This window comes from Cibotium barometz, chromosome 62 (assembly GCF_041138505.1).
Source record: "Cibotium barometz isolate CiBa-2024 chromosome 62, ASM4113850v1, whole genome shotgun sequence".
NCBI lineage: Eukaryota > Viridiplantae > Streptophyta > Polypodiopsida > Cyatheales > Cibotiaceae > Cibotium > Cibotium barometz.
The window spans coordinates 1466527-1538615 of record NC_141107.1 but is presented as its reverse complement, the minus strand read 5'-3'; the positions used below and the strand labels follow the sequence as shown (position 1 = coordinate 1538615).

The 72089-nt window shown below is 39.0% G+C and overlaps 1 protein-coding gene across 1 annotated transcript; it reads left to right on the top strand.

The window, feature by feature from the left end:
- Positions 1-48081: 48081 nt before the first annotated feature.
- Positions 48082-49157, top strand: LOC147604003 (uncharacterized). Its single transcript, XM_086795402.1, has one exon. It carries the CDS (start codon positions 48182-48184, stop codon positions 48815-48817), a length of 636 nt encoding a protein of 211 aa, XP_086651528.1. The 5' UTR covers positions 48082-48181; the 3' UTR covers positions 48818-49157.
- Positions 49158-72089: the final 22932 nt, after the last annotated feature.

Genomic DNA, 72089 nt, shown 5'->3' with positions numbered 1-72089 from the left:
GATTGGATGAGAATAAGAATACATATGAATTGGATATGGATTAAGTAATGTAGACAGATGTGGAACAATGTGAAAGACGAGAGTTCATTATAGAAACTGTATTTATGACCTATTTTTAAATGACTGTTTTATGTCAATAATGCTGGGGAAGCATTTTGACCGTCTTGAGAATGAGGTCGTGGAGACCTAACTGATAAAATTGCAATAGCTGACGGAGAGTCAACGGAGGATGTAGAACTTAAGGAGCAGTTAAGATAACTGTTAGAGCAGGGATTTGTTAGACCCAATGTCTCACCTTGGGGTGCGCCCGAGGTGACTCTGTATTGACTACAGAGGATTGAATCAATTAACAATTAAAATAAGTATCCTATCCCGAGGATTGATGAACTTCTGGATCGGTTAAGTGGGACCCAAATGTTCACAAAGATAGATCTCAAATGCGGGTACTACCAGATCAGAATCAAGGAATAGGACATCCCGAAGACAGCATTCAATACTCGCTATGGGCATTATGAGTTCATAGTCATGCCGTTTGGATTGACTAATGTCCCGACGATGTTTAATTGTCTTATGCAGGATATTCTCAGAGAATACTTGGATGATTTTGTTCTTGTCTTCTTTGATGATATCTTGGTATACTCAAAGAATGCTGCAGATCATGAAGATCATGTGCGCAAAGTCCTAGAAATCCTTAGGAAGCACCAACTCTTTGCAAAAAAGAGCAAGTGTTCTTTCTTTGTTGACTAGGTGGAATGCTTGGGATTCATAGTATCTAAAGATGGGATTTCTCCTGACCCCCCAAAGATCCAAGCAGTTGTAGATTGGTCGAAATCCAAGAAGGTAAAGAAAGTCAGAGGATTCCTAGGATTAACCAGGTGGTGTAGGATCTTTATACCCAAGTACGCTAAGATAGCATCCCCTTTAACTAACTTTCTCAAGAAGAGTACCTTATTTCAGTGGTCTATAATGTGTAAGCCTGCTCAAACTAAGTGGGCTCAACCTCCTGTATTGCTTTTACCATATGTAAGCATAATGATGGGCTATATATCCATCATATCTCAACCTGTCAACAGGGTGTCTAACCCTCGTAGACCTGCGTACACCTGGATCACTCCTAGGTGTCCTCAAAACAGCCATAGTTCTCCTTACACTAGGAGTAACCACAAACGGAATGCGAAGCTCCTCATCAAGGCTTTGCTCAGAGACACTAGAGTCACCATCCACATATGAGTGACCTGTTGACAGATGAGGCACAAAAGGTTGATCTACCTTTTCCTTCACTTTTTGTGATACATGTGTACGTGCATCATTCCTCAACCTGCCTGACCATGGGCTAACATTGGATCCACTACTCGAGGACTCCCCAGGTCCACTTAGCACCTGTGATTGCTGCTCTACATGTGGTGCAACATCAGCACTTCTTACATCTGTATCTTCTGTTGCCTTCACTACTACTAGTGGATACCAACTACTCATCTCATCGAAGATAACATCTCTGCTTACTCGCATCTCATGAGAGTGGTAGGGTTATAGCATCTATAACCTCTTTGCTCCATAGCATAACCAATGAAGATGCATTTCTCTGGCTTTGGATCCAATTTTGTTCTCACTTCATCAGGAACATATACATATGTAATACACCCAAACACTTTCAAGTGAGACACATCCGGTCTTATGCCTATAAACTTTTATTCAGGAGTCATACCATGAACAGTTGCAGTGGGTGTCCTATTCATAATGTACACAACAGCAGTTGCTACTGCTTCTTCCCAAAAGTAATGTGGCATATTCTTTTCAGCCATCAAGGCACGTGCCACTTCTGCAATGTGCCTGTTTTTCCTTTCTACAACACCATTCTATTGCGGAGTGTACCTGCACGTAAACTGCCTCTTGATTCGCTGCTTTCTCAGAGAAATATTCTCCCCCACCATCTGATCTTAGGCATTTTATTTGCATGCCTTTTTCCTTCTCGACCAAGGCTTTAAATCTCTGAAAGTGAGAAAACACCTCACTTTTCTCCTTCATGAAATAAACCCACACTTTCCTAGTGTGGTCATGAATGAATGTAATGTAGTACCTGCAACCTGCAAAAATTGTTGCAGTCTTGGTCGGCGGTCCCCATACATCTGAATGTATGACATCCAATGGCCTTGCACTAACATGCTTTTCGTGTGGGAAAGCATGTTTGGCCTGCTTACCAAGTTGGTATGCTTCACATACCTTATGCATACCATCAATCTTAAACTTTGGCAAACCTACAATAATATTTTGGGCCTGCATAGACTTTAGTTGTTGTACATTCATATGACTAATACGCTTGTGCCATATGTCAATATCTGTAATGACACCTGTTCCATACGCAAACATGGCTGCATTTATCTCAAGCGCATGTTCACATCCAAAGTAAACTTCCTGCCATTTTTGTTACCCTTTGCAACCAAGCAACACTTATTTTTGAAGCCTTCCAACAAAACAACCTTGAGGATTAAACCTCACTTTGCAGACCCTGCTCAACCATCTATCTAACAGAAACTAGGTTCTTTGTAATATTTGGAACATGAAGTACATCAGCCAAGTACTTCATTTTGCCATCCTGCATAGACAATGGCATTTTACCAACATGCGCAATGGGATGCACAGTATCATCACCTGTTTCTACATAACCTGGTTTTTCCATTTTCTACATATCTCTAAACCACTCAGCATGACTGGTCATGTGGTTAGAGGTGCCAGAATCCACATACCATATATCTTGAGATCTTGACACATTCCCTGTTATGGAACAAAGCATGTGCTGCATCACAAACAGCTACCCACTTCTGTCATCACCTCCATGTTTGCTAGATGTGCATAGTTGCCTTGCTGCAACTTCCCACTTTTAATGTGATTCTGATTTTTGTAGTAGTCCTTTATCATGTGTCCTGGTTTGCCACAGTAATAGCACTCTATGCTATTTGCATTTTGATTTCTTTTCCAACCACCTCGGCCTCTTTGGCTCCCCCTACCTCTAGATTGGCCTCTTCCACTGTGTATGATTGGCCTCTTCCACCTGTGTATGATTGTTGCTGATGTGAATCATTGGACTATTGTTGTTCAGAATTTTGATTTCCTTGTCGGCCACCACCACCTTGGGCTTGACCACGGCCTCTACCTCTATCTCTACCGTAATTAGAGTAGAAGGCATGTTCCGATGTGTTCTTGCTTTATGAAGGATAATCCTCACCTAAAGCCTTTTCTTCTATGATCAATATAGATATCAAGTCTCGAAAGTTGGGAATATTCTCCCTAACTGCAATGGAGGTCTTGAATAGCTTGTACTCTTTGCCAAGCCCATTCAGACAGACACTCACCAAATCATCATCCTCCACCACTGATACATTGATAGACCCAAGGGATTCAACAATGCCCTTGATCTTTAAGGCATATTCATTGATGAACATGCTTTTCTTTTCCACAGTATGCAACTCTTGCTTTAACTGTAACTTCCTTGCCTTTGTGTTAGTCTGGTACATCTGAACCAGATTCTGCCATGCAACTGCTGGAGTGTTTGCATCCTGTATGTGTCCTATCATAGTGTATGTGACATTAATTGAAAGCCAGTACATGACTTTTCTCACACCTTGATTCTAATCCTTGAATGCCTTTATATCTACAAGAGTGGTATTCTCCTTTGATAACTCTAGAGACTCCTCATTGTCTCCTTCTACATAATCCCAAAATCCTTTACCCATTAGGAAATTGGTCATTCCGAACTTCCAGGCATGGAAGTTATTAGTATCCAACCTCTCACTACTAACAATCTGATTAATTCCGTCAAACATGTTTTCCTACAGCAATCAAATAACTTGCAAACAGACAACTTCTGTATTATACAACCTGTAATACAACAGTATCTCCTGTAATTGCTGCAATACTTCAACACAACCTGTGTGTTACCAAATGTGAGTAGAGTACATGTACATACAGCCAATATCAAAAATACATATGCAAACTCTGTTTGCACTTCCAAAATGCACTACTATAACTAGATTTTGAGCAGAAACAGTTCTCTACCCAGAACTTTGAAAACTGTTGAAAATACCCTACAGTGATGAAACGGGGCCCATAACGTGCCCGAAACACGAATTTGGCTAAAAAAGCTTTGTCCCAATAGGATAATATACCTGCCCTGTAGGTCTCCTGCCGCCGCGATAGCTACTGAGGGGGTGTTGTACCTAAACCAAGAAGGGGAAAGAGATGATGGTGCTCTTACCCATGTAGTACCGTTTCTTTCTTGATTGTTCTTGCCTCTTGCTTGCCAAGTTAGCTCTCACACGAACTAGGATCTGATACCATGTTAACAATCCAAAAATGGGATTGATCATGTGGTGAAGGATATAGATTAAGCAACATAATTAAGGTGGATTAAACCACACTAAGAACTCCATAAGAGAGAGAGAGAGAGAGAGAGAGAGAGAGAGAGAGAGAGAGAGAATGCACACTCAACACTCAATTCTATTGCATATCACAAATGGACCATACAGTGATATAGGCCTTCTAGCCTTATCCCACTTTACACATCATCATCCATGTGGCAACTCCTTTTCCACTCTTTTGGTCAACACTCACACACCATTCAATATTACATGTGGCATTATTATCTAGCCACAATATCTTGCACCTCTAGGGTGCTTTCACACACTCAACCAAATAACCCATTCATTTTACATTGCACATTTTGACAGGCTCTTGGGTGGAGTCTTCCACCACCAGGGGAGTTCCTTGGATGTACTTGACCATGGGTTAGATGTGCCTGATGCTTTGAAAGTTGGTCATGCCTCTAGTTCCTCTATTATTTTTGTGGGTAGAGAACTTCATGATGTCCTAGCCTCAAGGAAGACCTTGTTTGACATAGGTTGTGTGGAGAGTGTTTCTCTGAATGCTGCAGTTATGCATACAGATGTATAGGATGATGTACAACAATAGCTTAATTATGTCTTGTATATCAGTGAGATGGTAGATGCCATAAGTTGAATGAGCAGCCTGTCCCTCCTCTTCTCGAGACAAGGATGATGTCGTATCACTTCCGAAAGAAGCCCATGCCAATAATGAACCAGATGTATGGCACATGTTCTTGCCAAGCTGGGCGCAGTAGAGGTCATGAACACTTGGGCCAAGATGTTTCCAGGTTTCAGATTTATACCTCCTCCATACCGACATCCGTATGATCAATCCAGATTGGGTTTTAGCTTGGCCTTGGAGCAGGTTGTTCCGGGTGGACAATGTTCCAATGTGGTGAATGATGATCATGTATATGAGGATGACCATCCTATGGACAACAATTCATCAAAGAGCAAACTTTTGTGGAGTCTCCATCCTATGCACAGTTGATGGCGGATTTGCTAGATGATCTAGAAGAGGAGGCTCTATGCGCATGATGTATGCGGGGAAGGTTGACCTGGGATCTTTTCCATTTGGTTGATGATAACCTGATGGCATTCGCAACCCACACGGAGATGCCCCAGTGGCAAGCAGCAACGGTAAATGCTCATGATGTAGTTCATGATGATTCCGATGACCTGGTGGTTCATCCGAAAGATGTGGAGAAGCAATTGGTGGTAGATGGCCTTGCTGATGTGACCCTATTTGCCAAACAGAGGCAGATAACCTCATCAGGCCAGATTTGTATGGTTGGAGGGGGAGTTATTGGAGCGTATGCTACCATAGAATCTTTCATGTTAGGATTAGCCAATGATGTTGGATTTCTTGATGCTCAAAGGGGTTATGCATCCGATTGGTCCACTAATGAGATATATGGTGGGTGACTGGTATGTGCATGGAAGGGGGAGGAGGACATAGATTTCTAGGTAGCTCCCTTGGATGTGCATTGCCTTGAAACCCCACATTCTCATGTTCGGGTTGCTGTGGATCAGGATGCTCATAGTGCTTTCAATGACCAAGCTATTGTGACGATTGAAGATGGAGCCAAAGGTGCCCTCAACAAGACACACAATGAGCAAGAACATGGAGAGAAGACTCTATTACTATCCAGACAGACCCATGCAGATGCCGATTTGATGACTCTAGCAATCACCCAAGTGCTATATGCAAATGTCCATAGGAAGGGCCACACATCAGATGTCTTGGTCAGTTCAACTCTTGTGAGTGAGTATGTTGGGCAAGTCGGGGTCCATTAAGGAAGCCAAGATTTTGCGTGCATGTGAGAGATAAAAAGACGGATCTTTGTTGATTACCTAATGAATGACAATGGTCTAAAGAAGGTGACCTTATGAAAAAAGGTGATGGATTACAAAAGGGTATGTATTCAGAGTTTTGAAGCCTTCAGGTCCAGTTGTTGGGGGGGAAATGAATACAAACATGTACCTGGATGGGGATAGACTAGGGGTTGTATTGGAAGCCAGTAGCATGAGAATGGTACAATTCAAAATTGTGCAGTATGCAGCGGTCTATACACAGATGGAATGGACTCTCCCGGTTTCCTTACAAAGTGTGCGGCTGGTGGTGCTTCTCAATAATATCAACATGTTGTTTAATTATGAACAAGAGGTCGTGCTAGGCCTGGCTAGCCAGTTTCTGTTTTACTAGAGATGGTGGTACACTGGAGGTGGTGTGAGCAGAGGTGGCTAGAAAGCCCCATGATCCCAAAGAAGGAGCTCGAAAAACAACTTGTTTACCTGATAGATGCTCAAATGAAGGAGCAGGATACTAACACTATGGATGCTCGCATTGAATGAGCAGATAGATGCCTTGAGGACACTCAGATAGATAAGCAGGAAGAGTTGTAGCATGCACCCATGGATGAGGTGGAGGGTGAGCCAATGGAGGGGAGCTGTGTGGCTAAGAGAGCCCAGGAATGCCCTCGTAGGTCGAGAACCCTTTGATAGATATGCCGGAGATCATGGAGGATGATCTCTAGGATACTTAGATGCTTGAGGACAAGGGTGAGGTTGGGGAGGAGCAAAGTGGCTGCAAAAGCTCGGAGAAGCCCTCACAGGTCGAGACATCTTGGATGAATAAGCAGGTGGATCACCAGTATATGCAGTTTATGCGCTTGGATGTTGAGCAGGGGAGATTCAGATGATCTAGATGGGAGTTCTAGACATGATGATGGGATGGTCATAGTGTGGGTTGAGGGAGTACAGAAGGAGCATGAAGGCTAGAAGAGCGAGGTGATGCCCTTGGATGTCTCTAACCTTGCATCATATTTCCCTCACACGGTGTAGTTGGTCAGGAAAATCCAATTTCCAGTTTTGGTCAAGATGATGACATAGACTGGTTTGACATGCTGCTTTGCAACGAACGGAGTGCCTATCCATGGTGATAGCCTTACAGAGGTTGATTCAACTTGGTTTGACACCTTGCTGAAAGAGGATATTCTTCTAGAAGCCACAACACCAAAAGAGCTCGGTGATGTGGACAGAGTGCTTACTTTGATGCTTATGCACACACTCTTATTGTGATGTTCCATGTTCATCGATTTGAGCTCGACGTGTTGTGCCATTTGGGGTACATCAGCATGTAGCAGATGCTGAAGCTTCATCAACATATCTTTTTGATCGATAGTGTTACGCCTATGCTGTGTCTACTCCGTGCCAATGGAGTCTGTGGAAACATGGTTTTATGTTTTCCTTCTATATGATCATGTGTGAATGGCAGTATATTTGATGGGTTCCCAGCCCTAGCATGTTGCTATAAAATAGATGCACTGTACTTGCACAAGATTCCTATTATGTGCACACCACTGGCATGACCCTATGATTGTTGGTTTGAGTCGCTGGATTGGAAATCCAACCCACCAGGTGTGCCAAGTGTTGGCGGCTAGACAGCTATAGTCGTGGATAGCCGCCCGACTGCCAGCTATAGTCGCGAATAGCCGCCCGGCTGCCAAAGTGCAGCCAGGCTATTAGAGACGGGCGTGCCAGGTGTTAGCCTTCACCTACCTTAGGTTTTCAAGGATTCATATCATTCACCCATGGGACATCACAAGAATGTAGCTCGTCTCCCCCATGAGCAGGGGAGATGCAAGGGAAACTTGGCTCTTTCTCTCTCTACCTCTCTCTACCTCTCTCTCTACCTCTCTCTACCTCTCTCTTTCTCTCTCTACCTCTCTCTTCCTTCTCTTTCTCTCTATGTTTCTTTGCAAAGCATTCCCTTGTTAGGGCTGAGCCACTAACAACTTTTCCGCCAACAATCAGGAAAGATAAAAATTTCTCCTTCTCTCAGTCTACTAACCAATGGCTTGATTATGACACAAGCCAAGGAAATATATCCCCAACTGCTGCTTCAAGACTGCCCCTAATCTTCAATTTGTGAAGAAGAAAAAGATTAGGATGGGACACATTGATGAAAATGACGCAATGGAAGCATAGAAGAAAGCAAGAGCAAGGAGCGAAAGCAAAGAAGGAAGCAACAAAACAAACAAGGTAGCGAAAGTAGCAAGGGCATCGGTAGAAACACCAACACTCAAACACACCATTGAATTTAACATAGAAGAGTAAGAACATGTTGGTGAAACCCATGTGAGATGCCTTCGTCATCAATAAATTTTTCAAAGGAAGTAAGCCTTGATATGATGCAATCTACATGTTCCTATAATATCACCCATTGTGCCTTACTGGTAGGAAGCTCTATGGTAGACCTCAAGGAGTAGAACCAAGAAATATAGATTCACAGCTCCAGAATACTCGAGCCAAATTGATAAAAGTTCTAGCAATTCAAAACAGGTTGGCGTATCATTGGAAACTCAGAATAGAATCATGGGCCAATCTTTGGAATCTATACAACAAGATTATTGGCAGGCACAATTACAAAGACCAATTATAAAGGGAGCTTATGGAAGCATAAAATAATATACTAATGCAAAGCTGTGTGCCAATAGAATTTATCAGAGTAGCATTTATTTTCTCTGATTCAGATAGAGGTTCTTGCTCATCATATGTACCATGTAAGAGTTGTGTACAACGAGCTTCATAAGCATCCATTTCTATAGCTAATAACTCATAAATTTTTGTATCTTTCTCTAACTCCAATGCAGTTATTTTTCTCTTGAGAACATGCGATTATGCTATCTTCTTGAGAGCACTAGCTTGTTGAGAATATGCAATTAAGCTCTCTTCCTAAGCACTAGCTTGTTGAGAATATGCAATTAAGCTGTCTTCCTAAGCACCAGCCTCTATTTGATTCAGAGAAAATAAATGCTGCTGAAAATTTCTATTGGCTGAACTCTGCATCAGTGTATTTATTTTGTACTTCCAAAATCTCTCTTTATAACTAGCCTTTGTCAGATTGTGCATATTGTAAATATTATCATATAGCCTCCAGAGATTAGCTCATGATTCTATTCTAAGTTTCCAATGTTGTCAACCAGTTCTGGATGGCTAGAACCTATGCCATTTTTGGCTTGTGTATTTCAGAGCTAAATTTGCATTGGTTAGTTCTACTCCTTGAGGTATGCCATGGAAGTTCTTACCACACTAGGTGATATCTTGCCGGGGGGGTTACTTTTAGAAAGACCTACATACAACGTGCACTCAAAGGATAATAAAAAATACCCTTTCGTAAATTTTGACTTAATAAAATGACCCTGTTTTAAAATAAACTTACGTTTTTTTTTTCAAAATGCCATTTAAAACCCCCTTATTTTAGTAGATTTCTGTAAAATTTTTTCAAAATGGTGGTTGAAAAAACCCCTCCTAATGATTGCACGTAGTAGACTTACAAGTTTTTTAAGTGACCCCCCCCCCCCCCCCCCCCCCAGGGCGATATATGAACATGTAGATTACACCAGATCAAGGCTCACTTCCTTAGAGAACATTATTGATGAAGACGAAGGCATCATGGGGGTTTCACTAGCATATCTCCCCAATTAATTTAGTGGTGTGTCTAAGGTTGGGTGTCTTCTCTACTTCTGTTATGCCTTCCATGCTATTATATTGCTTTCTTTTGTGCTTCTCTTGACTCATTTTCATCAATGTGCTTGTTATGCCTTCTATGCTATTATATTGCTTTCTTTTGTGCTTCTCTTGCCTCATTTTCATCAATGTGTCTCATCTTAAACTTTTTCTTCTTCATAAATTGAACATTAGGGGGTAGTCCTAAAGCAGCGATTTGTCAAGATACAATCCCTTGGCTTGTGTTTATCATAGTTGAGCCATTGGTCAGCAAACTGAGATAAGGAGAAAATTTTATCTTTCTTGATTGTGGATTCAAATGCTTCATCTCTGTAAAGAGTTGGTTGCACAACAAGGTCATGAGACACGTGTTTGCCCATGTCTACAGCTAGGAACCATCCTATGGCTTGCTTTAACATGTAAGTTATCTTATGTGATAACATAAGAATTTTTGTGATAAATAAAAAATGGAGGCGATTGATAGGGTTGGGATGGTTAGCTATTTTATGTTCCTTGCCAGACCCCTTCAAGCCAAAGGACACCCCCATTTTCTCCTTAATTAGTTACTATGGAGGAGTAATTTTTTGTTGCACCCTCCAATGGGAGCATATGAAGGCTTTTGAAACATAAAGAGAGTCAATGACTTGCACACCATCGCTGGTCTAAACTGCACCATTCTTCTGCATTTGTTTGAGCTGGGTCGCTGCATTAGGATTATTCATGGCCTCCATCCATAGGAGAGATGCAAACCATAACATGCCCACGTTTTCCAGCTAGGCCCTTGTGTTGGTATTCACATCTAACTCCACCATGTTGGAGATGAGGAATAGTGACACACAAAGCACATGAAGCAAGAAAATAAGAAAGCAAGGGTAACGAAGTGTGAATGAAACAAACAGTAAGTAAAAACATACAATGGGAGGATGAACATCCATGAAAGGAAAAACGGTAGTTTACTACACACGTAGAATGATGATGATAGAAGTAAATGTTTACATTATTCAAGATGACATGTTAGCAAACAAAATCGTTAAAAATCCATTTCCTTATGGTAATAATAGATTTCCAATATCCCTTCCCAAGGCTCAATGTATGTGTAACACATGGAATACAATCTTCAACATGCAAAGTGTGAATGGAAATAGAATAAGTGAACTAATTCTTGTAATTTATCGAAGTAATGTTTTAATCAAGAACCGTTTACCAGTTTCAACAATGACACCATCAATTGTTGTGAGTTTGAATGTTCTAGATCCAATCCCTCCAAATATCTAGTATGAACCTATCCAAAGAAGCTTCAGCTTTCCAGGGTGCAGACGCATCCTTGAAATAAACAATGAGACCAAGTCACCAATATTAAAAATCTGGTACTTATAATTTTGATCTACCCAAAGCTTTCTCCAACACTGGATGACATCATATGTTTAGATATTCAACCAATTCTCATTAAGAGCAAATAATGTTGAAGTTAATTTTCTTTAAACTCTCTTGAGAATAATATGGCAGTAGCCACTCACAAACTTGGCACCCCAAATTCTATGGGAACTACTACCTCCAGCCCATAATTCCATGGAAAATGGCATCTACCCTATTGTGACTTATAAACAGTCACCCATAATGCAGAATGCAACTTTTGATCCCCATTTTTTTGTTTCTCATTCACTACTTTCTTCAAAATTCTTTACAACAACTTGTTGGAAGACTTCGCCTGTCCATTGCATGTGGATAGTACACTGTAGACTTCTTGTGAATTATCATTTGTTGTTATGTCAACATAGGCACATTTAGTCGGATTCAAGCTTAAGTAGGCAGAACGACATTTTTCCAAACATAGGGCCAAACACAAAAGATACTCCTCTATTTTTCTAAAAACACTGAAATCATCCAAGAAATCTCTCATAAAAGTGACCAAGTATTGATAAAACATCTCTTGGACCATTCTTTGAAATGTTTTTGGAGCATTCTTAAGGCCAAAACTCATCACATTGGAAACAAAAGCTCCCCATTTTGTCACAAAGACCGTCTTCTCTCGATCCTTCAAGGCCATCAGAACATGATTATATCCACTAAAGCCATCAAAGAAAAAATACATTTCATGATGCGTTTCAACATCTAGCATTGAATGTGTAAACGAAAGTGGGAAAGGATTTGCTAAAGCCATAAAAGAAAGAATACATTTCATTGACGTGCTACAACATCTAGCATTGAATTTTTGAAAAACGAAAGTGGGAAAGGATCCGTCTGAGTTGCTACAATCAATTTTTTTGTAATCCACACATACACATAGCTTCCCATTCTTCTTCATGACTATTACTCTGGGTGACAACCAAGTCACCTTATCCTACTGGATAAATAAAACCCACATACACATAGCTTCCCATTCTTCTTCATGACTATTACTCTGGGTGACAACCAAGTCACCTTATCCTACTGGATAAATAAAACCCACCTTTAACAATATATCAATCTTGTCCTTGACCTGTTTTGCATAATTAGGGTTCATCCGATATCTCTGTTGCTTGACTGAAACATCATCTTCCTTAAGGTTGTTGATACGATGTTGATAAAGCTAAGGATCTACGTCCTTCATATCTTTGTAACTCCAAGAAAACACATACACACATGATTTTAATAACTTATGGAGTTTCTTTTTATATTCTTAATCTAGTTGACTACTTACTCATACCACCTTTGGATCCTTCTCATCTACCAAATTCATGTCTTCCAAATTATCTTTCTTAACTCAATGGTGGGTGTACTGCATTTCCCTCTCATGTGTTTCCTCTACTGCCCACTAGAGCCTTGATTTCTTCCAGTATGCCCACTTTATAATGCTAGTAGTGATGTTTGCAAATCGCCAATTGCGATTTGAAACTATTACTATATGGGTGATAGCCATGTCACCTTATCTACTGGATAAATAAAACCCACCTTTAAGAGTTTATCAATCTCTTCCTTGATGTGTTTTGCATAATTAGGGTCAATGGTGGGTGTACTTCATTTCCCTTTCATGTGTTTCCTCTACTGCCCCCACTAGAGCCTTGATTTCTTCCAGTACGCCCACTTTGTAGTGCTAGTGATGTTTTTGCAAATCTTCAATTGGGATTTGAAACTATTACTATATGGGTGATAGCCATGTCACCTTATCTACTGGATAAATAAAACCCACCTTTAAGAGTTTATCAATCTCTTCCTTGACGTGTTTTGCATAATTAGGGTTAATCCGATATCTCTACTGCTTGATTGGAATAGCATCCTACTTAAGATTGATATGATGTTGATAAAACTGAGGATCTACCCCCTTCATATCTTTGTAACTCCAAGAAAACACATCCACATATGATTTTAATAACTAATGGAGTTCCTTTTTAAATTATGGATCTAGATGACTACTTACCCATACCATCTTTGGATACTTCTCATCTGCCAAATTCATGTCTTCTAGATCATCTTTCTTAACTTGGCAGATGTGCTTCATTTCCCTCTTATGTGCTTCCTCTACTGCCCACCAGACCCTTGATTTATTCCGACATGCCCGATTTGTAAAGGTTAGGTTGGAGTGTTAGTGACATATGCAGATTGCCAATTGGGGTATACTAAGACACAATCCAGTCCACATCCACCTCAAATAATGAGACTAGATCTAAATTTTGAGTGAGGTACACCAAACATCCGATCTGACGTCGCCGATCTGACGTCAGAGCCAATTCCTCTTGCACTTCCTCTAGTGAACTTTGCCAACACTACCAACAATTGATCTTTGACTTTCTTATCCAGCTTCTAGCTTTTCCTCTTCCAATTCTGGTGCTTTGAATTTGAATCTAAATCTGCATCGAAGCCCTCGTGCGAAGTGTCCCTTCACTTCCTATTTCGAATTTGAGGGAATTTGTATCTTGCTTGTACTTTCCCTTTTTAGGAGTCTTTTATCTCAAACTGCGTTCACAATGTTGGGCAGCCTCCACGAATGCATCAAAACCACCCATTCTGAGGTCCACCAAGGCAGCCTCCACGAATGCATCAAAACCAAATGAAATTCGATGATAATAATCTGAGCTTTTAGAAAAATATGTGTAAGATTCCTCCCCAGCCTCTCAAAATGTCCAGCATATTCCCCTGTAATCAATTCCCTTTTCTGAAATATAAGAGATCTTGTCTCTGCCTGTTTTGGCATAGAGAGAGAAAATATTCTAGAGAGAGAATATTCAGATTATGAATATTTTTGGATAGAAAAATAACTCATCTTATTAAAATAAGTTCCCCTGAAACAGAAATTCAAAAAGAACTTTTCAATGTGCAATTAGAATTAATTAAAAATGGATATGAAGGACCTTAGCCTAAAGGTCTAGATTTTCAGAAATTTTTGGATTATGATCCAATTAAGGTTCCTATGGGCCAATAGCATCAATCCATGTGTAGGGAGGAGATAAATCCTATTTGTAAAAGAAGATACCCAAAAATGAGTAAATGCTCACATAAGATGAAGAGTTGAATATGTACAAGGTTTATTAGTAAAAAACTATGAGTAATATCAAAAAAATGAGATAAATTGAGTATCCAAAAATGAGTAAATGCTCACATAAGATGAAGAGTTGAATATGTACAAGGTTTATTAGTAAAAAACTATGAGTAATATCAAAAAAATGAGATAAATTGAGTATCCAAAAATGAGTAAATGCTCACATAAGATGAAGAGTTGAAAATGTACAAGGTTTATTAGTAAAAAACTATGAGCAATATTAAAAATATGAGATATTTTGGGTATAATCATTCCATTTTGACACATATGTAAGGAAGGGGAGTCCATTAAAGGAGGTTCATATTTCACATGCTTGAATGAGTTTTAAACTCAAAAATAATGTGATATTTTTATCTCTCCTCTCTCTTGAACCAAACCAAATCAAAAGGGAACCAAACCGAATCAAAAAGGAACCAAACTAGGTCCAAATCTAGTCCAAATTCAACCAAACTGAAATTGGAAAATTCTAGAAATCAGTTAGCTTTGGTTAGAGCCTCCCTCTCCTATAAATAGAACATGAATCCTCTGAAAAAAAGGAGGAGAATTTTACTATTCTAGAACTATGCTGAAATAATGCTAATAATTACTATTCTCTAAAATTCTCTCCAATTTGTAAGAAATTGGAGCTTCCCTCTTTCTTCAATCTCCATTGTGGCTCCTTCAACATACTAAACCAATTGATTGGTTGGGGGCCTCTACCGTGAACAAAGAATCAAGCAATTTGTAAGGTAAGTGGTGAATTTTGATCTTTTCTATAATTTCTCAATGTTTCTCTCTTCTCAACCCCTCTCAAGCTTGAGAAGCTTAATTGGAAGGGTTTTTGAATGTTATTGAAGTTAATTGATGAATGGTAATGAAGAGTTACATAATTTGATGAATACTATTGAAGTTAATTGATTAATGATAGTTAAGAGTTACATAAATTTCCATTTATGTTTAATTCAAATGGTTTTTATGTAATTTCTCTCTCTCACTCAAGAAATAGTCATACTCATGACCCATTCTCAATCCAAATGAAGCTTTTCATAAAGTTTTTCCTTAATCCAAGATTAATCTATACTTGAGGTCAGATTAATGGCTTTTTTCTATGCTTTTAGTTTATGTATCTCATGAATATTGATGATTCAATCCATTATGGATTAATGATCCAATTAGGGATCATTCTAATTATTTCCTTAATGATAAGCTTTATCCCTTAGAAAAATTGAGATTTATCAGTCATAGCAGCGGAGCTATGGCAAAATTTTTATAAAAATTACGCATAAAATAATTTCATTCAAATCATGAAAAGAAGACTTCCTACCATATTCTAGGAATTATCATCCTAGATTAATTGAAAGATATTCATTGTAAGCCTAGAGAAATCGATTTTTATATTATGCATAATTGATTTTCATGCATAGAGGTATGCATAAAAGATTATTATTTTAACATAAAAGTGTTACTTTTATCATAATTAGATTTCATGCATAGAGGTATGCATAAAAGATTATTATTTTAATATAAAAGTATTACTTTTATCATATTTGAAATTCATGCATAGAGGTATGCATAAAAGATGATTATTTTATTATAAAAGTGTGACTTTTATCATAATTGAATTTCATGCATATAGAGGTATGCATAAGAGATGAATATTTTATTATAAAAGAGTTACTTTTAGCATATTTGAATTTCATGCATAGAGGTATGCATAAGAGATGAATATTTTATTATAAAAGAGTTACTTTTAGCATAATTGAATTTCATGCATAGAGGTATGCATAAAAGATGAATATTTTATTATAAAAGAGTTACTTTTAGCATATTTGAATTTCATGCATAGAGGTATGCATAAGAGATGAATATTTTATTATAAAAGTGTTACTTTTAGCATAATTGAATTTCATGCATAGAGGTATGCATAAAAGATATGGGAAGTGATAAGATGTGATAAGATGCATATGAGATGAGTTAAGAAGTGATAGGATGTGTATGGGATGAGGTAAGAAGTGTATGTGAAGGGATAAGATGTATATGGGTTGTGATAGGGTGAGAATATGGATGTGAATGTGGATGGGTATGTATGGATGTACGCATGTAGATGTGGATGCATGAATGTGGATGTATGGAAGTGAATGAGGATGTGGATGTGGATGCATGGATGTAAATGTGGATGTGTATGTATGGATGTATACATGTAGATGTGAATGTGAATGTGGATGTATGGATGTAAATGAGGATGTGGATGTGGATGCATGGATGGAGATGTAGATGCATGGATGTAGATGTGGATGTATGCATGTGAATGTGAATGTGGATGTATGCATGTAGATGTAGATGTATGAATGTGAATGTGAATGTGGATGTGGATGTATGCATGTAGATGTATGAATGTGAATGTGAATGTGGATGTGGATGTATGTATGGAGATGTGGATGTATGCATGTAGATGTAGATGTATAGATGTGGATGTGAATGTGGAGGTGGATGTATGCATGTAGATGTAGATGTATGGATGTGAATGTGAGTGTGGATGTGGATGTAGATGTATACATGGAGATGTGTACATGGAGATGTATACATGGAGATGTGGATGTATGCATGTAGATGTAGATGTATGAATGTGGATGTGGATGTATGCATGTAGATGTGAATGTACGCATATAGATGTGGATGTATGGATGTGAATGTGCATGTAGATGTGGATGTGAAAATAGATGCATGGATGTAGATGTGGATGTATGGATGTGAATATGGATGTGGATGTGGATATATGTATGGATGTGAATATATGATATGTGATGTGATGGAATCTGAAGTGATGAGATGGAAAATGATGTGATGGGATGAGTACACATATAAATGGAATGTGGAATAAGTAATGTGGATTGATGAGGGATAATGTGGAAAAATGAGAGTTTATATAAAAACTGTATTTGTAAAGTGTTTGTAAATGGCTGTTTTATGTCAAGAATGCTCGGGAAGCATTTTGACCGTCTTGTGATTAAGGTCGTGGAGACCTAACTGATAAAGTTGCAACTGCTGACGGAGAGTCAATTGTGGACGTCTCGCGTAGCAAGGTCGGCCGAGGTCTTGACCAGCCTCGGTTCGATTAAAATGGTGAGCTTCCGGTACGGTGGATGAGGGACCAAGGAAGCGGCCTATGAGTGAAGCGCTAGGTCACCTGTGAAGGATCCTAGAGGGTGCTGACCATACGGTGCTCGGGCTCTAGGTCGCCTAGGATACCCACGCGTGCATCGAGGAAGATATTGGAACAAGGAGTAAGAGTTGTTTTGTGAAACCGGGCATGGATCTGGTTGATTGACCTTGCTGGTCTTCAATGGATGAGTCCATGGCTCTTTATATGGATCTGTTGGTTGATCTTGCTGATCTTCAACGAGAGTCCATCTGGATTTTTATAAGTGATTATATTGCCGAGTATTATGGGCTAGGAACTATTGAAAAGGCCCCTGAGTGGACAAGTGGTGAGCGTTCTAGTTGCCAATGATGCCATAGATACTTTGATGAAGGAATGATGGGAAATTAAGAATCAACCAGATAATTTGGAAGATTGTGATCAGTGAGACTATGGTTTCATTAAAGGATTGTTTTAAAACTGATTGAATCTGTGAAAAAAGGCAATTTCATATTGGGTGTATAAGTGGTGTGACTAGTTTTATTTTTGCATGAATATCCGGCTAGGGGGCCTGGGAACTCTTTTCCTTGGTACCCGGGACAAAACCTAACCAAATTCCTAATTGGATCCCATCACTACAGTGGTTGGGCGGTTGGCTAACCCATGGGACTGGATAGGGTTAGGTTGGACTGATGGATCCGTAAATCGAGACTCAATTTTTGTTATTACGATAGATAAAGTAAATCCCGGACAGTAATTGTTCTATGGATAGGAATCAACGGCTGTGCCTCTTGAATGGGGAAAAAAGCGTTGATCCCAATGATCCAAGTGCAAGTTTCTTCCTCGATCTGACTGAATATCTTTATAGATGCAGTCGGATCAGTTTGATCAGTAAGGGTCTTGACTATGTTAGAGTAAAAAGTTATCCTGGTGGAATCGCCCATGCTTTCCGGATAAAGGAAGTTTTTTCGGATTCGGTTTTGGAAAAACCGACGGATTAGTCTCTTGTTCGGATATCCGTGGACGAGGCCTCGAATGTGGGACCCCTGTCCCGCGCGAGAAGTGCTACTTTCGCTGCTAGCACCCGAATTCGTTGCTCGGTGGGAACAGGGATCTCACAGTTCAGAGCTTTTTGGTTAATGAGGATCAACCGAGAAGCCAAATATATCAAAAATTTATCAAGAATCAAAAAGGTTGTAATTGTGTGATATAATTCATACAAATTGATATTCAATCTGAAAATTCATAAATTAGTAATTGGGTCTTCAAATGGAAGTACCGCAATTGTATGGAACCCTGACTTGCTTGAGGCCTAGACATGATGGTATTTACCTTATAGTTCCAAGTATTATGATGACCCGTATATACCGAGGGTATAACTGCAGCTCTTTACTGGCAGTATATACGAGTAAATCTAAGACTTGAAATTATAAGCGTTAATGTTATCTAGATGATGATTTCGAATGTGGTTGATATGATTTTAATTTTGTTTGAGAACTGATGAATTGATTTGGATGCTGATTGAAAAATGATGATTTCTAAAATTTAGTTGAAATATAATAACCTGAACGAAACCACAATGAGGGTGAATGGGACGAGTCCCTGTGATGATATTCATAACTGGAATGATGATAATGAATTCAGCAAATCACTATGAGATTAGTGGATTGTGCTGTCAGATTGCTACTGTTAACACTTGACTGGTAGACCAAGTTAAGGGATGACAAATTGAGAACTTACTTGACTGAAATTTCCGTGGAGGAATGTTCAGAAAGAAATTTGCGGTCTAATGGACCATTATCGCGTTAAAAATATGAATGTTATGATCCGAATGAATTATATTTAATGATGAGTTCTATATAAGGGATATTTATCCCAGTATTCTGTAGAGTTGACTAGAATATAAGGAACCCCAGAATAAATTGGATCTTAAGAAAAAGAGTTGTCCTCTACCTTGCGAGATGAGGACATCTCGCATTTTTAAGTGGGGCAGAATGTAAGATTATCCTCCAGCCTTCAAGGTATACAGGAGTAAGAATATCCCTTTTTGATCTTATAATTATTCCCTCTCTAAAATAAAAGAAAGATTCTGTTTAAAAAAGGAAGACCCTTTCCCTAGAATACTTCTCAGGAGTCACGCCTGTTTTAAGGATTCAAAACAATGAGTTCAGAAGTGAAAATCGGTGTTTTGGATACCAAGGTTTTGGTTTTCATTCGAGTACGGCCCAAAAGAAGTTCTTTATCTCTTGGGGAGTATAAGAAGTTATCCCCCAGATATTGTGAGCCTTATATCTGAATTCAATGAAAGTAGGTGACTTAGCCTACAAGCTTCTTTTACCTCCTCATCTCAAAGTTCTTAATGTATTTCATAGAAATATGTGCCAAACCCAAATCATGGAAAGACGATAAAACTTCAGTGACAAGATACCGTTGGCTTCTAAGTTACGCTAGCTCCTTCCTTTATATAAGTCGTAACTTTTACCTATCGCTCACAGTAATCTTACTTCCATCGATCTCCCTTCTTCTTAATCTCCTTCATGGCTTGGCAACAGGAATTAGTTTTATCCATGATGATTTCTCACCTTCAAGACGCAAGCGAGTCTGTGAAGAAAGATTTTATAGAACAGTATGAGCTCTCACTTTTTCCTCACTTGGGAACTTCTGTAGCTCAGACCAAATGGCGAACCTATCAAGACATAACTAGGGTAATACCCTGGGGTCAGCAGCACTTTCGTAACAATGTCCGCTTGGCCATGGTTATTGAAGCTTTGGGTTTGGGTCCCCGATACTACTGCGTCATGAGATCAAGGCATCTTGGGTTTTCTGAGCGAGTCTTCTTACTGGTGTGTTTTCTTCCTCATCAGAAGATATGCCTTTACCCCGTTTTTGGCTTGCCTCTCAGAGGTCCTTTTGTTAGATCACCTCATATCACTGAGATAGGTGCGGCAATAACCAACAGAATTATTCCCATAAATGAGTTACCTTATACGTGCGCAGCTTGTGAGTGCTGCTTTTGTGATCATATGATGGACGGGCTTATGGAAGTGTAAAGAGTTCTTCTATCTTTACTGTATATGTTTCAAGAATGAATAAAGTTTAAATCTTGTTCTTATCTCGAATCTTACTCTCTTTGAGAATTTTTTTGGTTAATCTTAATTAATTTTTCTCTAAGTCTCATATTCGTGCATCTTGCGAAATTATCCCAAGTTTGCGAGATGAGGACATCTCGCGTTTTTCAAGTGGGAGTGAATGTAAGATTCCTCCCCAGCCTCTCAAAATGTCCAACATATTCCCTTGTAATCAATTTCCTTTTCTGAAATATAAGAGATCTTGTCGCTGCCTGTTTTGGCATAGAGAGAGAAAATATTCTAGAGAGAGAATATTCAGATTATGAATATTTTTGGATAGAAAAATAACTCATCTTATTAAAATAAGTTCCCCTGAAACAGAAATTCAAAAAGAACTTTCCAATGTGCAATTAGAATTAATTGAAAATGGATATGAAGGACCTTAGCCTAAGGGTCTAGATTTTCAGAAATTTTTGGATTATGATCCAATTAAGTTTCCTATGGGCCAATAGCATCAATCCATGTGTAGGGAGGAGATAAATCCTATTTGTAAAAGAAGATACCCAAAAATGAGTAAATGCTCACATAAGATGAAGAGTTGAATATGTACAAGGTTTATTAGTAAAAAACTATGAGTAATATCAAAAAAATGAGATAAATTGAGTATCCAAAAATGAGTAAATGCTCACATAAGATGAAGAGTTGAATATGTACAAGGTTTTATTAGTAAAAAACTATGAGTAATATCAAAAAAATAAGATAAATTGAGTATCCAAAAATGAGTAAATGCTCACATAAGATGAAGAGTTGAAAATGTACAAGGTTTATTAGTAAAAATCTATGAGCAATATTAAAAATATGAGATATTTTGGGTATAATCATTTCATTTTGACACATATGTAAGGAAGGGGAGTCCATTAAAGGAGGTTCATATTTCACATGCTTGAATGAGTTTTAAACTCAAAAATAATGTGATATTTTTATCTCTCCTCTCTCTTGAACCAAACCAAATCAAAAGGGAACCAAACCGAATCAAAAAGGTACCAAACTAGGTCCAAATCTAGTCCAAATTCAACCAAACTGAAATTGGAAAATTCTAGAAATCAGTTAGCTTTGGTTAGAGCCTCCCTCTCCTATAAATAGAACATGAATCCTTTGAAAAAAAGGAGGAGAATTTTACTATTCTAGAACTATGCTGAAATAATGCTAATAATTACTATTCTCTAAAATTCTCTCCAATTTGTAAGAAATTGGAGCTTCCCTCTTTCTTCAATCTCCATTGTGGCTCCTTCAACATACTAAACCAATTGATTGGTTGGGGGCCTCTACCGTGAACAAAGAATCAAGTAATTTGTAAGGTAAGTGGTGAATTTTGATCTTTTCTATAATTTCTCAATGTTTCTCTCTTCTCAACCCCTCTCAAGCTTGAGAAGCTTAATTGGAAGGGTTTTTGAATGCTATTGAAGTTAATTGATGAATGGTAATGAAGAGTTGCATAATTTGATGAATGCTATTGAAGTTAATTGATTAATGATAGTTAAGAGTTACATAAATTTCCATTTATGTTTAATTCAAATGGTTTTTATGTAATTTCTCTCTCTCACTCAAGAAATAGTCATACTCATGACCCATTCTCAATCCAAATGAAGCTTTTCATAAAGTTTTTCCTTAATCCAAGATTAATCTATACTTGAGGTCAGATTAATGGCTTTTTTCTATGCTTTTAGTTTATGTATCTCATGAATATTGATGATTCAATCCATTATGGATTAATGATCCAATTAGGGATCATTCTAATTATTTCCTTAATGATAAGCTTTATCCCTTAGAAAAATTGAGATTTATCAGTCATAGCAGCGGAGCTATGGCAAAATTTTTATAAAAATTATGCATAAAATAATTTCATTCAAATCATGAAAAGAGGACTTCCTACCATATTCTAGGAATTATCATCCTAGATTAATTGAAAGATATTCATTGTAAGCCTAGAGAAATTGATTTTTATATTATGCATAATTGATTTTCATGCATAGAGGTATGCATAAAAGATTATTATTTTAACATAAAAGTGTTACTTTTATCATAATTAGATTTCATGCATAGAGGTATGCATAAAAGATTATTATTTTAATATAAAAGTATTACTTTTATCATATTTGAAATTCATGCATAGAGGTATGCATAAAAGATGATTATTTTATTATAAAAGTGTGACTTTTATCATAATTGAATTTCATGCATATAGAGGTATGCATAAGAGATGAATATTTTATTATAAAAGAGTTACTTTTAGCATATTTGAATTTCATGCATAGAGGTATGCATAAGAGATGAATATTTTATTATAAAAGAGTTACTTTTAGCATAATTGAATTTCATGCATAGAGGTATGCATAAAAGATAAATATTTTATTATAAAAGAGTTACTTTTAGCATATTTGAATTTCATGCATAGAGGTATGCATAAGAGATGAATATTTTATTATAAAAGTGTTACTTTTAGCATAATTGAATTTCATGCATAGAGGTATGCATAAAAGATATGGGAAGTGATAAGATGTGATAAGATGCATATGAGATGAGGTAAGATGTGATAAGATGAGTTAAGAAGTGATAGGATGTGTATGGGATGAGGTAAGAAGTGTATGTGAAGGGATAAGATGTATATGGGTTGTGATAGGGTGAGAATATGGATGTGAATGTGGATGGGTATGTATGGATGTATGCATGTAGATGTGGATGCATGAATGTGGATGTATGGAAGTGAATGAGGATGTGGATGTGGATGCATGGATGTAAATGTGGATGTGTATGTATGGATGTATACATGTAGATGTGAATGTGAATGTGGATGTATGGATGTAAATGAGGATGTGGATGTGGATGCATGGATGGAGGTGTAGATGCATGGATGTAGATGTGGATGTATGAATGTGAATGTGAATGTGGATGTATGCATGTAGATGTAGATGTATGAATGTGAATGTGAATGTGGATGTGGATGTATGCATGTAGATGTATGAATGTGAATGTGAATGTGGATGTGGATGTATGCATGGAGATGTGGATGTATGCATGTAGATGTAGATGTATAGATGTGGATGTGAATGTGGAGGTGGATGTATGCATGTAGATGTAGATGTATAGATGTGGATGTGAATGTGGAGGTGGATGTATGCATGTAGATGTATGGATGTGAATGTGAGTGTGGATGTGGATGTATACATGGAGATGTGGATGTATACATGTAGATGTAGATGTATGAATGTGGATGTGGATGTATGCATGTAGATGTGAATGTACGCATATAGATGTGGATGTATGGATGTGAATGTGCATGTAGATGTGGATGTGAAAATAGATGCATGGATATAGATGTGGATGTATGGATGTGAATGTGGATGTGGATGTGGATATATATATGGATGTGAATATATGATATGTGATGTGAAGGAATCTGAAGTGATGAGATGGAAAATGATGTGATGGGATGAGTACACATATAAATGGAATGTGGAATAAGTAATGTGGATTGATGAGGGATAATGTGGAAAAATGAGAGTTTATATAAAAACTGTATTTGTAAAGTGTTTGTAAATGGCTGTTTTATGTCAAGAATGCTCGGGAAGCATTTTGACCGTCTTGTGATTAAGGTCGTGGAGACCTAACTGATAAAGTTGCAACTGCTGACGGAGAGTCAATTGTGGACGTCTCGTGTAGCAAGGTCGGCCGAGGTCTTGACCAACCTCGGTTCGATTAAAATGGTGAGCTTCCGGTATGGTGGATGAGGGACCAAGGAAGCGGCCTATGTGTGAAGCGCTAGGTCACCTGCGAAGGATCCTAGAGGGTGCTGACCATACGGTGCTCGGGCTCTGGGTCGCCTAGGATACCCACGCGTGCATCGAGGAAGATATTGGAACAAGGAGTAAGAGTTGTTTTGTGAAACCGGGCATGGATCTGGTTGATTGACCTTGCTGGTCTTCAATGGATGAGTCCATGGCTCTTTATATGGATCTGTTGGTTGATCTTGCTGATCTTCAACGAGAGTCCATCTGGATTTTTATAAGTGATTATATTGCCGAGTATTATGGGCTAGGAACTATTGAAAAGGCCCCTGAGTGGACAAGTGGTGAGCGTTCTAGTTGCCAATGATGCCATAGATACTCTGATGAAGGAATGATGGGAAATTAAGAATCAACCGGATAATTTGGAAGATTGTGATCAGTGATACTATGGTTTCATTAAAGGATTGTTTTAAAACTGATTGAATTTGTGAAAAAAGGCAATTTCATATTGGGTGTGTAAGTGGTGTGACTAGTTTTATTTTTGCATGAATATCCGGCTAGGGGGCCTGGGAACTCTTTTCCTTGGTACCCGGGACAAAACCTAACCAAATTCCTAATTGGATCCCATCACTACAGTGGTTGGGCGGTTGGCTAACCCATGGGACTGGATGGGGTTAGGCTGGACTGATGGATCCGTAAATCGAGACTCAATTTTTGTTATTACGATAGATAAAGTAAATCCCGAACAGTAATTGTTCTATGGATAGGAATCAACGGCTGTGCCTCTTGAATGGGGAAAAAAGCGTTGATCCCAATGATCCAAGTGCAAGTTTCTTCCTCGATCTGACTGAATATCTTTATAGATGCAGTCGGATCAGTTTGATCAGTAAGGGTCTTGACTACGTTAGAGTAAAAAGTTATCCTGGTGGAATCGCCCGTGCTTTCCGGATAAAGGAAGTTTTTCCGGATTCGGTTTTGGAAAAACCGACGAATTAGTCTCTTGTTCGGATATCCGTGGACGAGGCCCCGAATGTGGGACCCCTGTCCCGCGCGAGAAGTGCTACTTCCGCTGCTAGCACCCGAATCCGTTGCTCGGTGGGAACAGGGATCTCACAATATGGATAGTGTTGAATTTGATATGGCTGACACAATACCCTCAAAACCTGACCCTTTAGAAAAAAATGGATAGTGCTGAATTTGATATGGTACACAGTATCGTAATAACTAGCTAATTGAATAGCAGATACTTTAGCCAAACAATAATTCATATATGATAAAGCATAGGCATCGATAAACATAACCCAAACATAAACTAGAGGAGTAAGTGCATGGGCCACATTTTAGTGAATAAATTTAACATTTTCCAGTCTCCAAAAGACCTTTGTTAATTGGTCGCTTGGCTGGGGGAGGTAATCCCTTAACCAACAACAATTCCATGATAATGGAAGAACATTCTAAAGCAAAACTGAGAGAAACATAGGAGAATCGAATGCAGCAAGATCTCCAAGAGAATCAAATGCAACAGGATCACCAATAGAGGCTGCTGTGGTTCTTGCCCTAATAACTGAAAAATGTTTTACTTCATTGCTTCATTTTCTAGCCTCACTTTTGGGTGTAATGCTGCCATTTTACCTTTATGTTCTCTAGGCATGATGTGAGAGGGAGAGGGTGAGAGTGACATATGTTGTAGCTCTTAGCATTCTATGCTAGTGAGGGCTCTTTGCAATGGGTTGGCTCTTAGCATTTTGTGAAGGTGATGGCGATGCGCTCCAGTCCCAACACCTTGTGCTTGAAGAATTCGGCATTCATAATCAATGAAGGGGATTCATTGGAGATCTATCATATGCAAGTGTCATCCACTACGAGTGAGATGCTACTCTTTCAATGGCATCATCTTCCCGCACTCTAATGTAGCCTACCACCAACATAAATATGCTTGACCTTACATGTGACACCCTTGAGGCCCTTATAGCTATTTGCATCTAAATCCATGACTCTTTTATCTTTACTAAGATCGATTTTCATACTTTACAATGGCAACAGGGTGATCCTCACTGATAACATGAGTGGGTGTAAGAAACCTTAATCATGGCCAAGTATGGACTCAAACAGGTCAAGTATGGAAGTGCTATAAGGTTAGCTTAGCTTCCCATTGGTGTTGAACTCACAGACCTAAGGCTCTCTTCTTCCATGGATTTTATTGCTGTCAGTTTGCACATTTAGTAAATTGGCATGGAATCGAGTTGAAAAACTTTTCCAGCTCCTCACCCTAACACAAGAGAGATGGATCACCATTCCGTGGCCCAAAGTATGTACCTCAAAAGACAGAGATGACTCAGTAATCCATAGACAGTGAGCAGCCATGGTGCTATATTAAGAAAGACCTCATTTCTTGATCAAAAGGATTGCATGTCAAGTGGGAAGGACTCATTTTGGAGAGACTGGCTTACTCTTCCCCCCGTTTTCTATATAATACAAGGATCCCCTCTTTACCCAAGGCATTGTGGAATGTTGCAAAGAGGTTTACAAGGAGATACATTGGGTGGGGCAGAGAGACATTCAAGGAGATGCCTCTCCAACCAGTTCAATAACTAGGCAAGCAGATTAGGTAAACCTCTAGTGAAGTTTGAGTCTTGTGAGCTGATCCCACACCACTCCACGGATCAAAAAAGCTGCCATTAAGTGGAGCACCAGTGACCCCCCAAGGGAATGGTGTCGAAGGGCCCATGATTTTTGGACACCTACTAAGATCCCATCCCTCTATTTCTTTCTCTGGTGGACCATCCTCCATAAATTCCCCACACGGGACATGTTGACCAAATGGACAAACATCCCCCATACTGCCCCTTATGTAGAGCTGAGAAAGAAACAACATAGTACCACATGATTTGGGGCTACCCCTTTGCCTATGGCTCTGGAAAAGCGGTAGCTCTGTAGCTACACAAAGTTGGCACCTAGGAATCATTCCACTGGAAGAACACCCTATTGGGGGATATTAAGAAAATCAACCCTACTACTCTGGCCACAGGGAGCACTAGATCAGAGCGGCTATCATTAACATCATTTGTTTGGAAGCACGCAACAAGATGGTCTTTAGGAAAACTCTATGTGCTTGGGATGACAAGTTGGATTGCCATGCAATAAGGTCTCGTGTTGATTTGTTCACATGACCCTTCAAGGATAAGGACACAGATCTTACCGATATAGTAGTTAATATTTTGCTAAGCTTCAGAGACTTTGCCTGTGTGATTGTAATCCTTTACTTTCAGTATTACAAATAAGCACTTCCTTGAAAAAAAAGAAAGATTGTTGAGCCTATCCCTCTTAGAAAAATCAATCTATTATTGAAATGATTGGAATGCAGTTCTCACATGGTTGACTACAGAGCTCATACGTTTGACTAAAGACAACTTGACTAAAAATGCAAGAGCTTTTCTTTACCCCTCCACTATGCTGAGAACCTAACAACGCTCCCGAAGCGTCTTCTTGTGGAGCTTGCAACACTGCTTTGTCAAACACGACCTTAGACATTCTTATGGTGTCCACCCCAACAATGACCTACCCTAACCTTCAATTTGAAGGCCATAAACTAGCTTGACCTTCAAAAGTTAACTATATACATATGTTTATGTCTTTTTTTGGGGAGAAAGATAATTATTATATTAACATTGGAAAGCTTTACAAAAAGTTCAAAAGACCATGGGCCACATATTGAGAACCAGAGACTATTCCAACCCTTTACACTACATTACAATTTAGCAGCTTGCATAACATATCCCATCTATCATCTTCCCACACAAAAGAGGAATGGCTCCAAGACACATGATATCTAAGTTGTATGCAAGCAATCATCATAACTTCAATGGTGTAGCCCTTGGGAGGCAGCTTCTCCAATACATATCTACCAGTCCACACCTTGATCATAGGTCTGGTACCCATGGGGTTTTCAATGAAGGCCACAAATGTGTAGATAGGGTGCTTGACCTTGAGATACCATCTTTTAGTCTTTGGCCCAAATTTGGGAGGCCCAATCTTCACAGCTAGCCTAGAGTGATCCTGCATCATGCAACTAGATGTTAGGCAACTGGTAACCTACTATGTACAAGGGTCTGTTGATCAGTAGGTCAGCTAATCCCAGACTCTAGAGAGTATATTACCTAAAAGGCGTTAGCATCATTTAGTTTATTAATATATTATAGTGACCAGCAAAAATGAGTACATTTATACATCAGTTCAGTCACATTTAGACCAGTATTTCCCCCCTTCTGAAATATAATATTATTTCTAGAAACCCATATTTCCCATAAGCAGCTAACAATATTAAACATGTTAGTAACTTCTTCAGAGACCACTCCCCTTCCTAGAACCCAATCCCCCTGGAGACCTTAAACACCAAATGACTTAGCAACCCATTTTCCAATTTTAGCCCAGGTTCCCCTAATAGCAGGGCACTCCCAAAATGCATGCCTTCCATCTTCTAGTGCAAACCCGCACCTAGGACAGCAACCTAACGTGAAGTTTCTTTGAAGGAGTTTAGTTTCACTGGGAAGGGCCAGCAAGTAGACTCTCCATAGAAAGACCTAAAATTTCAAGGGGATGTTTGACTCCCAAACAAGCTTCCACCTCTTCCTCCAAGTACCTGCTCTCCAGTTAACTTTCCAGACTTTATTGCAGTATTCAGTTTAATTTTCCTTAATTTTGAATAAAGGAACTTAGCTGACCCTTTGTCCAATTTCACACCATTAAACCACATCTAGTCCTTTATCCAGCAAGAGTCATCAAAAGCAAACCCACACTTTCTGTAAGCAATTGTCCAACTAGGTATCTTTCTCTGGAGAGTAACCCAAAGTCAGTGACTAACCGATCCAACTCTTTCCACCATGCCAAGGACCAGTCTCAACAATCAGCTAGTCTCCTTAGACCTTTATCATTTAGTTTCTTTGCAAGAGAAATATCAAGGAGGGCCAAGGGAGGGTTAAAGTTATGGGACCACCATATCCCCAAACTGAGGAAGGAATTACCAGTGACCTTGGAGCAGCCATCCCAATAGGACAAGTTCAACACTTCCTTCAAGTGTTGAACTTGGAGGAATTGCCAGTGACCTTGGAGCAGCCATCCCAATAGGACAAGTTCAACACTTCCTTCCATTTACAACTTAAAAAGCTACAAAAGAGGGAATTTGAAATTTTAAGAGGAGCAAAAGACAATATCTTGTTTCTCCAATTTAAACCCAACCAACTACCTTTCTGGAGAACAAGAGAATCTTCCACCACTTCTTTGAACATTCCAAACCAAACTTCCTCCTGAAGTAAACATTTGGGGAGAAGGAGAGAAATTATGGCAAGGGCATGAGTTGGAAGGTGTAAAATCCCTAGGCCTCCATTCTTTATGGTAGGCTAACTTTGTCCCAAGCTAGCCATGGTGCCACCCTCTTATTATTTCTCTTGTTCCTCCACAAGAAGTCCCTCACATGACCTATAATTTTGTTCCATTGAGCTTTACCAAAGTTGATGAGATGACTGGAGATAAGAACATAATGTAAGCATTCAACACATTATTACATATGGTTACTCTGTCCTAAAATGAGACTCTTACTCCTTCCCATTTCTTTAATTTCAGAAGAAATCTTTCTATAACCCACTCGGATAGTTGTTTATTCGTGACCTCCACCCCAAAGGGGACCCCCAAGTGCCTAATAATTTGGCCTCTCTTGAGACCACATCACAATCCCATCTTTATAGATCAAAGTCATTATCTTTAGTTAGGCTAGTTAATCTAGATTTCAGAATATTACATCTGGAGCCTAAAGCATCAGCAAATTCTTGGACTATGGACAAGGCCTATCTCACATTGCCATTATCTACTCTTAAGAATAATAGAGAATTACTAGCAAAGCATTGAATAATCAATTCCTCCCCCATTCTTCAGCTTCAGTCCAACAATCCTCCCTTTCTCACTGGCTTCTTCAAGAGCCACAATAAGGGGATGTGAAGCAATTGCAAAGAGCAAAGGAGCAAGAGGGCATCCCTGTCTTACAAACCTTCTGATTTAAAACCCCCATACTAACCTGGCATTCAACAAAAGACTGGAAAAACCTCCAAGAGACAGGGTATAGATGCAAGAAGCTATTTTGAAACCAAATCCAAATTTTCCATAGCCCTTGCCACAAAGGACCAATGTATCCTATTCCAAGTCTAACTGGAGCATGATGCATTTTTATTAGTCCTTTTGGCTACATCCCTTCCTGGGCATAGCAACCAGAATATTGTCATAGATAGATCTTCCCTTTATGAAATCTTGTATACAACAATTAGTAGGGTGATGTGTCTCTAATGGTTGAACCTGCTACTACAGGCAGCTTGCTTGGGGATGAGTTTCACCACACCCTCCTTGAGATCCCTATTCAAGAACCTAGAGATGAAAGCTGCTTTATAAATGTTCCAAACTATGTCCTTGAGGGAGGGCCAAAAGGAGATAACAAATTCCACTGAGAGACCATCCCAACCTAGAGATTTTTCCTTGCCCAGATTGAGGAGAGATAGCAAGAATTCATCCAGTTCCACATCTCTCTCCAACCATCTGGATTTATTAGTGTCTAAGATTTGCTTAACCAAGTTTAGCATGATATTTTTGGCAATAAACCTTCTTCTAGACCCATCCTCTTTCAAGCTTAAAGTGGATCCGAGATAATCTACCCATTTCCTAGTCACCTATTCAACCTCACCCACCTCTTGCCCATTTTTATCTCTAACAAGTCCTATCAATCCCCTACTTCCTTTATCCTCAGTTAGCTTAAAAACGTTCCTATCAGGCTTCTTATTAGAGGTAAAGGTTCTCCTTCTAAAAGCCCCAAGACTGAAGTTTGCAAGTTTGTCATCTTCCTCTTTGAGACTTAATTGGCATGTAGTATAATAATCTCATCCTTAGTGAGCTTTCCCAACTGCAGTACCTCCAACTCTTCACTACAGCTCTTCCTCCTCTAATTTCTCTCATCATGAGCTCTCAACTTCCCCACCCTTCTAATAACCCCCTACATCTCATTAGCAAAGGACCTCCAAGACCCATACATATTACCTCTCCTTCTCAATTTGGTGATTGCCTCTTCAATATACCTAATAAACAGCTCATCTTTGAGCAGGGAATTATTAACCCTCAACTTCCTGGTAGGGAATTGGCTCAACTTTTCCTCCTCCCAATCTTTCACATGCCATTCCCATTTCAAGGGCATGTGGTTAGAGAGGGAAGAGGAGTTATCAATTTCAAGATTTAGGGTGTGAGGGGCCCAGGTGGCTTGGAAGACCCTGTCTAATCTGGAAGAGGAGCCAAAATATTGTAGACTGAAGTAAGTATGTCCAGGGTCTATCCCTAATCCCCCAAGCTCCACCCATCTACAAGACCCATCTTTCAGCTAAGCTCTTTCCACTTCTTTTTTTTCTTGGTCCATTATTATATATAGTACTCCCTCCACTTCTATCAGAGTGCTTTTCTACCGTGTTGAAATCCCCCATCAATATGCAAGGTCCCTAGATGTTAAGACTAGAAAGCTAGTTCCACAAACTCCCCCTCTCTTTATAATTATGAGCTCCATAAATGTTCACTACCCAGAATCTCTCCCCCCAATCTGAATCTCCACCACTAGAGCCCTACCATTAGGGTGATTAGTAACTAAGGAGGGGTTCAGAGATTTCTTTAAGATGGTCAATCACTCTACTGTAACTATAATCAGGCCCCCCATAATACACTACCCAATCTTTGAATCTATCCCTCTTAAATACTTTGGCCCCCCATAATACACTACCCAATCTTTGAATCTATCCCTCTTAAATACTTTGGCCCCAAAAATAGGTTATGTTCCTGGATGGCTAGGATGGAAATTCCCCATTCCTTCACAAGGCTCCAAAAGGATGCATTTTTTAAATGAATCTTTGATACCTTTCACATTTCAAGTGCAACCCCTAACCTCCAGTTTATTAATCATGTAAGGGCAGTTTCAGGAACCATCTCCACCTCCTCATTGATTTAGGAGCTGGTTTTTGGGAGTTCTTTGAAGCAGTCTCAACCTGCCAGTTAAATCTTTCCATTGAAGAAGTCTCACTATCCACTCTTCCAAGAGGACTAAGTGAATTGGAATATATCAAAGGGCTAAGGTCACTAGGAGAGTTATCACCCTTCTCCTTGATTAAGGGTTTGTTCAAAGATTTCCTAGCTTCTTCCTTGGCTAATCTAAGACTAGATTTGTTCTTTGTTTTCTCCATAACCTTAGTTCAACCCCTTCTATCTGTCCACTTTCTTGAGGATATAAGAGACCTTTCCCCTCATCTTCTTTCTTTTGATTATCAGCAGTTTTCTACATTATCTACTTTCATTTCCCCCTCTAAGTCGACAGTCTCTTTTCCCTCATCCCCAATTTTCTCCTGAGGCCCATTCCATAGAATTTGGCTATATGGCCAAAGGCACCACACTTACACAAGCACCAGGAAAGGGACCACACTTATAGCAAGCACCAGGAAAGGGACCAAACTTTAAAGGCCGCTCTATTTTCCCTAGTTTCCCCAACTCAACCTCCATAGTTTTAGGAGTCTTAATACTAGTGTTACGCAACACAAACGCTATTCGCCTGTCGGCCAGACTCTTCTTCTTTAGGAATGTATAGAGTGGGGCCCAGAGATTTAGATAGATCCCCGAGCGCTCGTCAGAGCCAGAGAGGTAGACCAAGTTGTTCAACCCACATAGGACAAGATTCTTTTAAACTTTTTTTAACATCAAAAAGTGGATCGAAAGGTATAGCATGCACTAGCTTAAAACCCATAAACAATGGAGCCCTTACAAAAAGATCAGATACAGCCTATCCCCTAGAGAACAGAACATTAAAGAAGCCCTTGATAAAAAATATGCGATACCAACTTTTCATGAAAGACATCTTCTTGCAGCCATCTTCCTAGCTCAACCTTGGAGGGAGGTTTAATTGAGCAAAATAGAATCACACTACAAATTGAGAACAGATTCACCTGATTTTTTACCAGTTCAGTAGGGACCCTTGTACATACCTTAGTCATAGATGATTGATCAGTAGAGATGCTAGGGTCCAATCCACTATCCAATCAGGATATCTCCTCTTCGCGTCCATGCTTTCCTCCTTAGCCTCTCACTGTAAGATTCCTCCCTCCAGCTTTTGTGATGTAAAGGTGTAAGAACCTCCCCTTCTGTCTCTTGTAATCATCCACCCTCAAAAATGGAAAAAGATCTTGTTTTACCCTGTTTTAGCCTAGACAGAGAAAATGTCTAGACAGAGATAATTCAAAATTGAGATATCTTTGGATACAAAATTCTCCTAATGTCTAAAATGGATTCCCTTGAAACAGAAGTTCAAAATGAACTTTCCAACGTGCATTAGGAATTAATTGAATATGTGAGTAAGAGACCTTAGCCTAAGGGTCCACATTATGAGAAATTTTTAAATTAAGGTCCAAATAAGGTTCCAAAGGGCCAATAGGATTAATCCAAGTGTTGGGATGAGATAAATACAATGAATAAAAGAAAATAGCCCAAAAATGAGTAAATGCTCACATAAGATGAAGAGTTGACTGAGTACAAGGTTTATTAGTTAAAAACTAAGGTATATTAGTAAAAAAATGAGATATTTAGGAGAAATGATGCATTTTGATACCTTAGTAAGGTGGGAAACCCACTTGAGCTAGGCACCTTCTTCATCATCATTGCTTGGGTTTTTTAATTCAAAAAAATGTGATATTTTTATCTCTCCTCTCTCCTAATGCAAACTAGATCAAAAAGGGAGCCAAACTGATCCAAGTCTTATCCAAATTGGGTCAAACTGAAGCTAGAACCCAGTTGGACTTGGTTAGTGGCCTCCCTCACCTTTAAATAGACCCTGATTCCTTTGTATTTTCATATTGGGACATTACCAGTATTATCCTCAAAATTAGCATATTTCTATTATCCCTTTAATTTGCCTCTTCTCTTGGGAGCTTTGGAGCTTCTCTCTCCTCCAACCTCTCTTGGAGATTGCTCTCTCTCTCTCTCTCTCACTCTCTCTCTCTCTCTCTCTCTCTCTCTCTCTCTCTCTCTCTCTCTCTCTCTCTCTCTCTCTTGGTGGCCAAGGACTTGCTTGGGGACCAAAGAATCAAGCCAAATACAAAGGTAATCCTATTTTAATGGTTTTTTTTCAATTATCTCAATGATTTTCTTCTTCTCAACCCCTCTCAAGCTTGAGAAGCTTTTAAAGTAATGATTCTTTATTCAAATCAAGATTCTTAATGTCTAATTAGAATTATGTTAATCTTTATGCTTGGTTATAATGTTTTCTTTAAGAAAATCTCTCTCTTGAAAAGATTAATCATCTTTATGGCTAGATCCTTAGTAAAAGGACGATTTTCAATAATAATCTCTTGTTTCAAATCTAAACTCTAGGCTTGATGAGCTAGAGAATGAGAATTGATATTTTCATGATTTTAAATTAGTAAAAGTGATGGTTAATTCTTTTTAGATTGATTATGAGTAGGAAAATTTACTTTAACTCATTCTAAATTGGAAGAGGATTATACTAACAATTTTGGAAATGAGGAATGGTAAATTTAGTTTAAACAAGGAAAATAATCATAATTATGGTTATAATTATGCTAAGTATACATAGTTTAATTTTAAGCTTAAAAGAAGAGTTTCTATCATATTTTTATTACAAGTTTTCATTCAATTAGAAAATTGAAAATTATCAGTAATAGAAGCTATGGTAATTTTTTCAAAAAAAAAATACATATCTTATTTTTATGCATAATGCTAAAAGAGGAATTCCTACCATATTCTAGGTTAGATATTTTATGCAAAAAGAATGATTTTTTATCATATTCATGGAAAAATACTTTTTTAGTATTTATGCATAAATATTTAATTAAGAGAAAAGAGGATTTTTTAATAAATTTATTTTTATGCATAAGAATTTTGATGTAAAAAGAGGAATTCCCATGATATTTGAGATCCAAACAATTAAGTGTTAAAAGAGGAATTTTTGGCATAGTTCAAAATATGAGTATTTATCACAAAAGTGGAATTATGAGTATTATCATTTTTATTAAGAAATATGGGTAGAATTGATTTTGTAAATCCCATGAATCTTTTATTAAAAAAGAAGAATACTGAATATATCTTATTTTGAGAAATTTGAGAAAGAATGTGAAAATATCCATCAAGAAAACTTGGATAATTCTTAATCAGAAAAAGGGAATCTAGAATCCTGAGAGGATCAAGGATCCAATAAGTAAACGGAAGTTTAGTCCTCATTAATGAAGCTTAAGGAATGAAAACACAATACGTAAATGCTCTTTCTGAGTTTTTAGTATAAATTTCTGATAAGGTTCATTTTTCCTTTTTAAACCTTCAGCAACACTTTGATACTTAGATTTAATGGGATCGAGAAAAAGTTACCTTTAACTAAGCCAAGCAATAGGCAGAAACTTAGAAAAGTTCTATCAGTATCGAAAGTAGAGTAACCGTATTAAATGGATGAACGTGATGAGATGTGATGTGGATGAACGTGATGAGATGTGATGTGGATGGATGTGATGAGATGTGATGTGGATCTGAATGAATGTAAATAGCTGTGATGTGATGAGATGTGAGGTGGATGGATGTGATGAGATGAGATGTGGATTTGAATGAATGTAAATGGATGTGGTGTGATGGAATGTGATGTGATGTGATGTGTGATATGGATCTGGATAGATGTAAATGGATGTGATGAGATGTGGATGGATGTGATGAGATGTGGATGGAATGGATGTGACGAGATGTGGATGGATGTGAATGGACGTGATGTGATGTGGATCTAAATAGATGTAAATGGATGTGATGTAATGAGGATCTGAATAGATGTAAATGGATGTTATGTGATGTGGATCTGAATAGATGTAAATGGATGTGGTGTGATGTGATGTGATGTAAATGGATGTGATGTGATGTGATATGGATCGGGATAGATGTAAATAGATGTGATGTGATGTGGATGGATGTGAATGGATGTGATGTAATGTGAATGGATGTGATGTGATGTGGATGGATGTGAATGGACGTGATGTGATGTGAATGGATCTAACCGGACTTGAATAGATGTAATGTGAGATGAATGGATCTGAATGGATGTGCTATGATGAGAGTGGATGTAAATGGATGAGATTGGATGTAGGACGATGGGAATGGATATGGATGGATGTGGAATGTGTGATGTCAATTAATGTAGAAGAATATGGAATAATGAGAAATGACGTGGAACAATTTGGACAGATGGGAGTTGTTGGAAACTATAATTGTATATGAAACCTGTTTTTAAAAGACCGTTTTATGTCAAGAATGCTGGGAAGCATTTTGACTATCTTGTAAATTAAGGTCGAGGATCTAAGTGATAAGGTTGCAACCAGCTGACAGAGAGTCAATGAAGGACGTCTCGCGTGGCAAGGTCGGCTGAGGTCTTGACCAGCCTCGGTTTGATTAAAATGGTGAGATTCCGGTACGATGGATGAGGGACCAAGAAAGCGGCCTATGAGTGAAGCGCTAGGCGACCTGCGAAGGAGCCTAAAGGGTGCTGACCATACGGTGCTCGGGCTCTGGGGCACCAAAGATACCCACGCGTGCGTCGGGGAAGAAAATGAGTTGGAGTTATTTTCTGAATTCGGGTATGGATCTGGTTGATTGGCCTTGCTAGTATTCAACGGATGAGTTCATGACCCTTTTATATGGATCTTGTTGATTGATCTAGCTGATCTTCAACGGAGAGCCCATCTGGATTTTTATGTGATTATATTCCTGGGGACTATGAGCTAGGAACTATTGTAAAAAGGCCCTGAGTGAGCAGGTGGTGAGCATTCTGGTTGCCAATGATGCCATAGGTACATTGATGAAGGAATGATTGGAAATTGGACTTCAAGCTATATATTTTTGGAGGATTATGATCAAGGATACTATGGTTTCATTAAAAGATTGTTTTAAAGACAGTTGAATCTGTGAAAAAGGCAATTTCATTAAAAGATTGTTTTAAAGACAGTTGAATCTGTGAAGAAGGCAATTTCATATCGGGTGCGTAAGTGGTGTGACTATCTTGAATTTTGCTTGAAGCGCCGGCTAGGGAGCCTAGGAATTCTTTTCCCTAGTACCTGAGACAAAACATAACCAAATTTCTAAATGGATCCCATCAATATAGTGGTTGGGCGATTGGCTAACCCATGGGATTGGATGGGGTTAGGTTGGACTGATGGATCCCTAAAATAAGACTCATTTCTGTTTAAGTTACGATAGTTGAAGTAAATCACGGATAATCCTTGTTCTATGGAAAAGAATCAACGGATGTGCCTCTTAACGACGGGGAAAAAAGCATTGGTCTCTATGATCCAAGTGCAAGTTCCTCCCTTGACCCGGCCATGTGACCTATAGGTTTGGTCGGAATGAAAAAGGGTAATTTAAAGCTCTTGACTACGTTAGAATAATTTTTCCTGGAGGAATCGCCTATGCCTTCTGGGCAAGGGAAGTTTTTTTTATTTCGGTTTTGGAAGAACCGAGAGATTAGTCTCTTGTCCAGATATTCGTGGGGGCAAGGCCCCGAGTGGGAGACTCTATCCTGCGCAAGAATTGCTACTTCTGCTGCTAGCACCCGTGAATTCGTTGCGCGGAGGGGGCATGGATCTTTCAGCTAGTATCAGAGTGAATTGGCTAAAGTTGATCAATCAAGAAGCAAGAAATGTCAAAAATTTATGAGTTACTAGTAAAAGCCTGTAATTGTGTGATGAAATTCATAAAAATTGATATTTAGAATGAAGATTCATAAATTGGGAATTGGGTCTTCAGATGGAAGTACCGCAATGGTGTGGAATCCCTGACTTGCGTGAGGCGTAGATATGATGGTATTTACCTTATAGTTCCAAGGACCGTGATTACCCGTATATACCGTGAGTATAACTACAACTCTTTACTGGCAATATATACGAGTAAATCTAAGACCTTGAAGTTATAAGCAAAAATGCTATCCAGATGATGAATTCCAATGCTGGTTGATATGATTTTAGAACTCTGGTTGAGAATTGATGAATTGATTTGGATTCTGATTGAGAGATGATGATTTTTGAATTCTGGTTGAAAGAAGATAAGTAGAATAAAGCCACAATGAGGATGAATGGAGAGAATCCCAGTGATGATGTTAGTAACTGGAAGACAATTATGACTTTCAATAGATCACTATGAGATTAGTGGATCGTGCTGTGAGACAGATTGTTGCTGTTTGATCTTTGACCCAGTAGACCTAATCAAGGAATGTCAAATTAAGAACCTGCATAACTGAAATTCTCGTGGGGAATGTTCAGATGGAATTTTTGGTCTGATAGACCATTATTGTGTAAAGAATATAAATGAATTATTCTCTGATAATGAGTTATGTATGTTCTTCTTGTAGAAGGGATCTTTATCCCAGGATTCTGTGAGGGTTGACTAGACTATAAGGAACCCCAAATCAGTTGGATCTAAAGTCGGATTCAAATTTTAAATAAAGTGGTCTTTTCACCTGAGCATCTTGGTTAATTTGAAAAAAGGGACTTAACAAAAATTTTCGTATTGATAGGATCATGGATCGAGGTCGTTCGTGGTAGGAATGTTAACCCCCAACTCGATGAAGAAGAGCTCGACCCCCAGATGTTCGTAAAGCTCTTCATAGAGCTCAGCCTGGACCTTTCAAGGGTAAAGGGAAAAACTTGGTGAGGCTGTGGAGAAGTGGATCGAAGCAATGGAAGAATACTTCGATGTCACCGGGTACAACGAGAAGAGTAAAATGGCTCTTGCAAGGCTGAAGATAGTAGAAACAGCCAGAGTGACATGGAGAAACCACTATGAGACAAACCATCTAGATCAGAACACCCAGACATGGAATGATCTCAAGATTTATGTAAGGAAGAGATTCTGTCCTCCCGGCTCTTTGGAAACCAAGATGAACGAATTCTTAGAGTTAACCCAGGGGAGCAGAACTATCGAAGTGTATCATCAAGCGTTCGCTCTCCTCCTCAAGTACTCGCCACCGCTGGATGAAGAACAGCTGCTGATGGCCAAGTTCATTCGGGGAATGAATGAACCCTTGAATACCCTGGTGAAGAATGCCAAGCTAGTTTCTATGGCTAAAGCCGTACGGATGGCGAAGGATTTCACCAAGGCCTTTGTTGTCAAGGTCCCGCCCCGCGAAGCCAGCACCATCATCTTTCAAAAAATTTCTAGCTCCGGAAGGTGATTCCAACTTTCCACCACCTAAGAGACAACAAGGTCAAACTCAGGATATGGGAAGTTCCAGAATGGAAGAAAGGTCTTTTTCCCGGAACACAATCCCCTGGAATTCAACTTCAGAAGTTCCACCCTTGAACAAAGAAGTTAAATGCTATAACTGTCAAGGATACGGACATCGCAGTATGGATTGCCCAACTCCTTTTGGATCAAGGTTTTCGGGGTAGGGAAGTTAGGGACCAAGATTCCAGACTCTAGCTCCTTCCTTCCAGAGTATTCAGGTTCCTTTCCATCAAAATCAGGGAAATCTCAGAGGTAGACCCTCTAACCAACCCTCAGTTTCAATGCAAAGTAATGCAAGACCTCGGCCTAAGAATTGGGGAAATCAAAGAGAGAAGTTCCCAAACCAGCCGTCCACTTCCAAGGCAGTAACGCTGGAAGTGATAGAAGAAGAAAGTGATGAAAGAGATTATTCTCCAGTGCGAGATGAGGACATCTCACGTTTTTTAAGTGGGGTAGAATGTAAGATTCCTCCCTCCAGCTTTTTGTTGAAATATACAAGTGAATAGGGTGTGTGCGGGAACAAGCCCTTGGTTAGAGGCTGTAAAAGAGAATCTGTAAATGTGAGAGAACCTGTGAAAAGGTGAGAAGAATCTACTGGGAGAGAATAAAGGGTAACATGAGAAGATTTAGGAGGTGTGGAGATATTCTGGGAGAGGTGGAGAGAATCAATCAAAAGAGGTGGAGTGAATCAAGGAGAAATCAGTGGGATTTGATGCTTGGATGTAAACACTATAAATTGAGGCATTGGCCTAATGAGAATTTGCTGGTTTTTTATTATCCAGGCCTACATTAAGCTATTTATTAATTATTCACTAATCATGTCTTAATTATCATCTAATTACTTTATTAATGATGTTGATTCTAGCATTTGATCCACCATAGCTCATCACATTGCTGTAATTTTAACATGGTATCAGAGCCAAGCCTAGAATCCATCAAGTTTATGAGCCCATTATCTAGTTAATTAGGATTAGTAGATAATTAGAAAATAATCAATTTTTTAGTTATTTTCAAGAAGTTTTCTGTACCCCCAACCAGTGGAGGAGCTCCCTCTCCATAGCCCAAAGGAATTGAACTAATTCAGCACAGAACGCCGGCAGCAGCAGGGCAGCCCGATTTGCAGGCACCGTTTTTTAGAAGGGAATTTGATATTTCTACTTCATCAAATCAAATGGGTCTAATTCCTCTAAGACCCAGGTGTTTTCAAGCATGCTCTACAAGCTGGTGAAGTCAGAATTTGATTTGATAAAGTCTACAGTGAGATCCAAGCTCTTCATCAAATCTGCAGGTGACTTTGGTAAAACAGAGATTAAGCATTCAATGTTTGGTCAAATCTTGTGTTTCTTAGCTTAATCCTCTACTAGACTAATTGCTATTGATGGCCTTGAAAGCATTTGAGCTCATTTGAAGTCTAAGGCCCCAGATCTGGACTCCCTGCATACTCTGTTTTCTACACACAAATCAGAGGATTAATTTGCTAATCAGTGCTAATCACTGTATTTTGGTACAATTGAGGGTTCAAATTAGCCATTAGGTATCTGATACAGATCCCTATAACTTCAGATTGCAATTCGGAGTTGGTTTGATACTCCAACCATTCCGTACAAATTGGTTACCCTTGATTTAATGTAATTTCTGGTAAAATTATGCTGATAAATTTGTGGTAATCATCATTTTGCATTTAATCCTTGGTTAATGCCTGCAAATCACACTCAAATTCAAGATTATTCATCACAGCCAAAGTTGCATTTGGGAATGTGCATAAGAATGAATGCTATATGCATTATGTATTGAGCACATTACATCAGTGTAAAAATGGGAGACACTGCCCTTGTCCAGAATAAGGCAAGAGGTAAGACCTCCCACATAGATTTGGGTTTGCATTGCATAATGATACAAGATAAACATCAAAAGCCCAAAAGAACTGTCGACAAAATGTTTAAACATGTTGCTCACATGGAGCAAGAAGAACTGACGGACAAGCTCATGGCCCCATCCATGAAAGAAGAAGAACGTCTCTTTCCATGAAGAAGATCCACACCAAGAAGAAAAGCTAAAGAAAGCATTGAAGGAAGACATGGACACGAGAAGAGAAGCTGCCACAACAAGAAGACTGAAAGAAGAGGAAGACATGGACGCGTGGAGAGAAGCTACCACACGACAAGAAGACTGAAGACAAGAGAAGATGTGAGGCTCCAAGGAGTGAGGAGCCATGTGAAAATCTCTGAGAGAGAGAGAGAGAGAGAGAGACCCCACAACCCAATGTAACCTGCCCCAACAAAGTAAAACCACTCTGAGCCACCAATGATGTAGGCCACGTGGTAGATGTATGTGTGAGCACTTTAGTCAAGGTCGCGGGCACTTATAGTAGCCTTGGACACATAGAGAGAGAGAGTGTCAAGGACTATGAGTTTAGGGACTTGAGGCACTGGTCGCGGACTATCAAGTAAGAGAGAAACTTGGTACAGGGTCCAGGTGTGCTAAGTTCACTTAAGGGGAGGTGTGCTAGGCACTGGTCGACTATCAAGTAAGAGAGAAACTTGGTATAAGGTCCAGGTGTGCTAGGACTATTCACTTGAGGGGAGGTGTTGAAATATACAAGTGAATAAGGTGTGTGCGGGAACAAGCCCTTGGTTAGAGGCTGTAAAAGAGAATATGTAAATGTGAGAGAACCTGTGAAAAGGTGAGAAGAATCTACTGGGAGAGAATAAAGGGTAGCATGAGAAGATTTAGGAGGTGTGGAGATATTCTGCGAAGTGTGGAGAGAATCAAGCAAAAGAGGTGGAGTGAATCAAGGAGAAATCAGTGGGATTTTATGCTTGGATATAAACACTATAAATTGAGGCGTTGGCCTAATGAGAATTTGCTGGTTTTTGATTATCCATGCCTACATTAAGCTATTTGTTAATTACTCACTAATCACGTCTTAATTATCATCTAATCACTTTGTTAATGATGTTGATTCTAGCATTTGATCCACCATAGCTCATCACATTGCTGTAATGTTAACACTTTTGTGATGTAAAGGTGTAAGAACCTCCCCTTCTGTCTCTTCTAATCATCCCCCCTTAGAAATGGAAAAAGATATTGTTCTACCCTGTTTTAGCCTAGAGAGAGAATTGAAAATTGAGATATCTTTGGATAAAAAATTCTCCTAATGTCTAAAATGGATTCCCTTGAAACAGAAGTTCAAAATGAACTTTCCAATGTGCATTAGGAATTAATTGAATATGTGAATAAGAGACCTTAGCCTAAGGGTCCACATTTTCAGAAATTTTTTGATTAAGGTCCAAATAAGGTTCCAAAGGGCCAATAGGATTAATCCAAGTGTTGGGATGAGATAAATAAAATGAATAAAAGAAAATATCCCAAAAATGAGTAAATGCTCACATAAGATGAAGAGTTGACTAAGTACAAGGTTTATTAGTTAAAAACTAAGTACAAGGTTTATTAGTTAAAAACTAAGGTATATTAGTTTAAAAAATGAGATATTTAGGAGAAATGATACATTTTTGACACCTCAGTAAGGTGGGAAACCCACTTGAGCTAGGTGCCTTCTTCATCATCATTGCTTGGGTTTTTTAATTTAAAAAAATGTGATATTTTTATCTCTCCTCTCTCCTAACGCAAACTAGATAAAAAAGGGAGCCAAACTGATCCAAATCTTGTCCTAATTGAGTCAAACTGAAGCTGGAAGGCTCTAGAACCCAGTTGGACTTGGTTAGTAGCCTCCCTCACCTTTAAATAGACCCTCATTCCTTTTTATTTTCATATTTTGGCATTACCATGTATTATCCTAAAAATTAGCATATTTCTATTATCCCTTTAATTTGCCTCTTCTCTTGGGAGCTTTGGAGCTTCTCTCTCCTCCAACCTCTCTTGGAGATTGCTCTCTTTCTCTCTCTCTCTCTCTCTCTCTCTCTCTCTCTCTCTCTCTCTCTCTCTCTCACTTGGTGGCCAAGGACTTACTTGGGGGCTTCACTTCTAGTCAAAGAATCAAGCCAAATACAAAGGTAATCCTATTTTAATGGTTTTTTTGCAATTATCTCAATGATTTTCTTCTTCTCAACCTCTCTCAAGCTTGAGAAGCTTTTAAAGTAATGGTTCTTTCTTCAAATCAAGATTCTTAATGTCTAATTAGAATTATGTTAATCTTTATGCTTAATTATAATATTTATGCTTAATTATAATATTTATGCTTAATGTCTAATTAGAATTATGTTAATCTTTATGCTTAATTATAATGTTTTCTTTAAGAAAATCTCTCTCTTGAAAAGATTGATCATCTTTATGGCTAGATCCTTAGTAAAAGGATGATTTTCAATAATAATCTCTTGTTTCAAATCTAAACTCTAGGCTTGATGAGCTAGAGAATGAGAATTGATATTTTCATGATTTTAAATTAGTAAAAGTGATGGTTAATTCTTTTTAGAGTGATTATGAGTAGAAAAATTTACTTTAACTCATTCTAAATTGGAAGAGGATTATACTAACAATTTTGGAAATTAGGAATGGTAAATTTAGTTTAAACAAGGGAAATAATCATAATTATGCTTATAATTATGGGTATAATTATGCTATTAATTTTAAGCTTAAAAGAAGAGTTTCTATCATATTTTCATTACAAGTTTTCATTCAATTAGAAAATTGAAACTTATCAGTAATAGCAGCGAAGCTATGGTAAATTTTAAAAAAAAATTACATATCTTATTTTTATGCATAATGCTAAAAGAGGAATTCCTACCATATTTTAGGTTTAGATATTTTATGCAAAAAGAATGATTTTTATCATATTAATGGAAAAATACTTTTTTAGTATTTATGTATAAATATTTAATTAAGAGAAAAGATGAATTTTCTATAAATTTATTTTTATGCATAAGAATTTTGATGTAAAAAGAGGAATTCCCATGATATTCGAGATCCAAACAATTAAATGTTAAAAGATGAATTTTTGGCATAGTTCAAAATATGAGCATTTATCAAAAGTGAAATTCTGAGTATTATCATTTTTATTAAGAAATATGGGTAGAATCGATTTTGTAAATCCCATGAATCTTTGATTTAAAAATAAGAATAATGAATATATCTTATTTTGAGAAATTTGAGAAAGAATGTGAAAATATCCATCGAGAAAACTTGGATAATTCTTAATCAGAAAAAGGGAATGTGGAATCCTGAGAGGATCAAGGATCTAATAAGTAAACGGAAGTTTAGTCCTCATTAATGAAGCTTAAGGAATGAAAACACAATACGTAAATGTTTTGAGTTTTTACTATAAATTTTTGATAAGGTTCATTTTTCTTTTTTAAACCTTCAACAACACTCTGATACTTAGATTTAATGGGATCGAGAAAAAGTTACCTTTAACTAAGCCAAGCAATTGGCAGAAACTTAGAAAAGTTCTATCAGTATCGAAAGTAGAGTAACCATATTAAATGGACGGATGTGAGGAGATGTGATGTGGATTTGAATGTAAATGGATGTGGATCTGAATGAATGTAAATGGATGTGATGTGATGAGATGTGAGGTGGATGGATGTGATGAAGATATGAATGAATGTAAATGGATGTGATGAAGATCTGAATGAATGTAAATGGATGTGATGTGATGTGGATGGATGTGGTGTGATGTGATGTGATGTAAATGGGTGTGATGTGATGTGATGTGTGATATGGATCTGGATAGATGTAAATGTGATGTGATGTGATGTGTGATATGGATCTGGATAGATGTAAATGGATGTGATGAGATGTAGATGGATGTGATGAGATGTGAATGGATGTGATGAGATGTGAATGGATGTGAATGGATATGATGAGATGTGGATGGATGTGATGAGATGTGGATGGATGTGGATGGATGTGATGAGATGTGGATGGATGTGAATGAACGTGATGTGATGTGGATCTGAATAGATGTAAATGGATATGATGTGATGAGGATCTGAATAGATGTAAATGGATGTGATGTGATGTGGATCTGAATAGATATAAATGGATGTGGTGTGATGTGATGTGATGTGATATGGATCTGGATAAATGTAAATGGGTGTGATGTGATGTGGATGGGTGTGGATGGATGTGAATGGGTGTGGATGGATGTGAATGGATGTGATGTAATGTGAATGGATGTGATGTGATGTGGATGGATGGATGTGAATGGATGTGATGTGGATGGATGTGAATGGACGTGATGTGATGTGAATGGATGTGAATAGATGTAATGTGAGATGAATGGATCTGATTGGATGTGCTATGATGAGAGTGGATGTGAATGGATGTGAATAGATGTAATGTGAATAGATGTAATGTGAATAGATGTAATGTGAGATGAATGGATCTGACTGGATGTGCTATGATGAGAGTGGATGTAAACGGATGAGATTGGATGTAGGACGATAGGAATGGATATGGATGGATGTGGAATGTGCGATGTGAATTAATGTAGAAGAATGTGGAATAATGAGAAATGACGTGGAACGATGTGGACAGATGGGAGTTGTTGGAAACTGTAATTGTATATGAAACCTGTTTTTAAAAGACTGTTTTATGTCAAGAATGCTAGGAAGCATTTTGACTATCTTATCGTGAGGGACCTAAGTGATAAGGTTGCAACCAGCTCTACTGATGGAGAGTCAATGAAGAACGTCTCACGTGGCAAGGTCGATTGAGGTCTTGATCAGCCTCGGTTCGATTAAAATGGTGAGCTTCCGGTAGTACGGTGGATGAGGGACCAAGGAAGTGGCCTATGAGTGAAGCACTATGGGACCTACGAAGGAGCCTAGAGGGTGCTGACCATACGGTGCTCGGGCTTTGGGTCGCTGAAGATACCCACACGTGCGTCAGGGAAGAAAATGAGTTGGAGTTATTTTCTGAATTCGGGTATGGATCTAGTTGATTGACCTTGCTGGTCTTCAACGGATGAGTTCATGACCCTTTTATATGGATCTTGTTGATTGAGCCCATCTGGATTTTTATGTGATTATATTCCCGGGGACTATGAGCTAGGAACTATTGAAAAGGCCCTTGAGTGAGCAGGTGATAAAGGAATGATTGGAAATTGGACTTCAAGCTAGATATTTTTGGAGGATTATGATCAGGGATACTATGGTTTCATTAAAAGATTATTTTAAAGACAGATGAATATGTGAAAAAGGCAATTTCATATCGGGTGTGTTAGTGGTGTGACTATCTTGAATTTTGCTTGAAGTGCCGGCTAGGGAGCCTGGGAATTCTTTTCCCTGGTACCTGGGACAAAACATAACCAAATTTTTAAATGGATCCTATCAATATAGTGGTTGGGCGGTTGGCTAACCCATGGGATTGGATGGGGTTAGGCTGGACTGCTGGATCCCTATCAATATAGTGGTTGGGCGGTTGGCTAACCCATGGGATTGGATGGGGTTAGGCTGGACTGCTGGATCCCTATCAATATAGTGGTTGGGCGGTTGGCTAACCCATGGGATTGGATGGGGTTAGGCTGGACTGCTGGATCCCTAAAATAAGACTCATTTTTGTTTAAGTTACGATAGTTGAAGTAAATCACAGATAATCCTTGTTCTATGGAAAAGAATCAACGGATGTGCCTCTTAACGGGGAAAAAAGCGTTGATCTCAATGATCCAAGTGCCAGTTCCTCCCTTGACTCGACCATGTGACCTGCGAGTTCGGTCGGAATGAAAAAGGGTAATTTAAAGCTCTTGACTACGTTAGAATAATTTTTCTTGGAGGAATCGCCTATGCCTTCTGGGCGAGGGAAGTTTTTCCGGGTTCGGTTTTGGAAGAACCGAGAGATTAGTCTCTTGTCCAGATATTCGTGGGCGAGGCCCCGAGTGGGAGACTCTGTCCTGCGCAAGAAGTACTACTTCCGTTGCTGCTGCTAGCACCCCCGAATTCGTTGCGCGGAGGGGACATGGATCTTTCACACAGGATCGCTTCATGGCTTAGCTATCCTGCAGGTCCCAATCACCCCAACTCTGAACTTCCTCGAGCGCCAAGGCCTCGCCCTCCCCTTGCACCCAATCCTCTTCCATTGCTATGGTGGCTAGCCTTGCATGCACGACGTACAACGATCGCGTGTCCCACTATGCATGCACGAGTGAAATAAACAGCCACGTTCTCTTGCCGGACCATTCGCCATTTGCTATCCTGAGAATCAAATTTTTACTAGAATACATGTTACATATGTTTATGTCTAAAATTTAGAGAAATTTTGTGAATAGATAATAGAGAGTCATTTTCTAAGAGTACTTCTGTGGAGGGTTTGAAGGGCCTTCCCGTGGCTTCTACACGAATCATTGAAAGCCATGTGGGTCGCACAAGCTTCCGGCCTCTTGCGTTTTTGTGTGTGAAATAGGATTCTTGAAAATCTTTTCACCTTTTCACCCAGCAATAGGACACCTAGCAACAACCTAGGGCATTGTACTCATTCTTTACCTTGAACTACCCAACATTCTGCACTCTGAGAGCTTGTGATCTATGGCGGACGACAGGAGGAAGACACTGGAGGCGTTGGTTGCTAAACGCAAGGCTGAGGCGGAGAGCGGAAATCGCCACAAGAAGCCCAACCTCGCCTCCTCTCTCAACGCCAAGCCGGCTGCAAAGAAGAGCAGCAGCGGCTTCGACAAGACAAAGTCGAAGCCCAAGCCCTCCTCTTTTTCTCCGCTGCTCAAGAAGCAGACCAAGAAGGAAATCCCTTTGAAGAAGAAGACGAGAGTGGAGAAGTACGAAAGCGAGGAGGACGAAGATGAAGAAGACAGCGATCGAGAAGAGGACGATTCAGAGGTGGAAACCGTGAAAAAGAAGCCAGCTTCGAAGGGAGCATCTTTTGTCAAGACTGCAGCAGCGAAGCCTTCTGCCTTGAAGGCGAAAGAAGGCGCCAAGGGTAAATCTACGGCGAAAGAGAAACCTCTGGCGAAGGGAAAGAGGAAAGGCGAGGACAGCAGCGATGAAGGGGCTTCTGATGAAGACGAAGAGGAGGGCGGAGAGGCCGATTCCGGTGATGAAGGCGTCGATCCCTCGAACATCCTGTCCGGCCGTACCCGTAGGCGAAGCAGTCAGCCTGTGCACTACGATTTTGCAGGTGGCAGTGATGACGACGACGACAGCGAATGATCTACTGTGTAAGAGAAAACCCTAAAAGCACCTCTGTTTAAAAGTAAACCCTAAAAAGCATCTTTATGCTGGAGAAATCTCATCGAAGGCAACACTGTGTGAAAGAAACTAACAGAAAAAGAAGACCTTGCTCTGCCATCTTTTTCCTAGCATGCATACGTTGCAAGTATGAGGCCTCGAGTGCCTATTTAGGTTTTTTTTTGGTTCCTTTCATGTAAAGGCACTTGTCTTCCATAGCCCTTTGTCGTGTTTGCAAGATAGTTTTTGGCTCAACTTGACTTGTACCATATGCTCTTGTTCAGTCCATGAAGTAATTTGACAGCAGTCACAGATTTCTGTATCCAGTGCAGGCGCACCTTGTGGTCCTGACAGGTATGTTACCTCTGGTTGAGTCTATTTTATGTGCTGTTTTACTGTGCCCTTGCTGCCTTGTGCATCTGTTGACTTCTACAACCTTGTGCGAAACATCATTTCTGCCCCTTGGATGCTCTTATTTTAACACTTGGTGAGACCCTTCATCACAGCAATCTGGTTAGTATAACTCCTATTTTAGTTTTCGGATTTATTTGTTTATCACCCACTACTTTCTTGGAGTGACATGAGTGGTGGGTTACTCTGGTCTATGACCGATCCATTGTCTAATGGGAACATGCGGGGTCAAAGTAGGCAACGTGTGTGTTCGTTTGAAATTCCGGACTCAATTAAGTACCTCAACCACGGGTGCTCTAGAGGTCTATAGGTTGTACGAGTTGACACATTGACCAGTTATGCAAACACATTTTAGTGAAATGGCTGAAACAGTTTCGTGAGTCATAACAAGCACTTAGTGATAAAAATCAAACGTCTTTCACCCTCTTTTCAGGGCTGTTCCCCTTCTATGGAAAGTTCTTATACAAAGAGAAGATGTTTTCACCTCCATCTTTACACTTTTGCCTTCATCAGGCATTTCTGGTTCACTAGGCAGAATTCAAAACTGTGTCCTTGTAATATTGCAGTAGTGTCACTCCCTGTATCAGTCTGTACTTTGGGCCTTTTATCTTCATGGCCTAAAATCACACTCTCTCTGTCTCTGTCTGTGTGTGTGTGTGCATGACCCAACATGAGTAGCAGAAACTTGTAAGGGAAGAGGATAGAAGAAACCTCCTCACCATGTGTCCGTGAGTGTCTCCAACGGCCATATGGAGGTGGGGCAAAACGAATCAATATACTATAGCTTTGCTGCATAAAGTAAATTATCATTATGGTGGTAATTAGAACGACATGTCGGAACAATGGGAATCTACCAATTGCATTGTACAGATCACTTTTTACAAATACCAATAGCCACAGTTTTGTGGGTATTGGCCTTATCTAAGTTCCTTTTAGTTAGGCCTTCTACCAAGTTAAAGCTACTTGTTTTTCAAATTTTAGCTCTAGTGAGTAACATCTTGAGATATCGGATTCTGAACTTTGCAACCAATCGAAACACCAAGTAAAAGTTGCTTGTTATTCAAATTATTGAGATATCAGATTCTGAGCTTTGTAGCCAATCGACTAGTTCATGACTTTTTACACTATTTCTCACTCATACTTTGATTTAGGTTAAGTGCTTTCACGAGACTGTTGATAACATAGTCTTTACGCTGTGACAAATTTTAAAGGCATTTGGACTCTTTTTGCAAGAGCTGCACCAATTTTCATGAGAGTATAAAGCTATAGCTTTTTAGAAAGTCTTTTTTTGAAGTGTTGTCTCGGGCAACTTGATTCAATTTAGATTTTTTTAAAGCTGAGATAAGAAGCTAGAATGGTATCAAGTATTCCTGATGGAACATGCTCATTGGCAAAGGCTTTTGGGAAGTGGTCTCAATTGAAGAGACAAGAACCACCAATGAACAAGATTTTCCATCATTATGAAAATAACCTATTTCTAAATTCGGAGGGAAAAGGTATCTCTCTCTTTCCCCTCCTTTCCCCACACTTACTCCCTCTTTTCTCTCTTTCACCATTTCTTCTCCCTCTTCTTTCCTCCATAGTCCTCTCTCCCTAAAGACTTGTTCATAGCAACATTTCATGGCATTCAAGAGTTGTTTATTGCATTCCTACATACCAGTGACTTTGTCCTCCCCCTCTCTGTCTATATTTGCTAATCATTTACTTTTCTGTAAATAATCTCTTTCTTTGTGTTTCTCGCTATCTTCATCTATTTCTTTTTTTATTGCCCTAGTCCATGGTATCTCTGTTGAAATAGCAAGTAATGTGGGATAAATGTTTGGAGCAAGGAGGACTGGCTTACTACTCTCAAACAGTGGAGGAGTTACATGAGTGACGTGCGATTGATCTACCTTTTTTTTCTCTTTACATGATACATGTGTACCTACATCTATCCTCTACTTTTGAACATGAACTAACATTGGGGATCCATTGTTAGAAGACTCTCCAAGTTCACTAAGTATCTATGATTGTTGATACTCTACATGTGGAGTAGTATCATTACTTATTATAACAGCATCTTCTGTTGCCTTTGTTGGTGCATACCAACTACTTATCTCATGAAAGATAATATCTCTTTTTACTTGTATCTCATGAGTAGTAGGGTTATAATATCTTTATCTTTCTGTTCTGAAGTAAAGATGTATTTCTCTATCTTTGGATCTAAATTTATTCTCACTTCAATGAAAATACATATATATGTAATACATCAAAAAACTTTCATTGAGAATATGTGCATATGCAATTCATATAAACACTTTCAAGTGAGACACATTTGTTAAACATACAATACGTAGCATAGCACAGTGATGATGGCGATAGCTCTGATGAGAAACACATAGAGGATATGTGGCTAAGGTGGCTCTAATACCAAGTTAGCATTCATGGTGCCAGGATGGAGCATGTGCAAAGAGAGGGATGAAGGATTAAGCCATGGTTATTGTGGATGGAGGATAGCCATGGGGTGTGTGTGTGTGTGTGTGGAGAGAGAGAGAGAGAGATGTGTTAGCAAGCATAACAGACATATGTTGATTAAATGATACTCTGGCTATAATCTAAGTACATGCTTTTATAGGCATTAAGCCTTATCTTGTCACATTTAGACTTTAATAAGGGATGTTCGGACCCATAAAGAAAAAGCTCATATCAACTAACTCTGAAATACCCATCGAATACCTAATAACTATCATATTGCAAGAGTCTTATATTATTAGAAGATCATGCTACATGAGACTATTTGGGACTAACAAGAAAATCATGTTACTAATGTAGGATTTTCATTACAAGGATTTTTAGTTCCTTGCATCTCACTCCCTAGCATGTTGTTATTTCACAATAATGATATTACTAGTCCCATCAAATTCCACTTAGACGCTCTAATCCCACATTATTCACTTATTTCATTAACATGTTATTATGTAACAATGTTGTTATTGATAATATCAATCTCATGTTACTTCATTCTTCAACTACTCATCACTCCACCACTCCCATGTTACTCTCATCGTCCACTAACACATTATTGCTAAATAACGCCATTATCGATCTTCTCGACTAACATGCTATTTCTCATCATTGATAATGTCGTTATTATTTCTCATCGATAACTACCCTAACCCAATTCTTCATTATTCACCCTCTCCAATTCCATGTTATCTGTTCCCATCCAATAATAATTCCGTTACTTACATGACCCAACTTCGAGTATCCACCCTCTCTAACTCTAAGTTATCCTCCACATCCACTAACACATTATTGCATGAAGACGTTGTTACTCAATTGAATTTCATGTGACATCTCCTAGTCATGTGTTACTAAAGTTTTTCCAATAACATCATTACTCATCCATATGTTAAATCCCAAGTTCGTCCCTTTTATACCCTCTTAATGCACATTATTTCATTCACAACAACATGAGTCCTAAAAGCTAGCATGTTTGAGTAAAACTCTTGATACACCTTCAATCCAAGAGTCATGGGAGATAGCAATTCAATGAACTAGTGCGTTGAATCATAACAATTCAGACCCACCAAGCCTTTAATCCCAACACTCTCAATAGAGTGACTTTCTTGATAAGAAGGTAAGCTTCCTTCAAACCTACCTCAAGCAGGGAGCTTTGGGAAGAAATGAACCTAATAAATGTAAACTTGATACAGGAGACACCGCAACCCAATCCACAACTAAACAAACAACCCATGTCTCAAGCATACATAGTGCAAAGTAGGAGTACGCATCTTAGAGGAAGCCACTTTGGAAATTTCTTGACCATGGAACCAAGTTGTAGCGCCTCTACTCAAACAAAGAATATGGAATGCATGGAAAGGTAAAGACCCCATTGCAGGTTCCACTTCATCCCAAGTGTTTCACAAAAGCAACAACCTAGCGAGTCCTTAAAGCTCTGAGCATTGCACACCTCCAAGGATTTAACATGAGAAAACTTGAACTGATGGTGTGGATGACCTTACAAAATGGATTTGAGATTGAAATTGACAATTTTGATGTTGAAATCAAGGCGTATTTGATTCATTAAATCTAGTCTATTTGATGTTAATGACATGACATGGCGGATTCAAGCCTACATATTTAATAATGTGGGTTGAACCCAATAGATTTTATAATATGTTATGAGGAGTTTGATAATATTTTATGATGGGTTTGATGATATGACATTATGAATTCAACATGATGTGAGTGAACTTGAACCCGATGAATTTGATGGATATGTTATGAGGGGTTTGATAATATCTTATGATAGGGTTTGATAATATGGCATTAGGGATTCAACATGATGTGAGTGAACTTGAACCCGATGGATTTGATGATGTGTCATAACGGATTCAAGACCATGGTAGGGCAATTTCATAGGGATTAAAATCAATGTTAGTGAACTTTGAACCCGACGGATTTGGTGCGGATGGAATACAATGGGTTTGATAGATTGAATCCTATAGGAGTCAACTATTCTTGGCTAGTTTTAATAAAAATTTGGCCCTTTCTTTTTGGGGTTTTCTCTAGGATTATATTTCAACACTTCTGCTTTCTTCCTAGACTACTTTCTTTGAATTTTTCCTGACTTAATTTTGCTTTCTTTGACATTTTTCATTCTACTTATTTGACATTTTTAAAAGGAAATTTCTTTAATACTTTTGCTTTCTTTGACATGCATATGTTTGTATGGCCTTGTCTCTTTTCTCTTTGGTCATTCCTTGGTCTGCACAGTTGGGTTCGAAGTATATATGTATAATGAAGCGAGGGTTCAGAATTGCTCAACCATGACAAGCAATAAATTTGATGCCATTTTTGGTGGTGCACTTATATTTTCCTCAGCCTTTGAGGTGGTGAGTTGGTGCTGCAACATGGCCTTTGGGGCCTTGATGGGACCTTGGTGGTCCGTTTGCACCTTGCGAAGAGAAATGGTTAGTGTTGATGGGATTGGTGGTTGGCACACCTAGTAGGGCTGAACACTTGGTTGCTTCACTTTGATGGAAATGGTTACTTAAAATGCTATGTTTTGTGATAGTACTTGATGTTAGGGGTTAAGTTGGCACACTTAGTGGCATCTTGGGTCAGAGGTCCATGGAAGTTTACTATCGTTAAAGTATCATTCCATCTAAATATCTCAATCCCATCTAGGGTTTCTATTCAAAATGCTCCTTGACAAATTATCTCTATGGCTTACACTTTCTTTCATGTTTTTTTTAATCTTTGAGTTAGTTGTTAGACTAATACTTTTGTTCAACTGCCCCCCCGGCCTCCCTATCCATATGTGGCATTGGGCAAACCTCTCGATGAAGACTCCCAAGTAGGAGCTGCATAGCATATTAATAAATCAAGAGTTGTAATATTCAAAACAACACCTAAGTAGATAGATATAATAGATGGGTTTCAAATTTACCTCGTCTCCAAAGTTAGGATAAAATTATCCACCATCAAGAAATAAAGTAATACTGCAATGTAGCTTAAATCCATGCTTCTGTGCATGGTGCTAAATCACCACAAAATGTGCAAGCAAGCTACGTGTGATGTAAAAACCCTCATCTGGTATGAACTCATATGAAAACCTAGCTATAGCCTTTGATAGCTTGGAAGAAAAATGTTCCACTCAGGACACTCAAGGGAACCAACTTGTACCACTCCTATAGTGAGGTAAGAAAAGATGCCCACACTAACTTTGCTACCTCAATAGCAAGAATCCCTTAGAATAAGAGGAGTTCATCATTATCTATTTTGTGAAAGAACTGCATAACCCTACAAGTAACAAATCAATATATCATACAAACATTTGAAGAAGCCATCTAATCAAAATAAAGAAACATGCCCAAGATTGAGCGATGATGCACATACTCATTGTGTGCCTTGTCATAATATTCTCAATGTCTACCAATAATACATCCACATATGTGTAGTATGTTGTGCCTGACTTCCCACGCATGATGAATCCATAATGAGTATAACCAATAACATACTATCTGATACAATGCAAGATAACCCAACTACCATGATAACATGATACGTTAATTGTTACCTTTGGTCACTTTATGTGTATATGAGATGAGAAGCACCTGTTTGGCTTAAAACAAGCCTCTTACTGGATGACGCTATTGCCTATGTGGTGTGTTGTGTCCCTAAATTTTAAATTTCCTTGCCGTGCTCGCTCTTTGATGCTTCCTTTTCCTATGATACTTCATCTCTAAAACAAGTTTTGGAGTATTCTCTTGCATCCCTTCATATTTTTGGTCATACCACCATCTCTCTCTCTCTCTCTCTCTCTCTCTCTCTCTCTATATATATATATATATATATATATATATATATATATATATATATATATATAAAGTAAAACAAAGCACGAAAATTTATATACATATAGATTATACTTGAACGTGCATACAACTCTTCCTCCCTAACTGGCCTCTTCCCAATGGGATAGTCAAGCCACCATGGACATTCATCACACTCCCATGTGGAAAGGGCTCTATCTTGCATCCATGTTGGATACATAGTATCCAACATGGATACTATGGTATCCTTATACTATGGGTGCATCTACCCCTGCGTGCAAGGATTTCATAGGCGTAATTATAGATACGTTAATAATGTATTAACTCTTAACAATGGTGCTTAAAATTAACATTAATAACGTTGTATTAACGTTCTCGATAATTGACTTAGAGATCAAGTGAAGCCCGTTAGGCTTTTGCCATTTCATGTCAGGCCCATTGGAATTTTGATTTCTCGGCCCACTAGGAAATAGCAAAAGCCCGGTGGGTTATTATTAAAATCTATAAAGTTCACAGATGGTATCATATCTCATGTTTTAATAGTAGCGACACACTAGAGGGTGCTTCTCCCCGCATAGGAAGCCCTTGTTTAGGCAGCTTGGGTAGGTGCTATCCTTGAAAAAATCCATGTGCTGCTTGTGGATTGGGCTATTAGTCCTATTATTGGACCGTTTTGGTCCTTGATACACAGAGAGATCAGCTTGCATTTTGCATATAGAGTATAGTGTACGGATTGGACATCTTGTTCTTCATTTGGCGGTGGTTGTCTTTGATTTACATTTGTATGCTATTTGCGCGTGCTTTAGTTTAGACTTAGGGTTAGGGTCCACAGACTACTTTGCGCTTTAGTTTGGCCTAGTAGTCCTTTGCTAGTTCTTGCTATAGAGCAATATGATTGTTTATGTGAGTGATTAGACCATTTATCCTACTATTGGTGGATAGTTGTGGTCCTTTCTTGTGCTACATCTCTCTCGCCATAGGATAGCAAACGTGATCGATTAGACCATTTGTCGTACTACTGGGCATCATCGATCCTTTTGTCTTTTGTTATGAAGTGTTAGTCGTTAGAGAATTGATCCTTTAGTGGGTTATACTACTCCCTTGGTGTAAGCTACTTGTTTGACATGACTTGCTTATTTGTAGAGTGCAGTTTGGACTACGAGTCCTTTGCTGAGCTGTAGTGGTGCTTTTGTTGATGTTGATTCATGTCTTGTTTATCTTTTTTTCAGGTATGTTCTCAATTTTTATATGTAATTGGACATGCATGATATCTTTTGTATTATATTGTCTTACATCTTGGTTATATCGCACTGAAAGGTTTTTTAAATTTTAATCGCATGTAGTATATTTATGGAAGTCTTTTCAAGATATAAATGTTAAAAATGATTTTTTTAAACACAACTTACGAGATTAGTGTGTGAAATGTCATCTAAATCTTGTTCTTATATTTATAACATGAAGATTTTTTAGTAAACCCGGTACCGCTTGTGCAAACGTGAGTACATACATCTGGCACAAAATAGATTGTAACACCTCAGATCCACATGTGTTGCAATGTGAGGCTTCTCCAACTGAAATACCTACTTGTCCACCACACAGGGAACATTCGCTCAGGTGCACAACATTGGAAAAAAAATGCGTGGATCCGAGTGACACTTTTTTAAGAATTTGTGTGGCAAATTCATGGAGTGGAAATGTAATTATTGTCATGTACATAAATCAGGAGGAGGCGCTCCGTGTATTAGGGACCATTTTTTTGGTAGTATTGAAATCATGTAGAAAATGTGATGTGGAGTCGGTGTATCAAAACGACTAAGACAATTGATAGAGGAAAGTGACAAGGACAAAAGACTCAAAGTGTCCTATGCAAATGCTAATCGTCTTTCACATGCATCTCAAACTCCTTCTTAGGCTTCTTCAAGGCCATTCTCTCAAAATTCTAGAGATTCAGTTGCAGAGCAAGAATCTAGAAATGTGAATGCATGTGGCCAGGATTAAAGAGAATGTAATAGAGGAATGGAGAGCACAACATCCTCGTGGTGGCACTTTGGCTACATGGTGGTAGTAGTAGTGTTTGTAACAAGAGGCAAGCTTTGTTACAAGAATGCTTTCATGCAATGGCACTAGAAGAGGCTCAACTATCGCTGGCCACCAACGCAATATATCTTCAATGTCTATGGTCAATCGAGAGGAGTGGAAATTAGCATGGAAAAAGATAAGAGAGTATGGTGCTAGTTTTAGTCCTCCCTCATATCATCAACAAATGACCCTTCAAACGTGGGACCTTCATGCATATAATCACCAAGCTACAATAGTGAGGCACAATATGATTCCCAAGGGAGGATCCTATTTTAGAGATTGCACATATGTCTTAGTTGGATGCCTTTTTAGAGGGGCTATTGAATATTATTCATGTAGTAGTCGAGGCCATGGGAGTTGCTCATGCAAGGGGAATCATTCATTGTGATCTCCACACATATAATATTGTGTTAGATTATACAAGGGAGCATGCATGCAGGATGGGAGTCATAAAATGGGGTCTGCTAATGTTTGCAAAGGAGAAAAGAGAGTATGTGAACTACTTGCAACGGCCTCCAGGTGCATATGATGTAGCGTGGGAGATCATGAAGAATGAAGCGGAATCGATTGCGCCCTTGGCAAGCCCTAGAACTATTAGATCCTGAAAATCCGGATGCTTTTTGTAAAGAGTTAGATATGTATGCACTAGGTTGGTTAATTATCCAATTAATAACCTTTTTTAAGGAGATCTTTGAGCATCATGCTAAAGGCAATGCGGAATTTCATCCCAACTAGGATGAGATAGAGCATATTTGCTTTTTTGTAATGCATTATATGTTTGTAAAGGAGAAGGTAGCTAGAAAAAACCTACTTGAGTTTTCTAAGATGTTAAAAAAGATTAATACTCAGCCTCAAGCAACACTTCGACCGTCCATTGAGTTGATGCTAGCATTTTATTGAGATATAGAATTTTTGTAAAATATATTTGATACAATCTAATGGGAATTGAGATGTATATTTTTGCTATAATCAATATTTGATACAATCTATTGAGATGCATTTTTTTGCAATCAATCAATATTTAAAGTTTGTGAGGTTTTATGCCCTTGTTCAATTTTGCTATAAGTGAATAAGTTTAAAGATTGTGAGATATTAAGTCCTTGTTATCCATTGTGCTAGCAATTTCTTTGCAACAAGTGAATAAATTTTTAAGTGCAATCACTTGAGTCCATGCCATCCACCATGATCATGAACTCATTACTTGATGTTCATTATCTTATTTTTCGGTATTTTTTTAACCTTTCTTTATAGTGATACTGACGTGGATGCATACTTTGTGTTGACAGCCATGGCCGAACAAGGTGGGAAAATACCACACCAAGCAAGACAAGGTCATCAAGAATACGATCCTGTAAGACAAGCACGAAAAGCCTACAAATGCATTCAAGCCCTAGACACCACACAGGCTGCTTGAATTACAAGCAAGCTCATCCCAATGGGCGACTCCTACTCACATGTAGTGGAAGGAGCCCAATCAATCCTGACAATATATATCCAGTTTGGAATAAATCTTTTGACAAATGGAGCGGTTATTGCACATTGTCTTGTGGATATTACTACCATATATCATGCTTAATCCAATCAATGTCATTAGTTAACCATTGTAAATTATGTGACCTAGAATTGCAAAAATACTTGTATAAGATGTTTGAACACTCCAACAAGAGATCCAACAAGAGGTTAATCTCTTGCTAGATCCTAAAACAAACTTGTCACTGAACTTTCCCTCTTTTAACTTTTATTTTAGCAATTCTTGAACACAACTCGACGCGGTTGTCGAGTTGGGATACACTGAATTGACAATATCATAGAAATCATCCAATACTTCTTCTTTGGCACAGCCATATTCATAGACCAATATTTTAGGTCCAATAAAAAAGCCACATTGTGCAAGGGGCTATGAGTTGAAGCCCATCTAATACTCAAGTATCTCAGTAATATGAGTCATTGTTGCTTAGTAAATGGTGCACCCGCCATTTAGTAACATCAAAGTTTAAGATGGCCTTTGGATTTAACAAGATCTGTTGAATTGGCCACCATGTCATCCACACTTTACCCATATTTGCACCTCATGTATCCAAATCTCGAATGGCATACATAATGGGCATCATAACATTGTATGCATCTTCAACTCCATGCCAAAAAAAGAGTCACATTTGAGCAATCCAAGAAGGGATGCTACCTTCGAGTGCACCTTCTCAATCTACACTTCTTTCCACTTTCAAAATGTAGTGTACATAAACGTCTCTTGTATATCATTTTTATTTTGAAGGAGATATTCTGATGTATAAAAGTGAGTGCAAAACCTTATTTCTACAGGCAGCTTCACCATCCGTGTCATACAAACTCTAAAGATATCAAGCACTCTTTGATACTTAAGCACAAATTTCACAATCCTCCTACATTCATCATGTATATCTCTGAACCAAATTGTATCTACATAATACTAGATTCAAAGAGTGTGTATTACATACACATGCATGCATGTGCATGTCACGAGACTCTAATATTTTTCCAACATATCAAAATTTTTTTACATCATCCATGACAACCTGGACAACATTTGTTGGATCCACGTCTGTGACTACCTAAGCAAGAACTTCAGGTATATATGCACTAGATTTTATTTAACCTGAGTTGTCCACTACCTTAATAAAACATTCTCCTCGAGGAGACACAATCATGACATTAATGAGAGGTCTCTTTGCACATTTCACCATCCATCACAAACAATTATACAATGCTTCTCACAAGGCCTTGGTGTGATATTTGTATTCCATATTCCTTTGTGAAGAACTTATGCTTTTGCAAATAGGAGCCTTTGTATTTTTTTGCACTTTTTACAAAGGTGATGTGAGGAGGAAAAAAGATATGCCTTCAAGTTGCACTCTCCAACACTTCCGGAAGGCACCCTCTCTAATCTTGCTCTTGTATAAGATGGCCTCGTGAGGCTCCCCTATTTTAGGAGTGAGCATTATGCATTTTTGGAAGTAAGCGCTAAGTGCGGTATACTACTTGCTTCCATCCAAACACGGCTTAATTCTCTACTTTGAGGGGCTTCCCCATGGACTGCTTTCTCTAAGCGAACACGCTTCGATAGTGTGTGTTGGGAGTCTACTTGCTTTGCTCTCTTGCTTCTATATTTTTCTTCGTTCCACTTTGTGTCCCAAAACTATAGGTGTTGCATGTTTACTCCATGAGGGAGAGAGTCATGTAAATCTACGGCACATTTCTACATATCCCTTATGATGCTATTGAGGAGATTGTGCATCTTTTCATCTAGGGAACTATCTTCTATGTGTAGGACTACCTTTCTGGCTTTCACAATCTCCCTTATGAGCCCGTGGAGCTAGACTTCATTGGAGATGAAGTCTCCGACATTGTGGTTGGCAAGCATACTAATTCTGTGGGCAAAGTTCTTGACGGAGCATCCACTTTATCGCATGATTCATTATGCCCTGCTGTGCACAATAAAAATGCTATTGTTAATAATGGAAAAACTTAATTCTTTGATATTTAAAGAAGACGATATTTTATATAGCAAATCAAAATTTAATAACAATTTTCAAAATCATACAACTGAAAATAGATGATGTGCGAGAGAGAGAGAGAAAGAGAGAGAGAGAGAGAGAGAGAGAGAGAGAGAGAGAGAGAGAGAGAGAGAGAGAGAGAGAGAGAGAGAGAGAGAGAGAGAGAGACAAAAAGAGGGGATGCTTTTCATAGGGTTAAAAGCATCCCTCCACTCATACTCACCAGGGTCCCAGTGCAAGTATCTAATAATACGACACCTATCATATAACCAGAGACTCCAAGAGTCCGCAATCATCCCTTGAGATGGATCAATATAAGTGTTCTTTCCGGCCCTAACCACCACTCTCATGGCCGGACCACCAGACCCTCAATGATATCCTGCTCAACACTTCGCTCCAAGAGCCATCTATCCCGAATGGAGTAGAACCGGTACATCATCCTCACCCAAAGTGGGGATAATGCTTACCTTAACATGTCAACTAATTTTGTTTATGCTTGCCTTTCCTAGGTGCAAGTGTTAATGGTGGCTACACTACCCCCTTTCCTAATGTAATGGATAATGCTTACCTGTCATGTAACCATAGCAACCACGCATGGACGACAGAGAAGGAGAGCTCTCGATCACCAGCAAGCCATAGAGTATGTGAGGATAGGGATCCTCACATATATATAGGCTTGCCTACCCACACATGTCCGATCGACCATAGGACTACGTTCGGGTGCCCTCCCCCCTAAACCCCAGCTCGCTCTCACTGACTGCTCACGCTCTGGTGACGGTCTCGATGGTCGGTTAAGCTCCCTATAGCCACTACAAGCTACGTAACATTACTCCCCACTTAAGAAGAGTTTTCATTCGCACGAGAAAATGAACTCCAAAAAGTTCTTGGTTAGTGTACTCAAACACTCCCATGAGGATGCTTTATCCTCACGATCTTTCCACTTAACAAGTGCCTCTTGGTACATAGTGTGCCTCGTGTTACAATCTCTAAATCTCTCATGTGGAGCAGATGGGGGTTCTATCAACTCCAAAATGCCTGGAGAAACTACGTTCTCCTTATGGTCAAACGTTTTTCGCAGTCTACTGACATGAAAAATAGGATGAACTCGAGAGATCTTCGGCAATTCAAGTTTGTACACTAATCCACCAACCTTCTGAAGTATCTAGGTGAAAGTTTTTCACACTTTCCTATCTTTAAAGTCTTTGACTTCGTGGGGGTACTTTCAAATATACAAAGTCACCTTCTTCAAAGGCCACTTCTCTGCGATTCTTGTCTACGTATGTCTTCGCACGATCTTGTGCTATGCTATGTATGGTATCTTTTGTTGCTTGAGCATATTTTGCATGTCTTCAAGGAACTCCTTGAGACTGGCTGCAACTTCTCCTTCTCTAGTCCTATGGCTATAGGAGATCTTGGTTGGAAGCCATACATAAACATGAATGGACTAAATCTGTGGAATGTTTCGAGCTATTATAAATGCAAACTCCAAACTCCTTCCAATTGGATTACTTTTTATTAACATACGCTTGAAGCGTGTTTGCTAACACTTGGTTGAATCTTTCTGTCTGACCATCAGACTATTGCGGATGATCAGATGCACTTATACTTAGAGTAGTGTCCACCTTTTTGAAGACTTCCCTCCAAAAGTGACCATCAAACTTCCTATCTCTATTAGAGAATATATCTGCAGGCGGGCATGCCATATAGTTTGTAGAAATGTTCAATGAATAACCTAACTAAATCAGGTGTTTTGACCATCTTTTTAGTAGGTATGAACTTGACCATCTTGGTCAATCTGTCACAACCACCACCCAAATCGAATCATTCCCTCGATTTGTTCTAGCTAGGCTAGTGATGAAATCCATGGAAATACTTTCCAATTTCCATTTGGGATTATCTAATGGATGAAGCAAACCTCCAACCTTGAGGCGCTCATGCTTATTGACCTAACACTTCTTGCATTTCAACACAAAGTCCTGGACGTCCTTAAACAAACTAGGCTAATAGAATTGTCTTTTGACTAGTGCATAGGTTGTTTGTATCAGGATGACCAACATTCGGACTATTGTGACTTTCTATAAAAATTTAGGCGTGAAAATCACCAATATAGTTGGTACGCAAACTCTAGCTTTGTAGAGCAAGTACTCATCATCCATGGAATAGTGTCTATACTTTTGCCCCGATAAAGTTTATCACCCCCAAGTGAACTAGTGTTAAATGGTTGTGAAGGGTCCACCCCTGAGCTCTCTTTCTTGGTACATAACCCAAGAGACTCGTCTAGTTGCTTCAAACTAGCACTCACTACCATTCCTGCAGAAACCTCAACTAATCTCTCTCAACAAATACTCCTTTCTGATGAGGGAGGTTGGGTGATGTATATAAGTGTAGTTGCGCGTACAACGTGCCATACCTTTGAAAAAGATGAATCATGCTCACATAAACCACGTAGTGACTCCAAGAGTTCACTCTTAAAGGTGGTGAAACTCAACTCGTTCACCACCGGCATGCGGCTCATCGCATCTGCTACTTCATTAAATTTACCTCTCTGGTAATGGAGTGTAAGGTCAAACTCCTGTTGGATCTCCGCCCACCAAATTTTTCTACCTTTTAACTCATCCTAACTTGAAAGCCATTTGAGCCTTTCATGATCCGTTCAGACCTCAAACATAGCGCCATACAAGTAATGTCGCCACTTTTTTAGAGCATGAGCAATAGCAAGTAACTCTTGCTCATTGTTGACCACTTTGATTAAAACCTTTTGCGTGGCTACACTCTTTGTAATCTATCTTTTGTAACTGCACAATGCGCTTATTGTAAAAGAGACATGGGATGACCAAGCTTACGGCTTGTGTAATGCCAATCGTCGTCTCAGAGGAATAGTTGTACACATAGAACTAGAAAGACTAGGAAGACTACTTTTGGGCCCCTAATTGTAAATGGGCGGTCGTCTATTATAACTATGAGCTCTTGTATATATAAGTCATTTTATGAAATATGAAAAGGGACAATCCCATTAGTCTTATTGGAGCTTGCCTCTTCTCTCTCTCTCTCTCTCTCTCTCTCTCTCTCTCTCATTTGAGCTTGTGGATGCATGTTAGCTTGTGTTCTTGCTTGCTTGCATGTTTGATTGTTGGTGTATGTAAGTAGGGATGGTAATGCTCTCCTTTCTTCTCTTCCCTACTCTCTCTTTTCTATCTACCAAGTCCCTTTGCATGCTTCTTGCATGAGGTGAAGGTCAAGGTCTCCATAGCTCCCTCATTCTTGCTCACTACCTAGCCATTGAATCTCTTCTTGGGTGACACAAGAAGAGGTGGAGTGAGCCCCTAGCGGCTTCACATCGAGGAGTTAACCCTCTTAGGGTTGGCTAAGTGCAACTCTCTAGACTTGAACCTTGCATGTATCTCTCTTCTTTTGTCTTTCCTTCTTGTGTGCAAGGTAGCATGTTATTCTTAACATCTTTGGTGCCGCTGCTAGGGAAAGCATTTGTTTTAGGGTCCTCCACTCTATTCCTTTGCTAGTGTCTTTGATTAGGTCGAGATTGGAGTGTCTTTGATTAGCTCAATTGGAGTGCAAATCCACCAGTTGGTTGTTTGATTTTGTGTTTGTTTCTATTTTTTATGGTGATTACCCAGAGCATTGAAGGTCAATCAAGCATCAGAGTGTTGAAATCTTCACCTAGCGTGTGGGAGAAGCAAGTAAGTGCTCTCACATTGCCCTTGACATTGATGCAAAACCTTGATTTTTTATTCTTTTTTCTTCAAGTTTGCATCTTAGTTTAATCTACAAATTAATCTTAATTAGTACGTTTTAATTATGCATTATAGGCACCAATAGATAGCTAGCGAGACTAGCTATAGCTCTCTATTGAATCACAAACACCAAAAATTAGTGGGGAAAATACTTGAATCAGCAAGAATTAAAGGAAAAACTAAGCAAAAACTGTATTCTGCTATAGTAGCTCTGAGAAAAGTGAATAGCCGTTCACTTTATAGGCCATGGCTGCATCTATCACAGCCGTTCCCTTCCTCAGCTGACCAAATCTAGTAAGATTTTCAGCCTGAATGTGGTAGTTGCATGAAAATTGAAGTATTTGCATTAAATTGAGCATAAAGTGCATTTAATTGTATTCAATTAAGTGGGTGTAACTGAATTGTCAGAGAATATACTGGTGGCTATCAAACCTACAACCTTAAATTCCTAGAAATCCCTAGACAAATCTTACAAATTTCTAAATCTGACAATGCCACGGCCATTCCAAAAGTGCCACAACCGTTCCGAACTTGGAATGCTTGTGCTATTCCCTTGCCACTGGTTTTCGAAAGCGAACACCCATTCCTTTCTCCTTTTGAGAGCGAATGCCCATTCCATTCTGCCTTTGGAAGTGAATGTCCATGGCATCTCTGCCACACTCGTTCCATTCTTGAACCCAACTTGGAACGCCCATTCCTTTCCATTCTTAAGCGAATGCCCGTTCCTTCCTTCATTTCAAAAGTGCATGTTCGTGCCATCTTTCCCCTAAGAAGTGTACACTCGTTCCTTTCAGCTCTTGGAAGCGAACGTCCATGCCATCTTTCCTTGAGAAGTGTACGCATGTTACCTTCTCATTTTGAAAGCGTACGCCTATACCACTTCAAAGTGTACGACTGTACCATTAAAAAAATTTGTCTTTTCATAGAGGGTTTTGCATAGAGGGGTTTTGCACAGAAGTTCTACATTTCCATGCACCTACGATCGAGTACATTGGTTTAAAATAACCCTCATTTCGATGAAGTAAACTCTCATGAAGCTCCTTCGCTTATAAGGTTAGACCCATCAATTTCAATACCACGTGGAGTCAAACGGTACTTATCTTTGGACAGCACCAGTGAAAGCTAAGACCACCCCAGCACACGAGACGAGGAACTCCTGACCTCGAGATAGGAGAGCTTGAACTTGAGTGCATGGACAAACCATCTGTTCAAGAGCAAGCTCCTATCTCTCCCACACATTCGCAGAGAGAAGCCTTTCTTTGACTCAAAAAAAGCCTCCAATTCTCAGATCCCCCAACTGGGACATTATTTTCCACATCCACATCGATGCCTCAGCTTTTGCTGTTGGCTTCAACCAAGAGAAAGCAAGATAGATTTCCCCATCAGCTTTGCCACTCTCCACCTCAATGAAGCAGAGAGAAACTACACCATGACCGAGAGAGAGGGGTTAGCCATGGTCTACACCGTTAAGAAGTTTCGCCATTATCTTCTGGCAACTAAGTTCATTTTCTTCATAGACCATTAAGCTCTTCTGTACCTAGTAAACAAGCCCTGTATGATAAGCATAATCACCTGGTGGCTACTTATATTGCTCGAGTTTGACTTCACCACATCACGGTGAGGAAAGGCTCTTAGCATGTTTTAGTAGACCACATGTCAAGGATCTGGGTGAGATCGGGAATACCGGATAAGTGTGGAACTTCCATCCATAAAAAAATTCTTCATTAATGAAGCTCAAGGAATGAAAATACAATACGTAAATACTCTTTTTGAGTTTTTATTATAAATTTCTGATAAGAATTCAGTTTTCCTTATTAGCTTTCAACAACGCTCTGATACACCAGGTGTGAGACCCCCGTCCCCTCCACAATGCCCCCTCTCCGAGGGTGCTGGGTGGAAGCAACGTCAGCCTCTTAAGGTGAAAGAGTTTATCCTCCAGCTGCGAGATGAGAACATCTCTCGTTTTTTAAGTGGGGTAGGATGTAAGATTCCTCCCTTCAACTAGAGAGAGAAAATGTCTAGAGAGAGAGATAATCCAAAATTGAGATATCTTTGGATATCAAAATCCTCCTAGTGTTTAAAATGGATTCCCCTGAAATAGAAGTTCAAAATGAACTTTTCAATATGCATTAGAAATTAATTGAAAATGGTATAAGGGACCTTAGCCTAAGGGTCTACATTTCCAGAAATTTTTGGATTATGGTCCAATTAAGGTTCCAATGGGCCAATTGGAACCTTAATTGGGCCAATTGGATTAATCCAAGTGTTGAGATGAGATGTATTTAAAATAATAAAAGAAAATATCCAAAAATGAGTAAATTCTCACATAAGATGAAGAGTTGACTGAGTACACGGTTTATTATTTAAAAATTATAAGATATTACTAAAAAATGAGATATTTTAGAATAATGATTCATTTTTGACACCTTGGAAAGGGGGACTCTTGAGGTAATCACCTCTTTCACATGTGTGGAAGGGTTTTTAATTCAAAAAAATTGTGATATTTTTATCTCTCCTCTCCTAGATCAAACCAAATCAAAAAGGGAGCCAAACTGGTCCAAATCTTGTCCAAATTGAGTCAAACTGAACCTGGAAAATTCTAGAACCTAGTTGGACTTGGTTAGTGGCCTCCGTCACCTATAAATAGACCCTCAGTCATTTGTAATAAAATATTAGAGCTATACCATGCTAGTATTATTGTAAAATAATCATATTTCTATTATCCCTTAAATTTTTCCTCTCTCTCCAACAACTCTTGAAGTTGCTCTTTTCCTCGGCACCGCGGCGGGGGGCCGGCAGGCGTTCGGGCACGGCGTCCGGGGGGGACGAGCGGGCGAGAGGTGTTCGGGCACGACACCGCGCGGGCCGGTGGGCATGAGGGCACGACTCTGGGGGGGCGAGCGGGGGGTGTTCGGGCACGGCATCGCGGGGACCAAGCGCGCGTTAGGGCACGGCACGCGAGGGGCGGGGCGGGAGGGCATGAGAGCAAGGCTCCGGGAGGCTAGGCGGGGGGCGTGAGGGCACGCAACGCGGTGCGAGAGCACGGCTCCGTGGGGGGCACGGGGGTGGGGTGAGCGCACGGCTCCGGTGGGGCACGGCACGCGGGGGGCGAGTCGGGCAGGGATCCACACTCGGGGCCTCACCCCCACGGATATCCGGACAAGAGACTAGCCCAGTGGTTCCTCCGAAATCGAACCCCAAAAAACTTCCCTCACCTGAAAGACACGGGCAATTCCACTAGGAAAATATTATTTTTTCAAAATTTTGCCATAGCTTTGTTGCTATTATTGAGATAATTTTTTAATTTTCTTAAAAGAATAAAACATTGTAATGCAAATATGATAGAAGATCTATTCTAATGCCTAAATCTAAACTATGAATTTAAATCATAATTTTAATCATAATCATAAACTTAATTATGATTAGTCTACCAAATTAAGCTATTTTCATTTTTTTCTCTTTTTCCAATTTGATAGTATTATTTCTTTCCCATTTAGAATCAATTAAAGTAGTTTTTTAACTACTTATAAATAATCTAAAAGAATTTACCATTATTTTGTTAACATAAAAGCATAAAAATACCATTTTCTTATCCTCTAGCTTAACAAGCTTAGAGCTTGGTTTTGAAATAAGAATTTATCAATGAGAAGCATTCCTTTTCTAAAGAATTAGACATACGAATGACTATTCTTTTTGGAGAGAGAGATATACATAAAAAAGCATTCTAATTAAGCATAAAGATCAACTTTTTCTTGATTACACATTAAAAATTCTTAGGGAAATCTTGATTTGAATTTAAAACAAAAATTTAGAAACTTCTCAAGCTTGAGAGGGATTGAGAAGAGAAGTCATTTGAGAATATTAAGAAAAAACCATAAAATTCATTCTTATCTTAAGGATTAACTTACTTCTTTATCTAGAAGTGAAACCCCCAACCAATCAATTGGTTTAGCAAGTGGAGAAGAGAGCTCCAAGAGTTGTTGAAGAGAGAGAGAAGCTCCAAGCTCCCCAAAAGTAGAGGATTTTTAAGGGATAATAAAAATATGATTATTTTAATGTAATACTGGCATGGTATAGCTCACAGATGAGAATACAAAAGAATGAGGGTCTATTTATAGGTGAGGGAGGCCACTAACTGAGTCCAACTAGGTTCTAGAATTTTCCAACTTCAATTTGACTGAAGTTGGACAAGATTTGGACCAGTTTGGGTCCCTTTTTTATCTAGTTTGATCCAAGAGAGAGGAGAGATAAAAATATCACAAATTTTTTAAATTAAAAAACCTTCCCACACATGTGAAGGAGACGCCTACCTCAAAGGTCTCCCCTTCCTTACCAAGGTGTCAAAATTTCATCATTTCTCTAAAATATTTTAATTTTTTAATAATATCTCTTAATTTTTAACTAATAAACCTTATACTCAGCCAACAAACCCTTAGGCTTAGGTCTCTTATATCATTTTTAATTGATTCCTAATGCACATTGGAGAATTTATTTTGAACTTCTATTTCAGAGAAATATATTTTAGATATTAGGAGAATTTTTATATCTAAAAATATCTCAATATTGAATTACCTCTCTTTAGAATTTTTCTTCTCTAGGCAAAAACAAGGGAAAATAATATTTTCTTGCATTCTGAAATAGGGAATGATTACAGGGGATTAAGGTAAAAGCTTTTTCATTTTTCAAGCTAAGGAGGAATCTTACATCCTCTCCCACTTGAAAAACGCAAGATGTTCTCATCTCGCAAAGTGGGGGTAATCTTTTGCCACCTCTTCTTCTTTCTCCCAGGTGGCGTCTTCTAGAGGGAAGAACTTCCATTTGACTAAAAACTCTCTGAGGACTCTGCTCCTAAGAACCTTCTCCCGAACGTCAAGGATTTCTTTAGATTGGAGTACCATCTCGCCTTGAGTCGAAGAAATCAATTGTTTATCATCAAGCACGTGACTCGGGCTGGGTACATATTTCTTAGGCAAACTGACATGGAATACATTATGTACCTTGAGATGGGGAGGCAGAAGAAGTTTATAAGCTAGATCACCTACTTTCTTTATAAACAGCACATGGCCACAGTATCATGGAGAGAGCTTCTTATACTTCCCTAAAGATAAGGAACTTCTTTTTGGTCGTACTCGAATGAAGACCATATCTGATTCTTCAAACTCTCTCTCTGATCTCTTTTTATCTGCATACTGCTTTTGCCTATCTTGGGCTACCTTAATATATTTACGGTGCATTTGCTGGTCCATGTCATCAAGCATTTGTCTAGACATTTCGACTCTGATTAATGGGTCAGACCAAGTCAATGGTGTAAGGCAATCTTGTCCATACAGAGGTTTGAAAGGACTCATTCCAATGCTTCAATGATAAGAAGAACTGTAAGCAAATTCGACCAGATGCAAATGGCTTAACCACTTCTTGGGTTCCTTGCCACAGCATGACCGAAGGATATCTTCTATTACCTGATTCACTCTTTTAGTCTGGCCATCTATTTTGGGGTGATAGGCTGTACTGAGATCCAAGAAAGTTCCTACTGCTTCAAAGAATGCAGTCCAAAATTTTGATGTGAACTTGGGATCTCTGTCACTTGCTATCCTCCTAGGTATGCCATTCAATCTAAAGATTTCTTTAAGGAAAACTCTGGCAACATCCACTGCAGTGTAGGTTTCTTTCACTGGAATCACATGGGCAACTTTGGTTAGTCTATCAACTACCACAAAAATGGAGTTGTAACCTGATTGCACTGAAGGTAATCTAGTGACAAAGTCCATACTACTGATACATTCCCACTTCATCTATGTGGAATGTCTAGAGGCTACAGTTTCTTGGCATCTTGACTCTCTTTGCCTTGACTCTCTGACACATTAAGCATTGCCGAACATGATCGAGTACATCCTTTTTGAGTCTTGGCCAGAAGAAGCTTTTCTTCATAGACATATAGATTTTTATAAACCCTGGATGTCCAGCTATCAAGCTATCATGGGATTATCTCAGAATCCTTTTTGAGTCTTGGTCAGAAGAAGCTTTTCTTCATAGACATATAGATTTTTATAAACCCTGGATGTCCAGCTATCAAGCTATCATGGGCTTATCTCAGAATCCTTCCTTTTATTCCCTCATCATTGGGAATACATAGCCGATTATTATAATACATGCATCCTTCATCCAATTTGTACCTAAGAACTCGACTCATTTCCTGAGGAGTCTTGCTTTCCTGCATCAGAAGGGTAGCAATAGGGTCAAAGAATTTGTCTAGCATGATTCTCTCCCTTGCTTCACTGATTAATGGATTTGACACCACTGTAAATTGCAAGCAAGGAGGATTTTTTGCTGAGCGCATCTGCCACCACGTTTTCTTTCCCTGGCCGATACTTAATCTCAAAATCGAATTCCTATAGGGTCTATATCCATCTCCTTTGACGCATGTTGAGATCCCTTTGGGGTAAAGATCCACTTCAAACTTTGATGATCTGTCATCATCATTAAGGTGAACCTCTGTCCCAAAAGATAATCTCCATAACTTCATTGCATAATTTATTGAGAGTAACTCCAAGTCATGGACGGCACAATTTCTTTCATGTGTTCTAAGCTTTTTGGATTCATAGGCCACTGCATGACCTTCTTGCATAAGAGCACCACCTAAGGCAAACCCATTGGCATCAGTAACTACTTCAAAAGGTTTGGTAGAATTTGGCAATTTAAGGACAAGGTTGGTTACTAAGGCTGTCTTCAGCTTATTAAAGGCACTTTGACACATTATAGACCACTGAAATAAGGTACTCTTCTTGAAAAAAGTTAGTTAAAGGGGATGCTATCTAAGCATACCTAGGTATAAAGATCCTATACCATCTGGTTAATTCTAGGAATCCTCTCACTTCCTTTACCATCTTCGGTTCCGGCCAATCTACAACTACTTGGATCTTTGCGGGGTCAGGAGAGAAATCCCATCTTTAGACACTATAAATCCCAAGTATTCCACCTGGTCAACAGAGAAAGAACACTTACTCTTTTTTGCAAAGAGTTGGTGCTTCCTTAGGATTTCCAGGACCTTGCGCACATGATCTTCATGATCTGTAGCATTCTTTGAGTATACCAAGATATCATCAAAGAAGACAAGAACAAAATCATCCAAGTATTCTATGAGAATATCCTGCATAAGATGATTAAA

What these genes read in the sequence shown, in the direction of transcription:
- LOC147604003 (XM_086795402.1), top strand. Translation starts at nt 48,182, where the DNA reads ATGGCGGACGACAGGAGGAAGACACTGGAGGCGTTGGTTGCTAAACGC.